The 53959-nt window shown below is 40.1% G+C and overlaps 1 protein-coding gene across 1 annotated transcript; it reads left to right on the top strand.

The window, feature by feature from the left end:
- The first annotated feature begins 22029 nt into the window (after positions 1–22029).
- On the top strand, positions 22030–38952 carry LOC137260247 (alpha-1A adrenergic receptor-like). Its single transcript, XM_067797942.1, has 3 exons — positions 22030–22227; positions 36424–37540; positions 38519–38952. Exons 1-3 carry the CDS (start codon positions 22178–22180, stop codon positions 38693–38695), a joined length of 1344 nt encoding a protein of 447 aa, XP_067654043.1. The 5' UTR covers positions 22030–22177; the 3' UTR covers positions 38696–38952.
- The last annotated feature ends 15007 nt before the right edge of the window (positions 38953–53959 follow it).

Below are 53959 nucleotides of genomic sequence, written 5' to 3' on the forward strand. Positions count from 1 at the left end.
TGAGGTTCTAAAAGATCCAAGATAAAGTCTTAGACCTTGGTGATGGACAGAATCTAATCGTTTGAGGTTGCTTTTACAGGCTCCACCATATACAATGGAGCCATAATCAAGTTTAGATCGTACCAATGATCTGTATAAGTGAAGGAGGGTAACTTGATCCCCTCCCCACTTTGAATTTGAAACAATCTTTAACAAATCTAGTGCCTTCAGACATTTAGCTTTAAGGGATTTAATGTGTGGCAAGAAGATTAAATGAGAATCGAAAATTAAACCCAGGAACTTGGCCTCCTTTACAACCTTGATGGGAGTGCCATTTAAAGATAGTTCAGGGTCCTTATGCGGCTTATATTTTCTACAAAAATGTATGCAATTAGTTTTGGATTTAGAAAATTTGAAGCCATTTTCAAGACACCATTTATTTATTTTGTTCAAACATAACTGCAGTTGTCTTTCAATAGTGTGCATATTTTTACCACGACATGAAATATTAAAATCATCCACAAATAATGATCCATCAATTGAATCATTTAAAACCTTGGATAAACTGTTGATCTTAATACTAAACAAAGTGACAGACAAAATACTACCTTGAGGGACACCCTGATCCTGATTATAATGATCAGACAGGGTAGAACCTACTCGGACTTGAAATTGCCTGTCTTTTAAAAACTCTGATATAAAAAGAGGCAAACGACCTCTCAATCCAAATTCATGTAAATCCCTCAAAATACCATGCTTCCAGGTCGTATCATAAGCTTTCTCAAGATCAAAGAAAATTGATACAGCATGTTGTTTATTTACGATTGCATTTTTCACGAAGGATTCTAAGCGTACCGAATGATCAATGGTACTGCGATTTTTCCTGAAACCACACTGAATATTTGTAATGAGATTATTGGTTTCAAGATACCAAACTAATCTATTATTCACCATACGTTCCATGGTTTTACAGACACAGCTAGTGAGAGATATCGGTCTGTAATTCGACGGATCTGTATGATCCCTGCCAGGTTTTGGTATTGGGACTACAATGGCATTACGCCACGAAGGAGGAAATGCTCCAGACGTCCATATTTTGTCAAATATATCTAAAAGTGTGACCAGACATGGTTCAGGCAAATGTTTCAGTAGCTAATAATGAATATTGTCATCACCTGCTGCAGTGTCATGAGCTTGGTCAAGAGCTGTATATAACTCATGTAATGAGAAAACTTCATTATAATCTTCACCATTATTTGATTCGAAATTAATTTTTTTCTTTTCCTGTTGTTTCTGATATCTCTGAAACTCAGGGACATAATTTGCCGATGAAGAATTTTTGGCAAGTGTTTCGCCAATTTTATTTGCAATATGAGACTTGTCAGTAATTAAATTATCACCATCTTTGAGATGGTGAACTGAAGATTTAGAACCTTTACCTTCAATTCTTTGAACCATGTTCCAAACCTTGGACATTGGCGTGCGCGAATTAATCCTGGAAACGTAGTTCCTCCAAGATTGCCGTTTGTTGTGTTTGAAGGTACGACGGGCTTTCGCATTGAGGATTTTAAACTTATTCAAGTTGTGGACAGTTGGATGATAGCGGAAATAATTTTCCGCCTTTTTCCTCGCTTTTCTGGCTTGCCTACAATCGGAATTGAACCATGGTTTCCGTACATGTGGAGCAGTAGAAGACCTAGGTATACACTCATCAGCTATTTCATTTAAAGTGTCAGAAAAAAGCCGAATAGGATCAGTTACTTCACTGAAACACTGCGGTCGTAGTTTAGATGTGCATAACGTTTCAAATAACGACCAGTCTGCCTTGGAAAAATTCCATCTTGTATAAGATGGAGAATCAGATGGATTAGTTGCTGTTAAGATAGTTGGAAAGTGGTCACTTCCACAGAGGTCATTGTGGACTGACCACTCAAATTCATTTAGTAGAGAAGGGTCTGCAAGAGACAGATCCAGAGAAGAGTAGGTGCCAGTTGTGCAGATAAGTGCTTGAAGCATCATTGTATATACACAAGTCATTATTGGCTATAAAATCTTCCAGTATTTTACCTTTAGAGTTTGTGTTTGTACCACCCCAAATCGGGTTATGTCCATTGAGATCATCCATTAAAATACAAGGTTTAGGAAGTTGGTCATAGAGAGCTTGAAGATCAGACTGCTGGAGTGCTGAAGAAGGTGAAATATATAAAGAGCATAGTGTAAAGGTAACGTGAAGAGTTAGTCTCACTGCAACAGCTTGGAGACTAGTTGTGAGTGTTACAGGACTATGGATAACATCCTGTTTTACAAGAATTGAAGACCCTCCAGTGGCCCTATCACCTGGAGGTGAAAAACAATTATATGAAGTGAACTGACGTAGATCAAAAGCGTCTGTCTCCTTCAGATAGGTTTCCTGGAGACAGAAAGCGGATGGTGCAAAATCCTGGACAAGTAGCTGTAACTCGTTGAAATTGGTCCTTAGGCCTCTACAGTTCCACTGTACAATATTTTTGCAATGGATTATCGTTTGGGCGGGTTGATTGGGGATCTACCCCGTACTTTTTTTTAGGGCGACAAGCTGTGTGCCCTTGATTGGACGTTTTCGGACACGTCCATGTCCTCAAGTGATCCGTATTTATTATAAAGCTTAATTCTGTTTTCAGACCCTTTTGGGGCTCTGCCACTTTGCTTTTTTGAAGAATCGGGCATAGGTTTAGTTTTTCCTTTAGGAATTTGTTGGACATTTGACAAAGATTGAGACCTTGCAGTTGGCTGTGATGATGAATCCGAAGCTGGCCCTGATTGACTTTGCGACATGCGAGGAAGTAGCTCAGCGGTCTGAGTAGAAATAGCGGGTGAAAAAACCTCTGGGGAATCAGTGTGCACCCAAGTCAAGTTTGTTTGAGCAGCTGAAGAAGACGTAGAAGCCTTAGAGGATGGTTCAGATGATGGTTTTGTTTTAGAAGCATATGTTTCTTGTGGATCGCATCTTTGAACAAGTTGTTTCGCTTTGGCAAAGCTGATATTTTGAGTAAATTTTAGTTTGTTTATTTCCATCTGGTACTTCCAAATCGGACACTCTTTTGAGAAAGACGAATGGTCTCCTGAACAATTGGTGCATTTCTTGTAATTACTGTCACAATCTTCTGTTGTGTGGGTCTTCTCACCGCAGTGAGCACACACAACAGACAATGTGCAGGAATTTACACCGTGACCATACTTTTGACACTTGAAACATCTGAGTGGATTAGGAATAAACGTTTCCACTTTGATGTGACAGTAGCCGGCCTTTATTGATTTTGGAGCCGTTGGAGTGGAAAATGAAAATAAATAGGTGTTGGTTTGTTGGATCTGGTTGTTTCTTCGGGTTGTGAAACGTTTCACAAATAACACACCTTGGTCCTTCATCTCTGCAGCAATGTCAATTTCCAGCATATCCGCAAATAGTCCATCACGGTCTCTCACAATACCCTTACTAGTGTTAAGAGTACGGTGAGGAGAGACTGACACTGGAATGCCTACAAATGATTTTGTTGAAAGGAGATTGGTTGCCTGTTGCCTCCTATTACACTCAACAAGCAAAGAACCTGTTCGTAAACGTCTAACGTTTCTAACATCACCTGCAATGCCCTGTATGCCTTTTGATACCGCAAAAGGGTTCAGCTTTAACGGAGTGTTGTCAGTGGCCTCAATTACAATAAACCGTGGCCAGTAGTGGACAGTCCTTGGTCTTCAACATCAGGATCAGTAGTATCAAGAGGACGTTTTGTTTTTTTGAGGGGAGTTTCGTAAGCCATGGTAAGTTTATATTGTTTCATCATCCGAGCTCCCCACCCGCCACGGAGTATCACAAGGACAATGCTAAAAGCAGGCGGGTTTCCTGCCTGCAGCACCAAGGATACCCGGATGGTATACTCAAGAAGAATAACACAAAAGTATTTATTCCACTTGATTGGCCCATGAGTCACTGCCTTCTGGACATAGGACTCTAGGCAAGTTACGAAATTTGAATTGTACAATCGAAATACAAATGAATCATCATGAAGCCAAGACAAAAAATTACATATTTTCTCAAATTTGTGAACAACATTTACATGTACAGGGCTTAGCATGACCAGCCGATTGGTTGAACCGGGCCCATTCAACCACCCGTCTAGGTGAAGTCAGGGCCAAAGTGGTGTGTTGAGCAATAGGAGCAATAGTCCTGCTCCCATGCTCTCAACCACCAGGATCCCTTCCTCCACCGACACAGGGCCGCAACCCACGGCAAACGGGTTGGTGGACCAAATATCCCCCCGGGTCCACTACGGGGGTGTCGGCGAGCTCTTGGCGTTACCCAGCACCCACCACGAGGAGGTGGCTCGCCACGGGTGCCCTCGTAACGAAGCCCGCAGAGACCAAACCCATAGCTGGTGGATGTGCACTCAAGTGTAACGACGACTACCGATTGTCTGCTTCATTTGCTGATATGCCGAGGGCTCATAAGATGGGGCTCATAGTGTGTTCAGAAAGATGATGTGTTAGATGGGCATTTTAGAAGTATGGCGAGTCACAAGAAAGTAAGATTCTTTATGGATAACAACTTTTTGTATTGTATGTGATGCGTCGTTTCAGTATGGATTGATATACCGTTGTCAAACAAAATCATATACACTATGTTGTTATCCATAAAGAATGTATGTAGAGATGTTGGGTTTTGTAAACCCATCTCTGAATTTGCGTTCGATCCAATCAACATTCATCTCCATAGAGATGGTGAACTACTGGAAACTGTCATTCGTCCAAGTAAAACGCAGGACTTGAAACAAACAAGCGTTTGCACCAGTTTCCGTGAGATCCAGTCATCCGAGAAAAACGGATGTAGTTTCTTTGCAACCCATAGACATAAAAACATGCCATATGTACAAGTATCACACCTGCTTAATTACATAAAGAGGCTGAGACAGGACTCGGGTGCATGAGTCATCAATCAATTTATTTTGCTTATGGCGTATAGCCTGATAGGTGTTAAGTTTAAATGGCATGTGGTCAATGATTGAAGCTGTGTATTGCATATTGTCTTTATCAGACAGACAGCCATACATATAGGTGTCAATAAACCAGACATTAAGATTTCTCTGTGATAGAGGCTGCTTCTTACAATCAACATGTTTTTTTATGTAACGAGTAGATTATTTACTTGTTTGTGTACACAACCAAGATTAGACTACTGCTCACGAACTCATACTCCGGGCATGCATACTGTTTCAAGCTCTGGGAACCTATTCACTGCCCATGCGTTATTCAAAGTTGTGTTTTCCCTTTTTATGTGACCTTTTAGAAAGTTTCGTTCCATGAGATAACCTATCAAAATAATACAACATATTAATAATGCCCTGTGTTCGAGGGTGGGCAGTTCTCTCTGGAGGTCTTGATGTTTCTTTTTCTTTGGGAGCAGTGTCTAGCCAGCACTATGTTGCACTATGTTCAGTTTATTAATTTGTGTCTCCAGTCCAACATGAAATTTATCATCTCGAAAACGTTGGGATGGGCTTTTCCAACAAGTTACTTTAATCTCCCATGCCAACTTCCAACCTGTTATTTGTCCAGGGCACATTTCTGTCATGGGGTTCCATTCCTGAAGGTTATTGTTTAGTTATGTTAAATGCAGCATTATGTGTTAACTGCAACTAGCCCATGTACAACAGGTGTAGTCCCACGAAGCCTAAAATTATTCAGTTAAGTACAGTTCATTCGGCTTATGGGACTTCATGCCTCAATGATTTATGGGATCACGGTGGATTGTCGCTTTGCTGACCACAGAAAGGAAGAATCAATAGAAACAACAAAAATGAAACATGATTGTGAAATATTTCAAAAGGTGACCTATCCCGTCTGTATCACTGGTACTATTGGTAAAGGTTGGATCGACCACGTGATTCATAGCAACATATACTGTCATGTGTTATGTTATCACAACACAATCTCTATCATTTAGCATATTATCAGAGGTGACAAGGTGATATTGTTTATGGGTATTGTCATTCACTGTTCCCAAACACAAAATAAGTGGGATACTGAGTCGGAATTCTTTTCTAAACAGCTTGCGGATAGTGAAAGAAACACCCATGCATCTTCACTCCACCGAACACTGTAGTAAGAGCATCAGCATCCTACCCCTAACAGAGTGACCCCTGTCCACTGAACAGTGGTCTGTCCCACTCTTATTTCACGCCCCAGTTACCTCATTAGTTATGTCGAGGGGTCAAACTGTAATTAGCCTTTGGGATTTATTAGGTTTGAATTTGAGGCCTTGCAGACCGTTTCACCATCACCCACCAGTTATCTCCCCTTGTGGATCTTTATAAATCGTAAATGTCTTGTAAACATCATCTTTCCAAAATTGTAAATGTCTTGTAAACATCATCTTTACAACAGATTTACAAGTTTGTAAAGGTGAACTTTTTTTCCAGTGATATATAAGACGTCTATTGTCCATGCAGCACTAACTGGCATTGTTTCAGGGCGCTCTCTGGATTGCGCAATTATTAACCGCGGTGTCCACTCAGGGTCAACCGAACCGGAACGATGACCGCTTATAGAGACAACCTTACAAACCACCAATTAACAGTTATGAAAACTCGGTGGCCACTTCGGCATAAATCATTGTTTCAACGAGACAATTACATTTTCGCGGGTATTGTCACTTTGAACACTGATACAATGTCGCATAGGTAGTGTTTATCATCCCATCTGGTACGCTGGTCTTGTCGATCATGCTGAAAAATTCAAATTACGGCTCACATGTCTTACATTGTTATTATGTATGTTTCTAGTATATGCCCGGTTTTGTCTCTATTCGCCTTCAACCCATATCGCATACAAAAACAATGTAGGCTTATTGGGACTGGAAAATGCACCCCGATACTCTTAAATAATTAATCTTGCACGACGTGAATCCACCAAGACGTTACAACTGTGTTATAATGAAACGGGTGGGAATAATGCATAAGCTTTTCAAATTGTAAAAGCTATGATGAAATACGGTCAAATTGACATTGTGAAATACAGTCGAACCCCGTTGTGTCGAACTCGTCGGGACCAAGGGGAAAGTTCGACTTATCCGAGTGTTCGACACATCCGTCAGCATTGAAAGGACCAAGAACCAACACAACCACGGTGCTTAACACATCGTTATTTCGCAGTAGGATACACATACGAACAATATATCTTTGCAATAAACGTTTACGACAGTATTGATCTTTAAATTACAACATATACAAATGTAAATCAATTCAATCACTTTATTCGTCATGGCAAATAAATACGCATACAAAAAGATAAGAACAAGAATAATTGAACAAACTCACAAGCGATCCCGTTTAGTTGGCTGCACTAATTCATTTTCAGTCAGTATAAAAAGTTGTATAGTTCACACAAACGGAATCGGAATGTACATACGTGTACATGTGGAGAATTTATCTCTTAAAAAAGTCCGAAATTACAGTCTGTTTGGCGTTCGGGCATGGCATCACAGCAGAATTGCTCAAAAAGTTTTTTAATGTACCAAGCTGGTTGGAAAAAGTGTCAGTGTCACGTGCTTCCACAAATCTGATAAGGGTGTCGAGGGCGGTCCATGCTGCAGCTAGGGTAGGGGTGGGTGGCTCAATTTCATCAGATTCAGTGTCACTCTCGGGATCGCTGTCATTGTTAGGTTTCTCCGGTGCCGGGGCTGATCGGGTCCTTCGCTGAATTGCTCTGCCATGTTACTAACCGTACTGGTTAAAAAAATTGATCCTACACCTTAAATACTACACCAAAAACAAAACATCAATTTAGGTAATCCAACTCCGTTTTCCTCACTTCTCATTTTGTATTTTCAAGGAAATCACATGACCGCTAACATAGACTGTCACATGACAACAACATGCGCCATTGTTTGTTTAGAGATATCCTGTCGATCCGTGATCAACGTGTCACTGGTAACAACTTAATTATGGTTAATTGTTTGAGTAAAGTTCAGTTGGTAAGTGTGCTGACAATGTGTGTATAGATGCGTAGTTAAACATGACACTTGATTATTGAGTCCGTTAATCGTTACTTTTGATCTTTAGGTAGCACGTTTATGAGGATGACTTCCGATTGCGCGACTGCAGTTTTCAGTTGCAACAACCAGCTTTGACAGTTCGAGACAAAAGGGTAAATTTGTACTTGTTAGAGCCTTTGGGGACCCTAAAATGAGTTCGACACAACCGGGAATTCGACACATCTAGTTCGACACATCAGGGTAAAAATAATGATAAATATAAGGAAATCGGCAGGGACCGAGATGTCAGTTCGACACATCCGAGAATTCGTCTCAACCGAGTTCGAGACAATGGGGTTCGACTGTATTCGGTTGTCTGGTACTAGTAGGCCTTAAACAAAGGAAAAACAACATCATTTAATGAAAGTCTATATTAAATTATATAACGATGTGTTTAATATTATTCAACTAAGATAATTCTGGTAGCGAAACAAAATTATCAGATCAGTTGATCTCGCTGAGTGCTTATTACTTGGGCTAAACATGAAACTACCACTCACGCAGGAGTGTCATCAATTATAGTCTGTAATTCTAACCAATTAGATAATTCTGGTCTTGAAACAAAACATTCTGCCAGACATTTCTTCAGAAATGCATCTTCAGAGCCAATTTGTGAGCTTGTTTACACGTGAACACACTGGCACGTGAACTTTTCGTGTTCATCTCCTCGAGATCTTTCCAATGATATAAAATATGTCTTTGTAGTTTGCTCCTGTCTGTGTGTCAAGTTAGGACTCGCTGGCCATTCCTAAGTTGTCCCGCCCGGCCTTATTTTTAATAATGGAAAGGAGTGTATAAACTTTAGAGGTTTTATTCACTGTTCTCTATACAACTACTTTGTATACAAATTACTGCGTTTTGACGTGGCTATTGTATCTGAATTTGAGTAACTTGTGGAAGAGTCCATTTATCATTTATCTTATCCGCTGTCATTTAGACATATTCAAATGGTTTATCAATACATTAATGCTATTATACTTTTTGCTTGTATTATTTTGAGCATAACAGGTCTAAAACATTATTTACATTATGTTTAGAGTATTCTTTCCCACATGGGAGAGTTTAATATTCAGTTCGAAGTTCAGTTCAAATCTTGGAGATCAGGTATGTTTCAGGTGCATATTTGTTTATTATGAAAACATAGTAGAATTACATGTATGTACTTATGTGCACAAACAATGTATTTACTTTCTGCACTTCATCCGTGCAGAATATACCTTGAGACTACATTAAAAGGATATTGGAAGACTCTGCATATATAGTCATTGTTCATTTAAAACACCACGGCAATCCTTGTGATTTCATTTCATCTACAATTCCCCTTCAGACATTTTTGAGAGACACCGTGCACGATCATGTACAATGCCTCGATATGAACTGGGCCTTGAGAGTGAGTTTGGTGTTAGGTTGCTTTTAGCAAGCAATATTTTTAGCGTGGGACAACCAAAATGGGCTTCACACATTGTCCCCATGTGGGGAATCGAACCAAGGTCTTCGGCGTGACGAGCGAACGCTTGAACCATTAGGGTACCCCACCGCCCTGCGTGCTTTGAGAAGATTTTAAGATTGTTTCGCCCTTGCACATTCTACAAGCAAGGAAACAGTACTGAGATAAGAAACGTTTTCCACAGTTCCACAGTGACCTCATTTCACTTTGAAATAATAATTGGATTGATTTTGAGGGGAGCACCCCGGATTTCAGTGACAACCACACATCGTGTCCAAGAATCAGTATTGTGTCAAGATTTTTCATCTTTATTTTTCAAAGCTATAAGCTGCTGTGCAACGTTTAAACATTACAGTGTGGCTGCATATATACATTACAACCATAGTAATTTTCATATAATTATTTTTTTAAATGTTGTTTCTTCATTGGAATATGTTGCAGCCTCACGATCAATATGCTTCCTTCATGGTTCTAGGACGTACACCAGTGTGTACTTGTGTAGCCATCACGTAAACGTATATTCAACATCCTTCTCCCCATCCACTGTAGAGAGTCAAGAAGGGTGGAGTAGCAGTGGAAACCGACTACAGCATCAGGGCGACAACATTGTTATACTCCCGGAAAAAGGACACAAGTCGCTTTAATAGTAAAATAGTGTAAAAGGTGAAGCTGGTCCGGCCCTAGACAGCTGCCTGATGACAAATAGAACCAGGGGGTCATTTGTGCCAGATTGGCGTTTGAGTCAACTCCTTGTAGCATGAGACGCAACGTAATATATCAATCATTCGCACATTGAAATCCGAAAAAGCCAAAACCAAATAATCACAGTATAATGTGCAAATGTATTCACTATGTTCTGGAATGACAGTCGATTGATACAATCGGTCACATTGGTGTTGTTGACACATTCTGCTGGATATCTAAATTTAGAACCTCAAACCACAGGCTGCCCATTGAGACTGGACGTTGGTACGGTATAGAACGATGTAACAGAACCTGCCAACTTTGTGCTTCATCTGTCTGTGATGACCTTCACTTCCTGTTATACTGCCCAGCACTCAGAGTCCTCAGACATAAATTGCTTCCTCAATATTTCTGTAAACACCACACTATTGACAAATTTGTATATCTAATGAAATGTGACTACTTACCGCTTAATTAAAAAATTGCCAGATTCATCAAAACTTGGACTTTGCTCCATGTCTTAATATGCATAAAATTGCTGTATGTTCTCTGTGTCACCTTATGTGATTTTTGAGAATAAAATTTCTGTTCTGTTCTGTTCTGCTCCGGATCCACAGGAGGGCGGACACACGTTAGCGTTACCCAGCACCCACCACACGCACGTGGCTCTTCACGGGTGTCGGATATTGATGAATACATTCAAGGTAATAGACTGGTATGATTACAACAGCTTTGGTCTGTTTTAATTTTAATATGTGCATTTTTAAGCCTTTTGTTGAAACAATCAGCGTAATTATTTTTTCGCCGTGAAGTGTAATGTGACAGACAACATGCACTTGGTCGCATTTAGGGCGTGTGTCTGAAATATTATTGACCTTGGCAATCTATGTCGATGCATTACACTTATATTATAAATTAACTACACACAGATCGTGTGCTTTTTATGAGGTTTCCAAATGCATAAAAAATGTAATCATGAATTAATGAGGATTATATGATAAAATATAAAGACGTACATTGACATCGTTACTTTTCAGTTCTGACATTTTTACCAATGGCTTCAGTTCTTATGAAATTAATGAAGATGGAAACATTAATGAGTAGAGAAGATTTTATCCTCGGTTATAATTCCACTCTATAATCAATATTACCTTCAGCTTCTGATATATATTGCAATCGTAACACTGGAAAGATAAACAAACTTGGAGGAACAATTAAAATGTTAGTCTCTGGATATATACCTGGAATTACCTTTGTTAGAACAATATCGACCTAACTGGGCTTTATGTGGCAATGGAAAAACAATTTCTATCATGTGATCTTAATAAGAATGAACTGGGGGAAGTAAATTAAAACATCGTTGCACATAAAAGACCTTTATGATTAATGATGACATATAAAAGGAAATAATATGGGTTAGCATATTCCCTTTGTATATCCGATATGAAAGGTCAAGATGTCTTGTCAAGAAATAAGCTGATTACATTTTTCACGAAATTATTGTATCCCATTTACTATCGTACGAACAAAATGCACAGTGGCTAAAAGTATAGGTGTGGTACTGTTCGTGCAATCCTTATGTTTATATCTGTAAATTTCGGTACGTAAGTTCCAAGACATTCAAAGCTAAATTTATACATAGCACTATATCTAACAGTTGAATACTATTTTAATTTATGGCTTGATTATCTAAACGTGGTAACAGGTGAAAGTATGATGTAAATCCAGCTAGGGTTCATGGAGAGGCAAATGCACTGTAAGTCCCAATGGTCAATAGTATGGTGAGTGAGTGAGTGAGTGAGTGAGTGAGTGAGTGAGTGAGTGAGTGAGTGAGTGAGTGAGTGAGTGAGTGAGTGAGTGAGTGAGTGAGTGAGTGAGTGAGTGAGTGAGTGAGTGAGTGAGTGAGTTAATATTTATCGTCACATCGGCATTATTGCAGCCATGTCGTGACGAGAACAAGTAATAATGACATTGTAAAATGAATGAATATAAGAAACTAAAACCCTGTTGACGAAGAACAGTAAATCCACTAGTAAATATCACATATATCCATTTAAGACAAGTAACTAAATCTAAAACCGTGTAACTATAGAGGACAATACAATATAAAAAGTGGGTTATAGATGGTCAACGACTGAAGATAGATCACCGTACTAGGGACTATGGGGACGTACATTACCTTTGCTATCTGCATGACCCTAGCTGGATTTACACCATCCCCTCAGTCGTTAGCAATTTAGGTACATCTAGCCATGCATTTAAAAGGACACATGTACTGCGATTAAAGAGGCGAAGAGTTTAAATTTCCTTTGAATGTTTGTGAACTTACGTATCCCCTCAGGGAACATTTTAGCACTTAAACCCCCAACGAGGATACTATCAATCTTAGTTATCAATTTAAACCTCCAATCATAAAATATTTATATATTTACAAGTTTGTTATCAAATCTAATTCTTTTACAAATGCTAGAATTAGACGCGAACTTATATTACTAAAAAGATCCTTCAAAGTTCGAGATTTTAGAAATATTTCTCCCTTGTGATGGAATATTCGACACAGTCGAGCAAGACATGCTTGACCGTGATTATTTCGTCACAAGGGATGCAGAACGGAGGATCCCCACCTTTCAGTAAATATTCATGAGTATGCCTTGTGTGGCCAGTGCGACATCGCCGCATGGTGGCCTCTTCAAATCTGGACTGACAACTCAATTAGGTATAATCAATGTAAGGTTTTCATTCATGTAATTTGCTTATGCCCACTTGGTTATCCCATTTCTTCTGCATCAGATCACTGATATGAGATCTGATGCTAGCTTTGTAATCAGTGTATGGAATAGGAAGTGCTGCCACAGGCTTGTTGAGATCTTGACTGCCAGATCAGCCACTGTGTTCCCAGAAATGCCTCATAACCAACAAAAGACGATGTCGTATTGGCCAGTAGAAGATCATTATATAATTCAATAATTTCAATAAAATGTGGATGTTTACATGACAACTTTTTAATCGCGTGAAGACAATAAAGAGAGTCTGAATAGATTATATACAGTTTATGTTTAGGGTGTCTTTGAACATATTTAAGAGCCATTAATATGGCGTTAGCTTCAGCTGTGAAAATAGAGCTGCAATCTGGTAATCTAGAAGATATTGTCCTGGATCCAATGACAGTGGCACAAGGCACTGCGCCACCGTCCGTGGGCCCATCTGTAAATATGGGTTTGTAATTGCTATATTTATTTTTACATTTGTTATATGCTTGTTTATATTGTAATTCATTAGTTTAAACTGCGGAAGAGTTAAATCGACTTGTGGCCACACTATTGCCAAGGAGAAGAAAGTAAACGTGAAGAAGATATAGTCTCTAGCTCAGTGCCAGCACCAGAAAGGAATGGTTTAACTCTATGCCCAAGATGTGGAACAAGAGAAGATTTCTTAGTATATAAATCCTCATAGAGGGGATTAAAGTCACAGTTAAAAGCAGGGTTAGACTTGTCAGAAAAAACGGTTTGTAATATATTGTGCGGATAATTTTATACGGCGTTGTGAAAGAGATGGTTCATCTGCCTCGACGTAAAGACTGTCCACAGGAGAGGTTCTTCAGGACAGAGTCTAAGATCTTGGTGGTGGACTGAATCTAATAGTTTCAAGTTGCTTTTACAGGCTCCCCCATATACGATGGACCCATAATCAAGCTTTAAGCGGACCAGTGATCTATATAGGTGAAGGTGGGTAGCTTTTACTTTTTGGAACTATAGCGCCTTCATGCATTTTTATTTCTTAGATATTTAATGTGTGGATGAAAAGTTTAATGGGAGTCGAAAATAATACACAACAACTTGGCCTCCTTGACCACTTTGATGGAAATGCCATTTAAAAGGAGTTCTGGGTCCTTTTGTGGCTTATATTTTCTTCAGAAGTGTAGGCAATTAGTTTTTGACTGACAAAATTTAAATCCATTTTCGAGACATCATTTATTTATTTTGTTTAAACACAACTGTAGTTGCCGTTCAATATTATGCATGTTTTTACCGCGACAAGAAATACTAAAATCATCCACGAAAAGCGACCCATCGATCGTATCACTCAAAACCTTGGATAAACGGTAAATCTTAATGTTAAACAGTGTGACAGACACAATACTGCCTTGCGGATCACCCTGATCCTGATTGTAATGTTCAGACAGAGTTGAACCCACTCGGACCTGAAATTGTCGGTCATTTAAAAGTTGGATATACATTGAGGTAAACGACCTCGTAATCCAAAGTCATGTTCATCTTTGAAAATTCCATGTTTCCATGTTGTGTCGTACGTTTTTGTCTAAATCGAAAAAGATTGAAACTGCATATTGTTTATTAATTATGACATTTTAAAGAAAATATTCTAAACACACTAAATGATCGATAGTATTTCTGTTTTTACGGATACCGCATTGTAAACCTGTCATTAGGTTATTGGTTTCCAAGGACCAAACAAGTCGATTATTGATCATGCGTTCCATGATCTTGCGAAAACAGCTAGTTGGTGAAATGGGCCTATAATTAGAAGGATTAGTATGATCAAGTCCAGGTTTAGGGATGGGAACAAAAATAGCTTCACTCCATGACGAAGGGAATTTTCCACTTGTCCAAATATTATCAATAATAATTCTGGCAACTGTTTCAGGATTTGATAATGTATACCATCAGCTCCAGAAGCAGTATAGTGAATAGTACGGTGATGATTTAGATTTACATGCCACTTTTGTATTGTTATCTGTGATATTCTAGTGTTTTTTTCTGAACTTCGCTGACCTTCTTGTTGTAATCTATATGTATCTAGGGTGAATGTATAACTTGTTTAGTCATGAGACGGCCCAAATTGTACCGATGTGACTCTAAATCTGATATTTTATAAATTATTGATTGGCGCAAGGTAGCCTATTTGTGCTTGTGTAGATAACACTATTTGACATCATTCAAAGAAATGGCTAATATTTAATAAATTTAAAATTGGTAGAAAATTTAAACATATATGTTTTTTTGTTCCATGTATAATGATTTTGGGTCATGCATTAAGTTTTAATTACATTTTCAATGATGTACTTGTACTGGTGTTGACACTGACGACCTCATATTATTTCTATTTGTTTTCGCCGACGAGATGGGTTTTTTTAAGAATTGTTAGATTACAGTCACAGCAAACATTCTCCTCTGGGTTACTGCAAAAAGCACTGTAAACATTATGCGGAATCGCGATCATAAAATAATCACTGGAAGAAAACAAATCATCTGACTAGGCACTGTTTAGGTTGAATAGAAATAAAGTTATATTAGCGTTAACAAACGTACACAAATAAAATGGATGAACAGATAAATGATGAACAAAGAACAAATGCTTGGCGGAGATTAGTTAAGAATTATATAAAAGGTCAACATACCACCACTATTAACAATTTTCCTTCGATAATCAATGGCGGCTGATCTGTGTCTAAATAATGATCTAAGTACAATTTCGGAACTCACTGTTTCTTTTCATGCTTTAATTTCACTAACATAAGAGTGAGTGAGTGAGCGAGATCAGATTTTAAGTCACATCGGCAATATTTCATCCATATCGGTACTAAGCCAAGATAACGATTTATAAAGAAACTAAAAAACAATTTTATACACCTGTCAACGAAGGACAGTAAAAAAACTAGATTTCCACATATACATATTTAAACCCAGTAATTAAATCTAAAACAGTTTAACTATGGAGGACGATACAATATCAAAACGGGCTATAGATCGCCAACTGAAGGTAGATCATGATACCAGGGTCCCTGGGGACTTACAGTACCTTTGCTACAAGCATGGAGCCTGATTAGACACTGACATAAGAAATAATATGTGGTTTTACGCTAAAGCATATCACATTAATTCATTAATATGTGACAACTCTAAATGGATCTACGAAAGATAACCTTGAAATATTAGAATCTGTCCATTCTGTCATGATATTTTTCAGGCAGATTTGTGCTGTAAGCAGTTCTAATGTTATAAGCAGAAAGCTATTGTTTGTTTACTAAAGCACTGTTTGAAATAGGAAGAAAGTGTATTTTCACGACAATCTCAGTTTACGTACTTGACATGCGAAAATGTGAAATATCTGTTACAATACGTTCGGCGTAACTACATTCCCAGTGGTAGCGAGATAGGAAACGTGAAATTAGGATTTTACTGACGAGAGATTAGTGCAGAAATGAGCAATGTGGATTGTCCAAAGTCCAAATCGACTTATTCATATTTGGAACAGAACATGGGCTTATACAAATCATTGTGCAATGATATTGTATTACAAAGGGTATTTTTAAATGCCCATTTTGATATTAGACTTCATTTTGAACGAGAGCTTTCGTAAATATTAATAACTGTCATGCCGAAAGTAACAAGGGTGTAGCTACCGCGGAGTCTCACTATCATTATGAAAAGAAACAGGTAGGCGAGGTAGTCTCTGATGCAAAAGGAGAGGACGGTTGGGGTCGGACTGGGGGTAGAAATATCAGCTAAAATGTGATAATCCCACGGGGAAATGATAACTATAAGGCATGTCCTAACATATATAACAATATCCAGTCATCGTCCTGTCGATCTTCGGGTGGTCATGTCACCTATCTATTTTGATAGATGTAATACGATGTTTTTCAATGGACATCACACTCTTTTACTTATCTTAACATAAATGTCGTGAAAAACACGTAAGGTGTTAATAAATAGATGAGACATATTCAACTCACATGAAAAAGCACAAACTATTTTTACATGGCCCCTTGTGTCAGGCAGTGCATGCGACGTGGATGTTTCTGGCTACATATTGATAATGGGACGCATAATGAAAATCCAAAGTCTGACAGGATATGTACAAACTGAAAAATCGAAGATCATTTCACCCTTGTATGTTCATCCTTAAACAACATTCCAAAACAGTACACTCGGAAAGAATTTACTTAATTCGCCTTTATGTACAATGATTTATTCGACGTAAAGAAACCAGAAACTATCAAACTATTAAACTCTGCAGTGTCACACTTCAAATATGCGTCCAAACAAAAACACGAATGGAAATGGTCAATCTTTCTTAACGTGATCCGATACTCTCATGCAATAAACATTTGAATCTCAGTTTTATACTGTATCGTTTTAGGTAGAACTATTCAAGAGATATTTGAAAGAGCTTTCGAGTTCTGACGACATAATATCTTAAAGGGGAAAACTATATTTCAACTGTTTGTTTGTGGATAAAGTCACACTCTATTTGAAGGAGGATAGTAAACAATGAATGCAGGCTATTGACTGAGGACTCGTTCTCATCTTGATGTTCATGGAATGATAACTTCATTAATCATGGAATGATTGATTTGTTTTGTCGGTCAGAAGATAAGTAATGACTGGTGATATGCACCTGCTCTTGTGTTGGTCTCTTTCGTTGAGTGTAAATTAAAAGGTGAAAATGTAAGTTCTCTTCTGATTTGTATATGTGAATAATGCGATATCAATCTGTCCAACCAGGTGGGCGGTCAATATTGGTTGCTTACTTAAATAGCAGGCGAGAACAAAATTGTCAGTGATTGGTGCAGACAGTTGATGTGTATGCCTCACCTTGCCACGTGTCTACCTCCTCTCATTTCATGCTTGACACAGCCTCAGCAGTTGCAGGTAAGATTATCTGTTTAGAACTCCTTCCAGCCATTATATCTTAACGTGTTCTAGTGGCATTTTATGAAGATTTGTGTTAAAGTTTTCATCCGCTCTCCCTATATTAGATGCATATAAAATAATCTGCAGGACATGCTAATAACCTTTCGGGGTTGATGTTTGGTCTGTGATAATTATAATGCCTAGATTAGTTTGTCTCTGAATGAGCTTGGGACCGCAATGCCTTAAAATAACCAAGAGACGCATCCATTAGTGGGCAGTCTTTATTCGATGTATTTCATGAGTGCTTCACATTTCTTGATAAAAAATCAGCAAAATTACAAAGTCAGGCATTTAATATATTCTGAGAAACCTGAATTAAAATGAAGTAAGCCTTACTTACCATGCATCGTACAATAAACAATTGCAAAGACTGCACGGAAGTGAAAACACTTCATAATATATTGGAAAATAAAATACACTTGATGTATCGCAGCTGAGAAGAACGCACAGAAACTGGGAAGCGTCATGCAAAGCTTAGAAAACTTAGAAAAGTAAGATGAGCACTAATTAAGACAGCATGTAGTATTCTCGTTATGGAGTAAAATATACAAGATGTGCTTTTTAGTTCTATTATATAAAGTGACAGTTATAAGAAGTGGGAAAAATAGTTGTATGAACTGTGTTACAAACATCAATGTCTTTCGTTTAAATGTGTCCGATTCGGTCGATAGTGAACAACTTTGATTCTCTATATGTTAAGCATCCTCCATTTCGAAGACGACACAGCGATAACGTCAAGCATAAGCGTCTTCGGACGCACAAAAGGCAATGTCATCCGGGTAGAGTAATAAACTGAAGACACTGTCCAATATTGTCACTCCACAGTCAAGATTGTTCATTTCATTAGCAAGATCGTTCATGAAGATTGAAAAAAGTGTAGGGGAGAGCGCGCAACCCTGTCTAACTCTGGAGGGCACACTAAACGGGCTAGTGAGATGGCCATTGATATTCACTTACATTATTGTCGTACATTGTTTTCATACCTTCGTAGAATTTACCTGTTGTACCTAAGAGTTGACGTTTATACCACATACAGTCTATCAAATTTATCGACAGCTTTCATAGCGTCGATGTAGCAAATAAACGTTGACTGTTCTTTCTTTCTCTTGTGAAGCACAGAATACATTACATAACATAAACGTCCAAAGGCCGGGCGGGACAACTTAGGAACGGCCAGCGAGTCCTAACTTGAGACACAGAAGGGAGCAAGCTGCAAAGACATATTTTATATCATTGGAAAGATCTCGAGGAGATGAACACGAAACGTTCATGTGTCAATGTGTTCACGTGTTAATAAGCTCACAAATTGGCTCTGAAAATGCATCTCTGCAGAAATGTCTGGTAGAATTGTTTTTCAGCAGAAATTTCTTGCAGAATTTGTTTTTCTTGCAGAAATGTCTGGCAGATTTTTTTTATTTCACTACCAGAATTATCTTAATATAACAAAATTAGAGAGTATAAGTAATGATACTGCTGCGTGAGTGGTAGTTTCATGTTTAGCCCTAGTAATAAGCACTTAGCGTGATCAACTGATCTGATATTTTTGTTTCGCTACCAGAATTATCTGATTCGGTTCGGTAGCAAATTATCAAAAATGCAAATTAAAGCTATGAAGTTGAAAAATAACGCGATTAACAAAACTCTTCCCCAGCGCTGAGGGGAAAAGTTTTTTCACCACCCACAGGCCCATGTGCAGTGATTAGCTTGAACCGGGAAGCCAATTCGTATAAACACTAGTCATGTGTGCAAGATTATCTTTGTAGTCGAAGTGGGAGAACAAGGGATGTTGCTTGTGGTTACAAGCATCCTGGTTCGGCAGTAATAACAATACACTGGTACAGTACCTGCATATTTGGAACCCATGTTTAAAAAAAAAATGTGTAGTATTAGAAATGCTAATTTCATTGTTCAGCCTGAAAACTGAAATGTTTTAACTCCTGTATATGGAAACATAGAAAATATATTGATTATGACAAGCAGTCTATGTCACACATGAAGCGCAATGTCTGATTATAGTCGCCTGTCACTCTGCTTGTCTGCTAATGACAATATGCAATACTCAACTTCAATCATTGGACAACTTAAAGGGGCAATGATGCGGAGCGAATAATGTTTCTCGCCAACGGTCTAATTACGAAACCAAGTTGCAAATTGGTCAGCACCCGCTCCCTCGACCGTGACGGACATAAGGACTGGGCTCCTGTCCATATTAGCAGGACTTCTTCACCCTAAAAAGTGAGGAGGCCGGATGCTCATCAGATGATGTTATTTAAAAATATCCATGATATTCCTTGTCTGATCGTAACAAAATATCCCATCAGTGTAGTTTTTTTCGGATGCTTGGATAGTATAGTGACTGATCCAATTTGATCCTATTTCTGTGTTTTTAACCTCGATATTTAATCATGTTATGTGAAAATATGATGTCAGCATGCACGTAGCAAGCCATTTGTTTCAGTCAAAATAATTGCAAAGTTTTACATTTAGATAGTTTTGATGGTCTTTTTGTTGGTTCAGCTGTGATAGTAAATATCATACGTAAATTTTGGTAGCTGTGGTAGCTACCCCGGTTTATTATTTATGATAATAAAAACACACAGTTAATTTATATGAATTCGTAAACTAAAAACGATGACTTTGCCTTTGGTAGAGAAATCTGAAAATTATCTTACGTAAAAAACTAGGTGTAAACCTATTTACCCAAGTACACAGCAAATGCCTGTATGTATTCCTTATGTAACGAAGTTCCGTTGGTATCCTCAAAACAGTTTCAGCCCATAAGTGTTTTCAGGCTGCATGCGACACAGTGATTACATCTTCCTTGCTGTAACTCGCGTTTGATCGTGTAAACCTATACGTGTTATTTGTCATCATTCTCTGGATGGTCAGTTAATGACTTTATAACAGGTATAATTAGTAGTAACACCACTTTGGTTACTCATCAAAGGTTCCCATTTGGCACTTCTCCTGTCTAAAGTGAATACTCAACATTATAAATTAAGGTCTGTAGTGGCAAATGTATTGCATGTTATGTAATATGTGCATGTAAAAGATGTAAGAGGGTTAATCCGCTGAGTTACAAAAACAAACATCGATCAAAGGATTAACCGATAACAAACTGATTGATTAATTACTTTTATCTTCCACAGCGGATTTGTCAAAAGGCAGTGTGTGTAGATGTACAAATCTATACTGACTACACCTTGTCGTAAAGTGCAAGTGTAAAAACAACATCCTCCCTTCAAAGAATTAACCACCATTGCGTTGATTGATTGCTCATTATTGGTTAACTAAATTACTTAGAATGGCGGACATCATACAATAAGTTGCCAGGTGTGCTATCTTGGGTGACCAATGAGAGGTTTATCAGGTTTTCACCAATGTGAAAGACGTGAAACCGTGTGTTACTTTTTCGCAAATTAGACTGTTGCAAGACACACGACACAGAGCAGGATTATTTACCAGCTGCAGATCAATGGAATATCGTTCTTTTATGTGGATATTGATGGATACATTCCTGAACAAGGTAGTAGCCTGACAGTGTTCTATAATATTAGTCTGTCTTACATTCATTATTTGCATTTTAATTTATTTGTTGTAGCATTCAGCAGAATCTATTTGACAGAAAACACACACTAGATCGCGTATGTGTGTAACATAGGATCCACATTGGCAATCTATACAATGCATAAACGTTGCTGTCATGTTAGAAATTTATATATTAGTTTGTATAAGCAGACTGTGTGTTCTTTCATTAAATTTCAAAATCATACAAATATGACAGTAAACTAATTAGGGTTATGAGACAAAATTTAGAGACGTCAATTGGCTTCGTTATCTTTCCCGCCCTAATAGTTTTTTTTACCATTTCTACCACTGGCAGATGATTAACCTTCAAAGTGTTTCATTTGTTTTCATAATACCTTTGTAATGAAGTAAAATTACTTGACCTTAGTTGATCTGTCTATAATTAAACTCTCAGTTGCGCATACGGACTGCGCAGCAGAGGTCACGAACCAGTCACGAATTCTGGGATATCGTCCGGGTACTCACGGGAGAAAAACAATAACAAATGTTTACACCAGTCCACGGAAATCGCTCCGCATCAGTGCCCCTTTAACACCTATCAAGCTATACACCGTAAACAAACTACATTGATTTGTGGCTCGTACACCTGGGGTCTGTCTCTGGCACATTATGTAACTACACAGACAGACAGGTGCGATTCCTGTACACATGACATGTTATTAAGTCTGTGGACTGCAAACAAACCACCTATATTTTTCCCGGATGACTGGGTCGGACGGAACTGGGTGCAAACTCAGATTGTCAGTTTTAAGGTCTGTATGTACAAACCCCAACATTTCAATATATAATATTTATGGATAACAACTGTTTCGATGTGTATGCTTAGACGTGGATGGATGAATCATAATGATTGGAATATATTCAAACTGTTTAACATTGTATTTTGTGAGAATCCACGAGTGACTAACATAATTCTTTCTCTTCCTGTTTGAAAAACATGTAACTGATAATATGCCGACGCTACAGTAGGACAGTGATATAAACTGTCATCATCACAGACACATTTATACAATTTAACATTTCAGCCACCGGCACTTTGTTACGAAAACACGCCAATCAACTTATCTTACTAGCTTCTGTCATGATGGGACGATAATTCACTCACTAGGGTCTTGGTTACAAAAAGGTAGGAATAACAAATATAAAGGGGATATTGTACTACATTAGTCATTCTTGAATGGGATTAACAGGTGTGAAAACTCGGTGGCCACTTCGGCATAAATCATTGTTTCAACGAGGCAGTTATTGTCACTTTGAACACAGATGCATTGTCGCATAGGTATTGTTTATCATCACATCTGATACGCTGGTCTTTTCGGGCATGTTGATGAATTCAAATTATGGCTCACATGTCTTACGTTGTTAGTATTGTAAGTATGTAGTATATGTCCGGTTTCGTCTCTATTCGCCTTCAACCCATTTCGCATACAAAAACAATGTAGGTTTATTGGGATTGGAAAATGCACCCCACTACTGTTAAGTTAATCTTGCACGACGTCAGTCTTCTAAGGAGTTACAAATGTGTTATAATGAAACGGATGGGAATAATGCATAAGCCTTTTAAATTGTAAAAACTATAATGAAATACGGTCAAATTCACACTGTAAAATATTCGGTTGTATTAATAGGCTTTAAACAGGGGAAAACGACATCATTTAAAGAAAGTCTATATTAAATTATATAACGATGGTGTTTAATCTTATACAACTAAGATAATTCTGGTAGCGAAACAAAAATATCAGATCAGTTGATCACGCTAAGTGCTTATTACTTGGAATAAACATGAAACTACCACTCACGCAGCAGTATCATTACTTATACTCTCTAATTTTGTTAAATTAAGATAATTCTGGTAGTGAAATAAAAACATTCTGTCAGAAAATTCTGCAAGAAAAACATTTCTGCCAGACATTTCTGCAGCAATGCATTTTCAGAGTCAATTTGTGAGCTTATTAACACGTGAACACATTGACACTTGAACTTTTCGTGTTCATCTCCTCGAGATCTTTCCAATAAACTATATAAACTATGTCTTTGTAGCTTACTCCCTTCTGTGTGTCAAGTTAGGACTCGCTGGCCATTCCTAAGTTATCCCGCCCGGCCTTTGGACCACTTATACAGAGCTAAGTAAAGGTCACATACAACGTAAAACACAGCTTTGCAGATTCTGATACCTTGCGGTATGCGCCTACCGTAAACGTATCGTTGAAAACGTAAATTCAGCCTATAAAGTTGATAAAAACGCGATGAAAAAAAGCCCGCGAAATCGGAGTTCAAACGATTCACTAAACTGAAAGTGGTTTCAAAAGCTATGCTGCGCTGCACCCATAACATATGCGCGGTGAGTAGGTTCCCGGAGTTTGAAACAGTATGTAAGCCCGGAGTATGAGGTCGTGAGCAGTAGCCTTGGTTGTGTACACAAACAAGTAAATAATCTTCTCGTTACATTAAAAAAAACCTTGTTGATTGTGGTAAGCAGTCTCTGTCACAGAGAAAACTCAATGTCTGGTTTATTGACACCTATAAGTCTGCCTGCCTGTCTGCTAAAGACAATATGCAATTCACAGCTTCAATCATTTTTCTCGCCAGCGGTCTAATTTCGAAACCAAGCTGCAAATTGGTCAGCACGTGACGGACACGGGGACTGGGCTCCTGTCCGCATTAGCAGAATTTCTTTACCCTATTCAATGAGGATGACCATTACATGCCGTTATTTGAAAAAAAAATCCGTGGTATTCCTTGTCTGTTTGTAATAAAATGTCCCAGTACTGTAGTTTTTTTTTTTGATGCCTAGATGGTATAATGACTGATGCAATTTGATCCTGTATCTGTGTGTCGATATTTCATCATGTCATGTGAAAATATGATAGGCACGTAGCCTGCAAGCCATTTGTTTCATATAAGTCCGATAGATTGCAAAACTTTATATTTAGATAGTTTTGAGGACTAGCCCAGCTGTCATAGCAGAAATCACATGTAAATTTTGGTATCATCTATGATATTATCTATGCTAATATAACACATAATTATTAATTTGAATTGGTAGAGAAATCTGAAAATTTCTGAAAAAAATCATTATACCTAAGTACACAGCAAATGCCTGTATGTATTCCATATGTAACGAAGTTCCGTTGGTATCCTCGAAACGGTTTCGGCGCATAAGTGTTTTCAGGCTGCATGCGATGCAGAGGTTACATCTTCCTTGCTGTAACCCGCGTCTAATGGTGTTATTTGCCAGCATTCGCTTGATGGTCAGTTAATGAATTTATAACAGGTGTTGTTAGTGGTAACCCCACTTGGATTATCCGACAGGTGTCCCTTTGGCATTTCACTTGTCTGGAGTAAATAGTCAAAATTATAAATTAATGTCTGGTGTGGCAAATGTATTGCATGTTATGTAATATGTGCATGTAAGTGATGCAAGAGGGTTTATCAGCTGGGTTACAAAAACAAACATCGATCTAAGCATTAACCGATAACACGCTGATTGATTAATTACTTACACAGCGGATTTGTCAAAAGGCAGTGTTTATATGTGTGAATTTACTAATCTGTACTGTCTACACCCTGTCGTAAAGTGTGAGTGTAAAAACAACATCCTTCCTTCAAAGAATTAACTGCCACTGCCTTGATTGATTGCTACCTAATGACGGACATCATGCAATAAGTTGACAGGTTTGCTATCTTAGGGTTACCAATAAGACTGTAGTGTAAAACATTCTGAAACGATGTGTCACTTTTTCGCATATTAGACTGTTGAAAGACACAAGACATACAGCAGGACCATGCAACAGCTGCAGGTAAAAGGAATGGCGTTCTTGCATGTGGATTTTGATGAATACATTCCTGCACGAGGAAATATCCTGACATTGTTGCTAGAACTTTAGTCTTTTTAAAATTTAACATCTGCATTTTGTTTTAATTTATTCGTCGTAGCATTCAACAGAATATGCATTACAGAAAATATGCACTAGGTCGTGAATAGCGGGTGTGTGAAATATGATTCACGTTGGCAATCTATATAATGTTTAGATATTACAGTCACAATATAAATTCACCATAAGTATAAGCCGACCGTGTAGGTTTTTAAAATAACATTCAAACTACATACACATGCATCAAGAAACTAATTATGGTTATAAGACAAACTATTAATACGTACACCGACTTCGTTATTTTTCAGTCCTAACCATGTTTTACCACTGGCAGATGATTTCAAAGTGCTTCATTTGTTTTCATAATAATGACTTCAGTTTTCTTGACCAGTCTATACTTAAACTATCAATTGTGCATATGGGTGGCACAACAGAGGTCGCGAACCAGTCACGAATTCTGGGACAACATCCGGGTACTCACGGGAGAAAAAACAATAACAAAAGAAACAACCAGTCCACGGAAATTGCTCCGCATCAGGCACCCATGAAGAGCCACTGCTGGGTAACGCTAAGTGCTTCTCCCGTGTGGACCCGGGACAGGGTGTGTCCACAGCACCCCATTGCTGATCGTAAGACGCGAGCAAATTGGACAACCTGTTGGCCGTGGATTGCGCCCCTGTGTCGGTGGAGGAGGGGTTCCTGGTGGTTGAGAGCAGTGGGTTCCTGGAACAGTGTCCCTACTGCTCAACACACCACTTTGGCCCTGACTTCACCTAGACGGGTGGTAGAATGGGCCCGATGCTATCAATCGGCTGGTCGCGCCTTGCCCCGAGCGTGAAGACGTTTATGTTTATAACCATTGCTTATTTTGTTATGTCTCGGTCTGTTCTAATATACACTATCAGGTTAGAACTAATATTGTCTAAAGTCCTATGCCAGAGGGCGGTGGCTGATGGGCCAATCTGGCATTATTGACCTCCAGGTTCTCTTTGTCTTTGGGTAAATGTCTAGGGCAGAACCAGCCTTTCTTTTACTCTGTGTGACTATTGTAGCTACCCGTGTCTCTCTTGCTGGAGTATAACATCCCCGTAACACTAGTGTTTGTAGTCGGTTTCCACTTCAGCACTGTCCCTATTGACACTCCATGGTGGGTGGGAAGTGGGGATGTTGAACGATTTTCCTTATCATGGCAACCTTCCTCACCATTGGTTCTGGGTCGAAAAACAAAAGAAGACATATATTAGATACAGATGATATTTCTTCTTCTGAAGATGAAAGTGCCTCTCAAAGTAATATCGACTCATGGGCACGGTTTCTGGTGGTCAATGGAGTTGCTGGAGCACCTCTCAAGATTAACCTTTTGTTGTGTCCAAGGCTGCTGAAGGGATTTGTGGAGATGTCAAGAATATAACGCGTCTCAGAAATGGATCTGTGCTTGCTGAATGTCCACGACGTCAACAGTCAATTAATCTCCTCAAAGCAGATCATTTTGGAACTACTGAGATCGCAGTCTCTGTTCATAAATACCTAAATTCGTGCAGGGGTATCATCCGTGATCGTGCCAGATGTCTTTCTGATATGCCCGACGATGAGAGAGCATCAGAGATCAAATCTCAAGGAGTCACGTCTGTGAAAAGATTCACCAGGAAAGATCAGGACAAAACTGTCCCAACCACTTATCTTCTTACGTTTGCACCTCCTACAGGCTTATTATTTAAATATCGGAGTGGATGTATACATACCAAATCCACCCCGACGTTATAATTGTCAGAAGTTTGGGCATGGGGTCAGGTCGTGTACTAAGTCTCCAACGTGCTCCTGTTGCTGTAAAGATCATGAAGGCACTACCTGTACAAGTGCCATTAGGTGTGCTAACTGCCACGGCGAGCACTCCTCCTCATCAAAATCCTGTCCTGTCTATCATAAACAATCACAAATACTCAAACTCAAGTATACCAATAATACTAGTACTTCTTTTTCTGAAGTAGATAAACCACTAACTCAACAAACTCCTACACCTCCCTCCACAATCTCGTACTCTGCTGCCATTTCCTCCCCAAAGTGCACTTTGGACAGAGCGTGTCAAACTGACATCTGCTGGGCCACAGACAAACAATCACTGACTCCAACTGCTAAACAAGGTAACAAATTTACCATGTCTGCATCACAGACTGACGTTCATATCGAACATGAGACTGCATCCAAACCAGTGCTTGAATCTGAAACTGATACAGCAAAGGTGTCACAAAAAAGCAGAGAAAGGAAACAATTAAAGAAGAAAAAGTCAAGGAGCCTCCAACATACAGAGGTACCTTCCCCCTGAACATTCCCTGTAGTGGTTCATAACACCTATGAATCTTTAGACATGGAAGTCAGTCCATCTCTACTAACCCGACGGAGAGGATCTTCCTCAGGACCACTATCTCCAGTTCAACCTCCATGAAATGTCCTTTCAATATTCTTCAGTGGAACTGTAGAGGCCTTAGAACCAACTTCAATGACTTACAAGTATTAATTCAAGATTTCAAACAATCAGCATTGTGCTTGCAAGAAACCTATCTCAAATCCACAGATACATTTGATATCAGACAGTATGATTCCTACAACTGTTTCTCACCTCCAGGTGATAAAGCAACCGGAGGATCTTCAATTTTATTGAACCATAGAACTATACACAGTCATGTTCCTCTCAATACCCCTCTCCAGGCAGTTGCAGTCCGTGTTACTCTAACATATGGTTGTTCCTTGTAAGTTCCGCCATCATCGTCTATACAACAGTCTGATGTTCAGATGCTTTATGACCAACTCCCAAAACCATGTCTTATTATGGGATACTTCAGTGGTCACAATCCGCTTTGGGGCAGTAATGATACTAATGCAAAAGGAAAGATTCTTGGGGATTTTTTCATGAACACTGATTTATGTATTTTCAATGACGGTTCTAACACGTATCTTCATCCTGCAACTGGTTCATACTCCTCTCTAGATTTATCCATTGCGCATTCCAGTATATACAATGAATGTGAATGGGAAGCACCCGATGATCTTTGTGGAAGTGACCACTTCCCTACCATACTTTCAGCCATAAATCGAAGTGATGCTGCACCATCGTCAAGGTGGAACTTTAGCAAGGCAAACTGGTCTTTATTCCAAACGTTATGTGGAAACAGATTAAAATCTGATTTCTTTCTAATTGAGTCGGATCCTATTCAGATGTTGTCTGATGAATTGAACTTGATTGCTGATGCTTGTATTCCAAAGTTCTCAACAGTTCCACCCATTCGCAAGCCATGGTTTACTATTGACTGCAAACAAGCTAGAACGGCTAGGACAAAAGACTGAAAAGTACTTCCGTCAGCACCCAACAGTGCATAACTTCAACCAATTCAAAATTTCACATGACAGGGCCCGTCGTACAGTTAAACAAAATAAACGACAGTCGTAGCGAAACTATGTTTCCAAAATTAACACACGAACACCAATTTCAAAGATATTGAATATGGTGAAAGATAAAATAAGATAAGATGGTGAAAGATAAAAGGTAAAGGTTCTAAATCTAGTGTTCACCATCTCAAGGATGGTGACAGTCTTTTAACAGAAAAATCTGACATTGCTAATAAACTAGGTGAAACATTATTTAAACACTCATCCTCATCAAATTATTCACCAGCTTTTCAGAAATTTATAAACCAGCAAGAAAAAAAGACAATTAATTTTAATTCAGATAATGGCGAAGATTATAATGAAAACTTTTCCATTCATGAGCTCCATACTGCCCTTGAGCAAGCTCATGACACTGCCTCTGGACCCGACAATATTCCTTATCAGCTCCTTAAACATTTCCCTGAATCATGTTTAGAAACATTATTGAATATCTTTGATAGTATATGGACTTCTGGTAGTTTACCTCCATCATGGCGAAATGCCATAATCATTCCTATTCCTAAACCTGGCCGGGATCACACAGATCCATCTAATTACAGACCAATTTCTTTAACTAGCTGTGTTTGCAAGACAATGGGACGTATGGTTAATAATCGTCTAGTTTGGCACCTAGAAACAAACAACCTAATCACTGACATTTAATGTCGTATTACGATCGGTCATCTGGTACGCTTAGAATCTTTCGTGAAAAATTCCATGCTAAATAAACAACATGCGGTATCGATTTTTTTCGATCCTGAAAAGGCATAAGGCATATGATACGACGTGGAAGTATGGCATTTTGAAGGATCTCCATTGTTTTGGTTTGAGGGGCCTTTTGCCCCTCTTTATGTCGCAGTTCTTAGAAGACAGACAATTTCAAGTCTGAGTGGGATCTACCCTGTCTGATCATTACAATCAGGATCAGGGTGTCCCAGAAGGAAGTATTTGTCTGTCACACTGTTTAGCATCAAGATAAATGGTTGATCAAAAGTTTTAAACGATTCAATTGATGGATCACTTTTTGTGGATGATTTTAATATTTCTTGTCGCGATAAAAATATGCATACTATTGAACGGCGAATGCAGTTGTGTTTAAACAAGATAAATATATGGTGTTTAGAAAACGGCTTTAAATTTTCCAAGTCCATAACCAACTATATACATTTCTGTCGTAAATACAAACCTCTTAAGTACCCTGAGCTATATCTAAACGGCACACCTATTAAAGTTGTAAAGGAAGCTAAATTTCTGGGTCTTATATTTGACTCCCACTTGACGTTTTTGCCCGCATACTAAATCTCTGAAGGCCCTCGACTTGATAAAAGTTGTTTCCAACTCAAAATAGGGAGGTGATCAAACCACCCTACTTCACTTATTCATATCACTCATTCCCCAGAAACTTGACTACGGTTCTATTGTATATGGTGGAGCCTGTAAAAGCAGCCTCCAACTGTTAGATTCTATCCATCATCAAGGTCTAAGATTATGTCTTGCATCTTTTCGAACTTCTCCTGTTGACAGTCTCTACATCGAGGCAGATGAGCCGTCTCTTACTCAGCAACGTAAAAAAGATTATCTTTACAATATGCTACAAAACTATCCTCTAACAAATCTAACCCTGCATTTAACTGTGTCTTTGATGCCCATAATGAGGATTTATGCAATAAGAAACCTTCTCTTATACCGCCTCTTGGGATCAGAATTAAACCTTTCATTTCTGCTGCCGGCATTGAGCTGGAAATTATGTGTTCTTTCCGTCTTGTTTCTTCTCCTCCTTGGGAATTAGTTAGACCAGAAGTCGACCTAACGTTAACCACATTTAAAAAAAAACCAGAAACGAATGAATTACAATATAGACAAGAATATAATCAATTAAAACATAAATATAGGAATTATAAATCCTTATTAACAGATGGATAGAAGCTGCTACTGTCATTGGATCCAGGACAATATCTTCTAGAATACCGGGTAACAGTTCTATTTTCACTGTAGACGTAAACGCCATATTAACAGCTCTTAAATATATTCAAAGACACCCTAAACATAAACAATTAGATTTGCTAAATGAATTGTAAATAGGTAAATATTTTATAATTGGAAGATTGAATTAGTAACTCAAAACATTAGTGGCTGTACCCTCAAAGGGGGTCGAAGTACTGTAAAATCATTGTTCCCCTGAGAGGGTACTTAAGTCCAAAAACATTCAATGTAAATTTCAGTCTATAGCCTGTTTTTAGATTGTTTTGTCTAAATAGTGATATTAGTTTTAACTTTCCGTGCTAGTTTTAACTGAAATTGTGATATTCTAGTTGTTTTACTGTCCTTCGTTGACAGCTTTTTACCACATGCATATATTTCATTTAAATGTTAAATGTTCTCGTCACGATATGGCTGAGATATTGCCGATGTGACGTACGTTACATATTAACTCACTCACTGTTCTGTGTACCAAAGTGGAACCTGAAATCATTTGGCTACAAGTTCTACCGAAACATGGCATCGCTCAAATATAATTCCCTTCGTGATGACCTCAAGCTGTCTCCAGCCCGCAAAAGATTTAAACGGTATCTCAAAACCTTTCTTTTCCAAAGGGGCACCCGTGAAATTTCGATGGAAGTGATGGTACGCCCCTCAAAGTTAATCATTTCGTTATTTCAAAAATAATTGAAGGCATTTGTGGACCTGCTAATAATGTTACACTCTAGAGTCCGGTTCTCTTCTAGTTGAATGTGCAAGGAAACAACAGTCTCAAAATCTTTTCAAGTCTCATCTCTTTGCCAAAACTGAGATTGTCGTATCAGTCCACAAGACCCTAAAGTCATGCAGAGGCATTGTACGTGATCGTGCAATGTGCCCCGCAGATATGTCTGAAGAAGAGAGTGTGGCAGAAATGAAATCTCAAGAAGTAGTCTGTAAAACGGTTTACAAGGATAGAAGGTGACAAAACCACAAAAACAAACAAGTACCTTTTCACCTCTGCCCATACTAAGATTCCATCTTCTGTTAAAGCAGGATATTTCAACATCGGTGTGGATGTGTACATACTCCGTTATTTCCAATGCCAACAATTTGGTCATGGTGCAAGATCTTGCAAAAACACCCAGGTATGCCCTGGTGTAGTAAAATTCATGATGGCACAGACTACACTGATAACATCAAGTGCCCAAATTGTAAAGGTGAGCACATGTGCTCTTCAAATGCATGTCCTTCTTTCGTTAGACAGACACAAATTCTGAAAGTCAAACATACTAATGACATTTCCTTTGCTGATGCAAGGAAACAGGTTGATAATAAATTATTTGCTTTACCCACTACTCTCCGCTACAGTCTCCTCATCCCCGGGGCGGTGGGGTAGCCTAGTGGTTAAAGAGTCCTCCCGTCACGCCGAAGACCCGGGTTCGATTCCCCACATGGGTACAAGGCGTGAAGCCCATTTTCTGGTGTCCCCTGCCGTGATATTGCTGGAATACTGCTAAAAGCGGCGTAAAACTAAACTCACTCAGTCACTCACACTCCTCATCGCCACTCAAAACTGACTCTGGTTGTCAAACTGATATAAACTGGACCTCGTATGACCAAGTTATGTATACCTAGTCAATGCTGAACATACTATTATGTCACCAGCATCATCATACACTACTCTAACAACAAATCCTTTACCACTACCTAATACGACATCTGAGCACATGAACCTGAAAGGAAAACAATGTCAAAAAATAGCAGAAACAACAAAGATGAAAGGAGGCCAGGGTCCTTAAACATACTGAGGTGCCTTTACCATTAAAAGTGCCTGTCGAGGTTCAAAACAGCTATGAACCGCTAGCTATGGAGACAAGCCCTTCACAGCCATCTCAGCGTAAAGGGACTTCGTCTTGTGCACGCTCTCCTATTGAGCCCCCATGAGTTCCCCTCATAATATTATCCAGTGGAATTGCAGAGGCCTTAGAAACAATTTGAATGATCTTCAACTATTATCACAAGATTTTAAACCATCAGCTTTTATTTCACAACAGACATACCTGAACAATACAGACAGTTTTGACTTGCGCCAGTATAACTCTTTTCATTCCTTTTCACCCTCAGGTGATAAAGCCACTGGTGGCGCCTCTATTTTGGTGAGACAGGGTGTTATTCATAGCCCTGTTCCCCTTAAAAGCAATCTTCGGGTTGTTGCTGTACGGCTTTCATTACAAATAACTTGTACGCTTTGTCGCTTGAACATTTCACCATCTTCAGCTGTTGAGCAGTCCGATCTTCAGGATCTATGTGACCACCTTCCCCAAACCTATATCTTCATGGGTGATCTTAACGGACATCACCCTTTATGGGGAAGTACTGATACTAACACTAAAGGGAAAATACTTGAAGACTTCATATCTAATAACAACGTATGCATATTTAATGATGGATCAGACGCTTATTTACATCCTGGTACAGGAACGTTTTCTGCACTTGATATGTCACTCTCAGATCCAGATATATACAATGAGTTTGAATGGTCAGTCCATGATGACCTTTGTGAGAATGGCCATTTTCCAACAATGTTCACAGCTATAAATCCTGCTGATAACCCACCTGCAACTAGGTGGAATTTTAGTAAGGCCAACTGGCCATTATTTCGGACACTGTGCACTAAAATCTTGAAAACTGACGTTTTTGTCAGTAATCTGGATCCGATCCAGGTATTCTCTGATAAACTGAAGAGTATACATAGCTAATGAAACTATAGCCAAGTCCTCTGCAACTCCACACGTTTGTAAACCATGGTTTAATGATGAATGTAAACAGGCCAGAAAGAGTAGGAAGAAGGGAGAGAAATATTTTCGGCGGCATCCTACAGTCCATAATTTAGACAAAATTAAAATTCTAAATGCTAAGGCTCGACGCGCCTTCAAGCAGAATAAACGTCAATCTTGGCGAAGTTATGTTTCCAAGATACATTCCCGCACACCAATTTCAAAAGTGTGGAATATGATTCAACGAATAAAGGGCAAATGTTCCAAATCTACTGTCCACCATCGGAAGGATGGTGACATTGCCGATAAGCTTGGTGGAACTCTCGTCAAACACTCGTCTCCATCAAATTACGTTTCCGAGTTTCAGAAATACCAGGAACAGCAGGAGAAGAAAACAATCAATTTTAACTCAGACAATGGTGAAGATTAAAATGAACTATCTTCATTACATGAGCTATACACAGCATTGGAGCAAGCTCATCATACAGCAACAGGTTCTGATGGTATTCATCAAGGCCTGAAACATTTACCGAATCATGTCTGGAAACACTGCTATATAAATATATTTGATATGATATGGACTACATATCTGGATATGATATTGCCATTGTAGTTCCCATACCAAAGCCTGGCCGGGATCATACTGATCCTTGTCTGTAAAACCATGGAACGAATGGCAAACAATAGATTAACTTGGTATCTTGAAACCAACAATCTTATAACAAATATTCAATGTGTTGTCAGGAAACATCGTAGTACCATGGACCATTTGGCACGTCTAGAGTCCTTTGTAAAAAAATGCTATAGTAAATAAACAACATGCAGTATCGATAATCTTTGATTTGGAGAAAGCATACGATACCAGTTAGAAGAATGACATTTTAAAGGACTTATGTGATTTTGCTTTAAGGGGTCGTTCACTTCTTTTCATATCACCGTTTTTAAGCAACGCGCAATTTCAAGTACGAGTGGGTTCAACGCTGTCTGTCTATTATAATCAGGGGATCAGGGTAGCACAGGCAGGTAGCACAGGCACTGTAAGTCCCCATGGTTCCTAGTATGGTGATTTACCTTCAGTTGTTGGTGATCTCTAGCCTGATTTTATATTGTATTGTCTGAATGGTGATATTAGTTTTAACTTTCCACGCTAGTTTTAATCCCATTTGTGATATTCTAGTTGTTTTATTGTCCTGACAGGTTTTCATACTATACATATATTTCATTTCAGTATTAAATGTTCTCACGATATGGCTGAGATATTGCCGATGTGATCTAAATATTAACTCACTCACTCACTGAAGGCATGTTAGAATGTTATATATATCTTCGTGATTCCGCTAGGGTTGTTCTGAATTGTTTTGCGTTTAACACATACATGTACTGTTCGTTAAGGATAGATTCATTTTACAGTAAAACTACTTGCTAGAAACAGATGAGTGTAACATAATTCCTAGTGCACCTAGGAATGCACCTAGTGTTGTGAAAGTCTCGGTGGATTAGTGAAGTACGACATGTAGTTTCTGTTGTAAACGTCTCGGTGGATGAGTGAAGTACAACATGTACTTAATACTGTGGACATCTTGGTGGATGCGTGAAGTAAAACATGTTGTTAGTACTGTGGAAGTCTCGGTGGAACAGTGAAGTACAACATGTACCTAGTGTAGTGGTACTCTCGGTGGATGAGTGAAGTACAACATGTACGTAGTGTAGTGGTAGTCTCGGTGGATGAGTGAAGTACAACATGTACCTAGTGTAGTGGAAGTCTCGGTGGATGAGTGAAGTACAACATGTACGTAGTGTAGTGGTAGTCTCGGTGGATGAGTGAAGTACAACATGTACCTAGTGTAGTGGAAGTCTCGGTGGATGAGTGAAGTACAACATGTACCTAGTGTAGTGGTACTCTCGGTGGATGAGTGAAGTACAACATGTACCTAGTGTAGTGGTAGTCTCGGTGGATGAGTGAAGTACAACATGTACCTAGTGTAGTGGAAGTCTCGGTGGATGAGTGAAGTACAACATGTACCTAGTGTAGTGGTACTCTCGGTGGATGAGTGAAGTACAACATGTACGTAGTGTAGTGGTAGTCTCGGTGGATGAGTGAAGTACAACATGTACCTAGTGTAGTGGAAGTCTCGGTGGATGAGTGAAGTACAACATGTACCTAGTGTAGTGGTACTCTCGGTGGATGAGTGAAGTACAACATGTACGTAGTGTAGTGGTAGTCTCGGTGGATGAGTGAAGTACAACATGTACGTAGTGTAGTGGTAGTCTCGGTGGATGAGTGAAGTAAAACATGTACCTAGTGTAGTGGTAGTCTCGGTGGATGAGTGAAGTACAACATGTACGTAGTGTAGTGGAAGTCTCGGTGGATGAGTGAAGTACAACATGTACCTAGTGTAGTGGTACTCTCGGTGGATGAGTGAAGTACAACATGTACGTAGTGTAGTGGTAGTCTCGGTGGATGAGTGAAGTACAACATGTACCTAGTGTAGTGGTAGTCTCGGTGGATGAGTGAAGTACAACATGTACTTAATACTGTGGACATCTTGGTGGATGCGTGAAGTAAAACATGTTGTTAGTACTGTGGAAGTCTCGGTGGATGAGTGAAGTACAACATGTACCTAGTGTAGTGGAAGTCTCGGTGGATGAGTCTAGTACGACATGCAGGTTTATCTGTACTTGGCGGAGAGTCTATTCGAATCTTGGATGGTACACAATCTCGTTTTCACGTACGTTAAAACAGTTATGTCACTGTATATTGAAATACAAAAGATTTTACATCAACGGTGTTCACTTTATAGGAGTGGATATGTCTTGAAACTGTATATTTAAGGCACTTTACTTCAGTTAGGACCATGAATAGTGTATTACGATTGTCCGTAGAATTTAGTTATATGAAATTTACTTTCAGGATGCGCTTCCTTTTGCTCGGTATGATCCTAACTCTGCACACCTTCGTCAGTACACAAGATGATGGTTTCACCACTGAGGCATTGCAGACATCCGATGATAAAGAAACCCCAAGCCTCGTCACCATGAATAAACATAGATCATGCGACAAAAAGAGCACCGACGCTGGCATGAGTAGTTCACAGAGAGACGAAATCATCACTAGGAATACAAGTTCTTCTACACCGAGGTGCAATTGCACTGATAGTGATGTCAATGTTGAATGTTCTAATGCCCCATCGCCATCACCCGAAGGCTCCATAGCAAACACGGTCATCAGATACGTGGGTTACATCACGGTGCCTGTGTTCTTGGTCTTCAGTCTGACAGGCAACTGCATGACAATCATCGTAATGATCAGTAAAAAGTTCTGGAACTCTCCCTGCAGTATCTTGCTGATTGCCCTGGCTATCTCTGACTCTACCTACAGCATCGTATTCCCTTTCAGCAAACTGTTTGTCAGAGAACTGATTGGATACGATATACGAGCCCTGTCTTCGGTCGGCTGTCACGTTTTCTTCATCGTGCACAAAGGATCCAAAATTGCGTCGTCCTGGTTCATCGTTGCTATATGTGCAGAACGCTTTATTGCTGTGTGGTTCCCTTTGAAAGCAGGGATAATATGCTCCAAAAGAAACACAATGATCGTCGTCCTCGTCATCTCTGGTGCAATCTTTACCTTCACTGGGTTCTGGACCTTCTCGACAGTAATAATCAACGGCATCTGTATTCCAAACTACGCTACCCCTGACACTGCTGTCCTCGCCCGAGTTTACCTAATGGCAGGGTCAGCTGTCTTCTCTGTGATTCCGGCTGCTATTCTCCTCATCCTGACTCCAGCTATTTGTTACAAGCTCATAATCCAGATGAAACTGCGAAGGCAGCTACTAAACAAGAAAGTTGAAGACAACACCTCTTCGGAGATGGCTCGCACGAATGCCATGTTGCTGGGAGTGACCATCGCCTACATCGTCCTCGTCACCCCAACGGCCATCGCTCATAATGTCTTTTTCTCTCTGAACATAAATTTTTATGAGACTAACGATCTTGCCATGACCATCACAAGAGCTGTGTTACAGGTTTGAACAAATAACATTTAGACCATTTGAAACCTAAAAGTGTACCGGGAAATGCTCCGCAAAGAAAATTAGATATATACACCCGAAATATTCAAAACGACACAACAAAGGAAACAGTCGCCGAAGATTTGCAAACCTAAGGTCTACAAACCTACGGTTTTACGCTGTATTTAGCAATGTTTCAGCAATATCAAGGCAGGGGACACCAAAAGAGGGCACCTTTTACCTATGTGGGAATCGTGTTCAAGTCTTCAAAGCGACGAGTGAACGCTTTGTCAACTGGGCTGCATGGTCCCCAGTGTGGTGATCTACCTTCTGTTGTTGGGGGACCCATGAAGTTCCCGGGGTAGAATAGGCCTTCAGCAACCCATGCTTGCCATAAAGGGCGACTATGCTTGTCGTAAAAGGCGACTAACGGGATCGGGTGGTCAGGCTCCCTGATTTGGTTGACACATGTCATCTGTTCCCAATTGCGCAGATCGATGCTCATGTTGTTGATCACTGGATTGTCTGGTCCAGACTCAATTATTTACAGACAGCCGCCATATAGCTGGAATATTGCTGAGTGTGGCGTAAAACTAAAACCACTCATTCACTCACTCTGTTGTTGGGGATCTATAATCTGTTTTTATATTGTATTGTCTAAATAGTGATATTAGTTTTAACTTTCCATGCTAGTTTTAATTGAAATTGTGATATTCTACTTGTTTTACTACGAATATACTCGTCACGATATGGTTGAAATATTGCCGATGTGACGATAAATATTAACACACTCAGTCACTATACAGATAATTCATCAATCCACTTAATCCACTCTTTGGTATTTACTAAGAAGCGTTTCACATAAAACGCAAGTTAAATAGTTTGTAATGGGAACACCTGTATGCAGCATCTTATTAGTTGCAGCGTGGTAGATGGCCTTTATTACTGAACATATTTGTCCGCCTGTATGTATTCATATTTTACACGTTTCAGGTGATGGAACAGTTGAACTTCTCTATCAACTTCTGGATGTACGTGATGTGTAACCGATCGTTCCGAAAGAGAGCAATGGAGGTCCTCAAGTGTGGGAGACAGGAGACGCCACGAACCAGCAACAGCATCCGGACATGTGTTACAGTCGACACAAGCAGCCACACCTCAAGATTTTAACACGCTATGCGTTATAAACCCAGCTGTACCAGTGGAAGCGTACACCGTCATTACTTACAATGCACTAGATATATATTATCAATACTCGCGACATGTCAGAAGTAAACTTGTATCCATGGCAACCTAAGGCAGTGTTTACAAAGGATTCACCTTTTGTATCAGAACGAACGCCTTATGCATGAAATGTAACGTATGAGAACTCCCACATTAGAACTGATATACTTTCGTCTTCTGGTATTAAATCAAAATGAGTATGATTTCATTTTTGTTCTTACTCTTCATCTCACTGTGTGCTACTTGTTATCCATTATGTAGGTGATATAAATGTTTGTTACAACAAATATCATAGAGGCCTCTCTCCTTATTTGATTGTAGCATCTCATGTTTGATAAAGTTGATATCCATAAAGTTGCATGTTTCCAAATATGTGGTGCCAAAAAAAGCAGGCAAGTGATTAACCGCAGTATAGGGAGATGTGGCTTCACAAATGCATTGGTCGTCTTCCTACTGCAATAGGGCCTATGAACAGCAGTCCTGTGAATGCCACACTGTGTCCGAAGTTGTGGTAGAATGTATTTGGTTCAATCTAGTTTGGGCAATCTTCTGCAGGCAGAAATGTTATGGGACCGCACGCCACAAACGATTGAGGATGCACGTATTACAAGTTCTAACTGATAATATAATCAAACAGAAAGAGGTATTTAGTGTATGTGGACAATAAACACAGAATAAATGCAATAGTGAACTGAAAACCTACAGAACGAATTGACATCAGAAGCGGTCTCGGTTTACATTTAACATTTACCGTGGAGACAGAAACATTACACCTGTGAGACTATGGAACACGTGTCTATGTGATCTACACTCTCAATGTTTTAGCTAACGTTACGAGATATCTCAAACAAGACGGGCCAAGATTACTATCTTTTGTGGAAGTATGGGATCCTTGAGGGTGGAGACTGTCAGCGACTCATCAAAGGTGACACTTGTTGGTACTGTGGAGATGATGATCGCGGTGAAGAAAACCTAAACCTAGAGAAAACAGTCACTGAGTCAAAAGAGACAAAAGAAAGAGGTGGGGGGGGGGGGGGATAAATACATGTTATTTTAAACAGTCCTATAACAATCCAATAGACTTCGACACACGCGGTCACGCAAGCAAGTCATTCTTTACATTGTCATCCTTGGCCTTTACACTTTTCTAACGACCATGTGGCTTGAACACTCTGTCAGCTATGCCACCGCTGGCTGATGCTGTAGCACCTCCTACCTTAAACCGATGCAGTCTATACCTGGAAATCTCAGCAGCAAAGGATCAAGTGCTTCAAGAAATACCTCTCGCGATCTTGTTAAGACCACGTTTCTGAGCGCAGAAAACTACAATATGCAATTATAGCAACCACTGTAACAATGTTACTGTCCTTTAAACATGTATTGCAGCTGGATGATCGAAACAAAGCTGTTACATGTTTACTTGTTACTGGATCGTACGCAGCTTCCAAGAAATTCAAAACATCATCTCATTTCACAACAGGGTTTTTAATCTATGGTAACGTTTCTTCAGCCCGTCAGTACATATTTGACGTAAATCTCAATTTCTTTTGTCTCACTACCAGCGTGATGTTTCTTTCTGTGAACCAGGAAGACCAGTACATACAGACGTACCTTCATTTTACCACATTTATTACCAAAAACATGTATACAAGCTAGAATAAAACGTTACAGAGAATCACACTGCCACGTTTAAAAATAATAACTTATTAATAGTTTTGCCAAATCCCTTGTGAGAGAGTGGCCACAGTGCGGAGAGTTTCTGGACTTTTGTGAATCCAGAATTAAATTCTGACGTGTTTAAGTTATATTTTTTTTCTTATCAAGTCATTCAGAACAGGAATGCCACGGTGAAACATTTTTACATGTGGGTAGAGGAAAACACTACATGCGAACGGGTACTACACAGAAAAACACGCGAAATAGTAGTGTGTGTGACATAATCTCAGAGCGTCACATCTAGCGCTTTTCTATCTGTTGAACAACTAACTTGTGTGTGATGGTGCAAACTTCCCCGTAATAGCCGAATAAGGAATTTATCAAATTATCTTTCCTCACTGCATGTCAAGTGCTCATGACTTCAAGAGCTGGTAGACACACCGGTAGTAGTTGGTCTGGCACACATTCCTTCACTGTGCGCGTCTTGTGTAACGTGTTTTGACTCGTCAGCTCATGGAGCCGTTGGAATAATGGGTATTAATATTATGTTTTCTTTCTAAATAATCAGGTATTGGTCTTAGCCTTGCTCCTCGATAAGGTGCTGATTGCGGTGTAAAACAACAATCACACGACAGAAAATCTAAATATAAGTACGAGACAATAATATGGAGCAAAGAAATGCGTTATAAGTGGGTAGAGCGTGCGCATCTGTGCTGTCAGTTCCTGGAGACTGTCGATACCGCTGTTTGCATGGATGTCGCTGGACTCTCCGATCTCCGGGCTACGAGGGAATTGCAGCCTAGTATCTGGCCCAGTCGGTGTCGGAAGGCCTGGCTGCACATCACATACATGAAGAAGTTTATGGAGTAGTTGATCTGTTCCACCACCTACAACAAGCCAGTCATCACTGAGGCAGTTTCTATGCTGACAGTGTGCACAAATCATCAAACATTTCAAGGAAATGGTAGAGTAGTATAATGCCTGTACATTATAAGTACTAAGTAGGAAAGACCTTTACATTATCTGTACTATGCAGTATAATGCCTCTATACTATCAGTACTAATCAGCATAATGCCTCTACATTATCAGTACTAGGCAGTATAATGCCTCCTCATTACCAGTACTAATCAACATTACCAGTACTAACTAGAATAATTTCTCTACACTATCAGTACTAGGCAATATAATGTCTCATCATTATCAATACTAATCAACATAATGCCTCTACATTATCAGTACTAGGCAGTATAATGCCTCTATATTATAAGTACGAAGTAGCATAATGCATCTACATTATCAGTACTAGGCAGTATAATGCCTCCTCATTACCAGTACTAACTAGTATAATGCCTCTACATAATCAGTACTAGGCAGTATACTGCCTCTACATTATCAGTACTAGGCAGTATAATGCCTCTATGTTAAAAGTACGAAGTAGCATAATGCCTCTACATTGAACGGAAACAGCAACATACAATTGATAAAACAAAGGATCCGAGGATGATTTGGTATTTTAAACCCAGAATTTCAATGCCACAGTGTGTTAGGTTTGTCTGTCTTCTTTAACCCTTCAGATAATGTAAGAGACGTCTGTGTTGTGAGAATTGTATAGTTTTGAAACAATGGGAAATAATCGTAAAATATTCTTCTCTGTCTTACAGCACACACAGACGTTCTCTGTAGAAATGTGCAATATCGCTATTCTATGAAACTGAAAACCAACATATGATAACATTTCAAGCCGGATAGTTTATGGGATGTACAAGTGAGTAGCCGGTGGATTATTTACATTCACATTTGACAGAAAAGCCCAAAGTGGTATAGGTTTTACAGAAACCACATAGACTAGTATTCCTCTGGCAAATCCATATCAGGACAAAACTCTTTTCAATCGTCGGTTTTCTGTACTTCTGTCGAAGCACTTGAGTAATATTATGTATTCCAAAAGAAAAAGAAATATTTGGGAAATTATAATGTTCTCCGCACATCTTAAAAATATGGACTATGGTATTTTATGGTAATATATAAAGATATATAAATGATATAGTCAACTCTGTTTAAGGTGGGTGTGGGTGTGGGTGTGGGTGTGGGTGTGGTTGTGGGTGTGGGTGTGGGTGTGGGTGTGGGTGTGGGTGTGGGTGTGGGTGTGGGGTGTGGGTAGGTGTGGGTGGGTGTGGGGAGAGAGTGAAGCTAGCTCGATTAAATTGATCAAATTACCCTTCTTTCCACTTTGTTTTACTGTGTCTCTACAATATGTAGAAAATCTTATATCTGATGTGTTAAGCGGTAGCCTACTGGTTAAAGCGTTCGCTCGTCACTGGTGAGTACAATGTGTAAAAGCTCATTTCTGAGGCCGCCGCCCTGATATTGATTAAATTTGTTTCACAGCGGCGTACAACTGAACTCACTCACTCAATGTGACTCGCCCCAACCACAACAATGATCCTATTTATGCCTCAACGTTACTCCGTGCAATGGAGGCAGGCGAGTACACTGACGTGTGTCACGGCAAAACGTAACAGCCGTAAAGAGCAACTAAGGCTACATGCATGTGAAACAAATGAAATTTCTTGCAGTTATGAAAGCGTTGTACAAATACCATACTTGTATGTATACATTTTGGCATTAGTGATCACGATCTGTGAATGTCGAGAAATAGGTTCGGTTTCTGCAAGAAAGGGACATGCATATGGCGTTTTTGACAGAAAGGCGTCAACCGTTTGTTCGCCACGAGACACAACGTGGACAATGTACGTCATCAGAAGAGTGACCTGTTGCAGTTTGATCGAATGATTTATGTTGCCCTGACCTAGGTTGTTGGTATGTATACTGCTAGCTGTTGTCTATATGTTTGTTTGTCTATATTTTTTATTTTGTTTTTCATTGTTTGTTTTGTATTTCTTTTGCCTGAAAGATTCTTGTGACGTGGAGGTGATTTTTTTACGCCGCGTGTCTATTACATGTTTTTGACCATATTATGTTTCCTGTATGTTAATGTTCTGTTAGGTTCTGTTCTGTTAAACTAAAACACTTTACCGTGTTATTGATACATGTTCGGGGCGATTTAGTTGATATGTAATGTCACATCGGCAGTATTTCAGCCATATCGTGAACACGTAAGGGAAATACAGTGAAAATTTTTTCACGCTGCATTCAGGAATATTTTACCTATATGGTTAGTGGTATGAAAATATTCGAGTCTGGACCAAAAAATCCAGTGATCAACAGCATGAGCATCTATCGGAATTGGGAACCGCTGACATGTGTCAACCACGCCGGTGAACCTGACCGCCCGATCAACTTAGTCTCCTTTTTACGACAAGCATGGGAGCCTGAAGATACAGACTGATGTGCACGAAGTTAGTAAACAGTTTTGTAGGTGGCTGTGTTCGGTTGCGTTAACTAGATCCCTATAGGCACAACTCGGCACTAGCAGCAACATGCATGTGCACGGACTACACCATAAAACTAAAACGAGACACATAATCTTTTTTCTCACCGTACTTGATGTCATAACCCCAGTATTGCTAAAACTCATTGTTATCAGTCACTCACTCACCCTTCCACTCACTCACTCCCTCTGTGTCTCTGTGTCTGTTGGTTAACAAAGGTACATAACAGTCACTTCATGTTGTACAAACAAACGTAGCAAACAAGGATATACCTACATATCATCCGAGGTTCAGGACAATTTGTCAAAACTTAGAGCAAAAGACATTTCAAGTTTACAAAGGAAACAGTATGTGAAATGCCGGACTCTCAATGACAACGTGTTTGAAAGCAAAATGGACAAGAATTAAGCATCTGTCGCAGATCTCCATGGTTAGCAAATGTACTACCATCCTTTCTAGACCAAACAATCCAGTGATCAACCACATAAACATCGCTCTGCGCAGTTGAGAACCGATAACATGTGTCAACCAAGCCAGCGAGCCTGACCACCAGATCCCGTTAGTCGCCTCATACGAATGCCTATTTACTCTACCCCGGACCTTCACAGATCCATGAAATTAAGTAGAAAAGTAAGACTCCTTCACCTGTTTCATTACTATTTTCACGTAAAGATTCAGTGTGACCACATAAATAAATAAATAAATAAATAAATAAATAAATAAATAAATAAATGAATGAATGAATGAATGAATGAATGAATGAATGAATGAATGAATGAATGAATGAATGAATGAATGAATGAATAAATAAATAAATAAATGTATATTTATGTGTGTGCGTAGTTAAGGTAACGCTTGTGCCGATCACTATGGAGTAACAATTCACATTCTAATTGGGGCGGTGAGGAAGTCTTGCCTTGGATCGTAAAAGCTTTTGTTCGTCACATGGAACACCCGGGTTCATGTCGTGAAGCCCATTCATGCCGTGATGTTGCTGGAATGTTGCTGAAACGCGGAGTAAATCCAAACTTATTTAGTAAGTCACATTCTGCAGTATGTCAAGTATTTAACATCAAGGGAATGGATGTTCTCTGGGGGAGTGTGACTGCCTCACAGTGTCTGGATCATATTTTCACCTCAGTACGTTCATGCAGGTACATTGTCCTGTACTGAAATTTCACCAGGACAACGCTACCGTCTTTCTAATGAGGAACGTCTCACGAAACTCTGGTGTTGATGTTAGAGACTGACCATCCCTCTGAAAAGACGGATACAACAACAGATGAATCGAAGGGACGTTGAGTTGCCGTGACACTCTTAACTGACATCTTCTGTTCCAACATTCGTGTCGACGTTGATTTGAGGGATCATGGACTGACATGCATTATGTACAATATGATACCACAATCCACTTTTCCTGGTCTGTGTTGCTACCTTCAGTATGGTGTCTGTTACATGTCTACTTTCATTATATTACAGATTTGTCAGTTTAACTGACAAGTACACTTTGACCTGAGTGTGATTTAACATTGCGTGTAAAGTGACTGAATTGCCTTTCGGTGTGTTTAAAAATCCTCTATTATGTTGCGTCAGTAGGTTAAGATAACATTGAAATGAGAACTGCACACGTGTGACCGAACAACTCAGTAAAGCTGGAAAGTCGATTTCACCGAAGTTTTGCGGCTGTGGGCGTGACGCTGCACAGGACACACAGACTGGGTCGATAGGGTAAGGTTTGGGACTACGTGGGACATACAGACTCGGGGCCCGTTTAATAAAGCTCTCGTAAGCTTAAGATCTCGCAAGATTCACCTTTGCATCCCTACCTCCTGCACTGTAACATGGGAGATACCAATGTTACGAGAAAAGTAACGAGATCTTAAGGTTACGAGAGCTTTGTGAACGGAACGCTGGGTGGAAGGACTGGGTCGATGGGGGAAGGTGTGTAGATAAGAAATATATGTAGGCATGGCTGTATGACTTCGGCCATCGAGGGAAAGACTTCACAAAACATACAAACTAAACCCGAGTGTTGGGTCCGTGTAGATGAAGAGGAAAGCATGACACTACATGGCACACATAAACCTGGGTGTATGGCTGGGTAGATCATGGTGTGGGAGTAGATACACACACAGACGTGGGTGTAGGACTGGGTAGATCATGGTGTGGGAGTAGATACACACATAGACGTGGGTGTAGGGCTGTGTAGATCAAGGTGTGGGAGTAGATACACACATAGACGTGGGTGTAGGGCTGGGTAGATCATGGTGTGCGAGTAGATACACACATAGACCTGGGTGTAGGGCTGGGTAGATCAAGGTGTGGGAGTAGATACACACATAGACCTGGGTGTAGGGCTGGGTAGATCAAGGTGTGGGAGTAGATACACACATAGACCTGGGTGTAGGGCTGGGTAGATCAAGGTGTGGGAGTAGATACACACATAGGCCTGGGTGTAGGGCTGGGTAGATCAAGGTGTGGGAGTAGGTACACACATGGACGTGGGTGTAGGGCTGGGTAGATCATGGTGTGGGAGTAGATACACACATAGACGTGGGTGTAGGGCTGGGTAGATCATGGTGTGTGAGTAGAAACACACATAGACCTGGGTGTAGGGCTGAATACATCATGGTGTGGGAGTAGATACACACATAGACCTGGGTGTAGGGCTGGGTAGATTAAGGTTTGGGAGTAGGTACACACATAGACCTGGATGTAGGGCTGGGTAGATCAAGGTGTGCGAGTAGATAAACTCATAGACCTGGGTGTAGGGCTGGGTAGATCAAGGTGTTGGAGTAGGTGTACACATAGACCTGGGTGTAGGGCTGGGTAGATCATGGTGTGCGATTAGATAAACTCATAAACCTGGGTGTAGGGCTGGGTAGATCATGGTGTGGGAGTAGATACACACATAGACCTGGGTGTAGGACTGGGTAGATCATGGTGTGGGAGTAGATACACACATAGACGTGGCTGTAGGGCTGGGTAGATCAAGGTGTGGGAGTAGATACACACATAGACGTGGGTGTAGGGCTGGGTAGATCAAGGTGTGGGAGTAGATACACACATAGACCTGGGTGTAGGGCTGGGTAGATCAAGGTGTGGGAGTAGGTACACACATAGACCTGGATGTAGGGCTGGGTAGATCAAGGTGTGCGAGTAGATAAACTCATAGACCTGGGTGTAGGGCTGGGTAGATCAAGGTGTTGGAGTAGGTGTACACATAGACCTGGGTGTAGGGCTGGGTAGATCATGGTGTGCGAGTAGATAAACTCATAAACCTGGGTGTAGGGCTGGGTAGATCATGGTGTGGGAGTAGATACACACATAGACCTGGGTGTAGGACTGGGTAGATCATGGTGTGGGAGTAGATACACACATAGACGTGGCTGTAGGGCTGGGTAGATCAAGGTGTGGGAGTAGATACACACATAGACGTGGGTGTAGGGCTGGGTAGATCAAGGTGTGGGAGTAGATACACACATAGACCTGGGTGTAGGGCTGGGTAGATCATGGTGTGCGAGTAGATAAACTCATAGACCTGGGTGTAGGGCTGGGTAGATCAAGGTGTGGGAGTAGATACACACATAGACCTGGGTGTAGGACTGGGTAGATCAAGGTGTGGGAGTAGATACACACATAGACGTGGCTGTAGGGCTGGGTAGATCATGCTGTGGGCGTAGATACACACATAGACGTGGGTGTAGGGCTGGGTAGATCAAGGTGTGGGAGTAGATACACACATAGACGTGGGTGTAGGGCTGGGTAGATCAAGGTGTGGGAGTAGATACACACATAGACCTGGGTGTAGGGCTGCGTAGATCATGGTGTAGGAGTAGATACACACATAGACCTGGGTGTAGGACTGGGTAGATCATGGTGTGGGAGTAGATACACACATAGACGTAGCTGTAGGGCTGGGTAGATCAAGGTGTGGGAGTAGATACACACATAGACGTGGGTGTAGGGCTGGGTAGATCAAGGTGTGGGAGTAGATACACACATAGACCTGGGTGTAGGGCTGGGTAGATCATGGTGTGCGAGTAGATAAACTCATAGACCTGGGTGTAGGGCTGGGTAGATCAAGGTGTGGGAGTAGATACACACATAGACCTGGGTGTAGGACTGGGTAGATCAAGGTGTGGGAGTAGATACACACATAGACGTGGCTGTAGGGCTGGGTAGATCATGCTGTGGGCGTAGATACACACATAGACGTGGGTGTAGGGCTGGGTAGATCAAGGTGTGGGAGTAGATACACACATTCACCTGGGTGTAGGGCTGTGTAGATCAAGGTGTGGGAGTAGATACACACATAGACCTGGGTGTAGGGCTGGGTAGATCATGGTGTTGGAGTAGATACACACATACACCTGGGTGTAGGGCTGGGTAGATCAAGGTGTGGGAGTAGATACACACATAGACCTCGGTGTAGGGCTGGGTAGATCAAGGTGTGCGAGTAGATACACACATAGACCTGGGTGTAGGGCTGGGTAGATCAAGGTGTCGGAGTAGATACACACATAGACGTGGGTGTAGGGCTGGGTAGGTCATGGTGTGTGAGTAGATACACACATAGACCTGGGTGTAGGGCTGGGTAGATCATGGTGTGGGAGTAGATACACACATAGACATGGGTGTAGGGCTGGGTAGATCAAGGTGTGGGAGTAGATACACACATAGACGTGGGTGTAGGGCTGGGTAGATCATGGTGTGCGAGTAGATAAACTCATAGACCTGGGTGTAGGGCTGGGTAGATCAAAGTGTGGGAGTAGATACACACATAGACCTGGGTGTAGGGCTGGGTAGATCATGGTGTGGGAGTAGATACACACATAGACCTGGGTGTAGGGCTGGGTAGATCATGGTGTGGGAGTAGATACACACATAGACCTGGGTGTAGGACTGGGTAGATCATGGTGTGGGAGTAGATACACACATAGACGTGGCTGTAGGGCTGGGTAGATCATGCTGTGGGCGTAGATACACACATAGACGTGGGTGTAGGGCTGGGTAGATCAAGGTGTGGGAGTAGATACACACATTCACCTGGGTGTAGGGCTGTGTAGATCAAGGTGTGGGAGTAGATACACACATAGACCTGGGTGTAGGGCTGGGTAGATCATGGTGTTGGAGTAGATACACACATACACCTGGGTGTAGGGCTGGGTAGATCAAGGTGTGGGAGTAGATACACACATAGACCTGGGTGTAGGGCTGGGTAGATCAAGGTGTGGGAGTAGGTACACACATAGACCTGGGTGTAGGGCTGGGTAGATCAAGGTGTCGGAGTAGATACACACATAGACGTGGGTGTAGGGCTGGGTAGGTCATGGTGTGTGAGTAGATACACACATAGACCTGGGTGTAGGGCTGGGTAGATCATGGTGTGGGAGTAGATACACACATAGACATGGGTGTAGGGCTGGGTAGATCAAGGTGTGGGAGTAGATACACACATAGACGTGGGTGTAGGGCTGGGTAGATCATGGTGTGCGAGTAGATAAACTCATAGACCTGGGTGTAGGGCTGGGTAGATCAAAGTGTGGGAGTAGATACACACATAGACCTGGGTGTAGGGCTGGGTAGATCATGGTGTGGGAGTAGATACACACATAGACCTGGGTGTAGGGCTGGGTAGATCATGGTGTGGGAGTAGATACACACATAGACCTGGGTGTAGGGCTGGGTAGATCAAGGAGTTGGAGTAGATACACACATACACCTGGGTGTAGGGCTGGGTAGATCAAGGTGTGGGAGTAGATACACACATAGACCTGGGTGTAGGGCTGAGTACATCAAGGTGTGGGAGTAGATACACACATAGACGTGGGTGTAGGGCTGGGTAGATCAAGGTTTGGGAGTAGGTACACACATAGACGTGGGTGTAGGGCTGGGTAGATCATGGTGTGGGAGTAGATACACACATAGACCTGGGTGTAGGGCTGGGTAGGTCATCGTGTGTGAGTAGATACACATATAAACCTGGGTGTAGGGCTGGGTAGATCATGGTGTTGGAGTAGATACACACATAGACCTGGGTGTAGGGCTGGGTAGATCATGGTGTGGGAGTAGATACACACATAGACCTTGGTGTAGGGCTGGGTAGATCATGGTCTGAGTAGATAAAAACATAGACCTGGGTGTAGGGCTGGGTAGATCATGGTGTGGGAGTAGATACACACATAGACCTGGGTATGGGGCTGGGTAGATCATGGTGTGGGAGTAGATACACACATAGACCTGGGTGTAGGGCTGTGTAGATCATGGTGTGGGAGTAGATACACATATAGACCTGGGTGTAGCGCAGGGTAGATCATGGTGTGGGAGTAACTACACGTACAGACCTGAATCTAGGGCTGGGTAGATCATGGTGTGGTAGTATATAAACATATAGAGCTGGGTATAGGTCCGGGTTGTCATGGTGTGGGAGTACATAGAGAGATGGAACTGGGTGTAGAGCCAGGTAGATCATGGTGTATGAGTACATAGATATATAGACCTGTGTTTAGAGAAGGATAGATCATGTTGTCGGAGTATATAAACATATACACCTGGGTGTAGAGTTGGGTAGATCATGATGTGGGAGTACATAAACATAAAGACCTGGTTGTAGGTAGATGATGGTGTGGGAGTACATAGACATATACACCTGGGTTTTGGACCGTGTAGATCATGATTTGGAAGTATATAAACATATACACGTGGGTGTAGGGCTGGGCAGATCATGGTGTGGGAGTTCTCAGACTTATGGACCTAGATGTAGGACTGGGTAGATCATGGTGTGGGAGTACATAGACATAAAGACCTGGATGTACTGCTGGATAGATCATGGTGTGCTATTACATAGATATATAGACCTAGCTGTAGGGCCAGGTAGGCCATGGTGTGGGAATTCATAGATATATAGACCTGAGTGTAGGGCTGGGTAGGTCATAGTGTGAGAGTACATAGACATATAGACCTTGATGTAGGGCCAGGTAGATCATTGTGTGGGAGTACATAGACATATAGACCTGGGTGTAGTGCCGGGTAGATCATGGTATGTGAGTTGGTACACATATATGCCTGGGTGTAAACTTCCAACATAGCAGGTATAACCTACAGACACCTGGGTTTAGGTTTTCGTTGTATGAAGGGAAAGGTGTAGTATTCATGGGACAAATGTAGACATGGGTGTTTTTATAGATGGGTTAATGGGTCTGTGTACAAAACCGCGTTGTATTTTAAAGGAGCCGAGAAGTAATACGGGGGGTAATGAAATCTTGAGAGAGACTACCAACACACACGCACGCACACACACACGCACGCACACACACACACACAGAATTCTAACCCTACCGTCACTGAGCAGGGCACTACATTGTCAGTTTAAAAAATATGTAGTTACTTTTTTAAAACTTAGTGGGGAAAATCTTGTATATTATGAATCGGTCGTTATCTCCTTACAGACCTCGTGATCCTTTTACCGATATCCTTCCCCATATAACATAACAAGCAATATTCCCCAAACGGGTATTAACCAAGTCACTCGAAAACAGGCATAACTGCTTTAAGAAAAGTTCACTTTTGACCTCACTGCGTGTATAGTCCTTTTTACGTTCATCAGATTAACATAACAAGCATTATAGTGCATGATAGTCGAACTATCAGTAAAGCTGTAAACTCAGTTCCCGAGGAATGGGTATTACTCACGTGTGATCGACTGATCACGTGTTATTGATTTTGCTGTGTCAGCATAGTTACCAGATCAACAACATAACAAGCACATTGCCAGGAGGATTGTACGTGAACAGAATTGGATCGAGTTTACGATTGTGTTTATTCTGTGTGTCCTTGCCACGTGTGTTTACTGGCAACATTGTCGTTGCCCTTGCTTCAGAAATGCACACGAAACCTTGATTTAACCTCAAAATTACAAATGTTTGATTTGCTGCTTTATTTCATATTAATGTTACGTTAGAAGTTATGTCATGCAAACTCCTTTTGGCCATGATTGAAATACATATTTAACTACTAGTAGAAAGTTCTTTCGATTTTCTAACTTGATGTAAAGAAACCATGATCTCTTTAATTCAAATGGACTTTAGTCCGTGACTTCACGATTTCCACAAATAGTGGCGCCCTGTCTGAGGATAAATGTTATTTAAGTTCGTTTTCATAGACTTACACAATCAAAATTACTTTCCACTGGTAGTAAAATATCTATTTGATTGATAGACAATGGGATTTTGCATGACATTGCTTATAACATTCTAATTTCACTCTTGGAAGAGACGTGGAGTTCAATATATTACTTACAATCAGGGAGCCTATAGAAGGGGAGAAGAAACTCCTCGAAAAGCAATTCGATTCGATTCGATTCTTTATTCAGTAAAGACTTGGGCCATATACCCCTCGTCATCATTTTGCATCAAACTACACATGATAGAATATGGTTGGTTATCCGTTGGAATATGTATAATGGACATGTATAATGGACAAAATACGATTTTCAAAAATGGCGGCGCCCTGTCTGAGAATGAATACTATTTAGGTTTGTTTTCATGGACTTACAAAAGCAAAATTACTTTCTGGATTGATGGACAATGGGATTTTGCATGACATTGCTTATAACATAACAATTTCATTCTTGGAAGCGAGCTGGAGGGTAATATAATATTACTAGCAATAATAATGTCACTTCGTCCTCCACCTTGACTCCGTGGAACAAATCGTTATGTTACAAGTAGTGTCATGCAAAATCCTTTTGGCCATGATTCAAATATACATTAAACCACTAGTAAAAAGTAGTTTGGATTTTCTTACTTGACGAAAACAAGCCATAATCTCAATAATTATAGCCGACTTTATACCCCGTGCCATTTTCAAAAATGGAGGCGCCCTGTCTGAAGATAAATACTATTTAAGTTTCTTTTCACCGACTTACAAAATCAAAATTACTTTTCACTTGCAGTAAAATATGTGTTTTTATTGATGGACATTGGGATTTTACATGACATTGTTTATAACATAACAATTTCACTCTTGGAATCGATACATAATATTATTTACGATAATATTGGCACTTCGACCACAACCTCGCGTCCGAGAAAGAAAGCGTCATATTCATGCAAAATCCTTTCGGTCAGCAATGTGTAGTAAGTAGTCTTTATTTTATAAATTCAATGAAACTTGAACTCCCATTTTCTATCCTGGAAGCTTGGTAGGATGCGAACTATCCGATTTAGTATATACCATAAGCTTCCACAACGCTCGCTTAGCACACACAAACAACCAATTTAAGCACAAACTACGGGGTCCGGTGGAAATCTGTGCATAGTGACACCATCACCCGAACCCCAAGGAGCAATTGACGGCAACATACCAATTCGGCGTGTTAGAATATTATAAGCAATGTCATGCAAAATCCCATTGTCCATCAATCAAATAGATATTTGACTACCAGTGGAAAATAATTTTGATTGTGTAAGTCTATGAAAACGAACTTAAATAGCATTTATCCTCAGACAGGGCGCCGCTATTTTTGAAAATCGTGAAGTCACGGACCAAAGTCCATTTGAATTAATGAGATTAGGGTTTGTTTTCATCAAGTTAGAAAATCAAAAGTACTTTCTACTAGTAGTTAAATATGTATTTGAATTATGACCAAATAGATTTTGCATGACACAACTTGTAACATAACGACTTCTTCCACGGAAGCGATGTGGGGGTCGAAGTGAAAATACTCCGCGATAAATTTCTTCACTAGCTAAATTCATTTAGTTTGTAAAAATTCACTCACCAGAATGTAGACATTTGTCATTGTACGTCTTTATATTTGGTATTATAATCCTAATTATTTTATAATCATACTTGTATGCAATTTGAAACTTAATAAAAAGAAGCGATCTGCTGATACTTATAGCGAATGTATGGTTTGACAATGTAAATCATAATGTTTGTTTGCGGTTGTCATTTAAGGTAATTAAAGATCAAAATGAGCAGTTTTAATGACATGGTTTCGTTTATAACGATGCCAGTGAGTGATTTATCCATGTGAACCCCGTAGAGTATATGTGGTCTTTAAGAGAACTTTTCTTAACATATTACTTTTTACAGGCGGTGCCACAAGAGGGCGACACTTGTCAAACAAACGCCCTGATTAATTGTTATTTTTAT

The sequence above is a fragment of the Haliotis asinina genome, chromosome 13 (assembly GCF_037392515.1).
Source record: "Haliotis asinina isolate JCU_RB_2024 chromosome 13, JCU_Hal_asi_v2, whole genome shotgun sequence".
NCBI lineage: Eukaryota > Metazoa > Mollusca > Gastropoda > Lepetellida > Haliotidae > Haliotis > Haliotis asinina.

What these genes read in the sequence shown, in the direction of transcription:
- LOC137260247 (XM_067797942.1), top strand. Translation starts at nt 22,178, where the DNA reads ATGACTGGGTCGGACGGAACTGGGTGCAAACTCAGATTGTCAGTTTTA. An exon ending in CTCAGATTGTCAGTTTTAAG is followed by an intron (nt 22,228 to 36,423) that starts GTCTGTATGTAC and finishes ATTTACTTTCAG; the next exon opens with GATGCGCTTCCTTTTGCTCG. An exon ending in TCACAAGAGCTGTGTTACAG is followed by an intron (nt 37,541 to 38,518) that starts GTTTGAACAAAT and finishes TACACGTTTCAG; the next exon opens with GTGATGGAACAGTTGAACTT.